We start from the raw sequence: 72,089 nt of genomic DNA, 5'->3' as shown, positions 1-72,089 counted from the left end.
ACCCTGTGGAGAACCTGGAAGACAGGATCTGTAAGAAGCATGACAGAGTCCTGGAGCTGTTCTGTAGGACTGACCAGACGTGTGTGTGTCAGTTCTGCACTGAGGCAGACCACAAGACTCATGACACTGTCCCTATAGATGAAGAGTGTGGAGAGAGGAAGGCTCAGCTGGGGAAAACTGAGGCAGAGTTGCAGCAGATTATCCAAGAGCGACTGCAGAAGCTAAAGGACATCAAACACTCAGTAGAGCTCAGCAAGAGAGATGCAAAGAGAGAGATAGCAGACAGCATGCGGGTATTCACTGCTCTGGTTCAATCCATTGAGAAAAGCCAGGTTGAGGTCATTGAGGTGATTGAGAAGAAGCAGAAAGCAGCTGAGAGGCAGGCTGAAGGGCTCATTAAAGAGCTGGAGCATGAAATCACTGAGCTGAAGAGGAGAAGCACTGAGCTGGAGCAACTCTCTCACACCGAGGACCACCTCCAACTTCTCCAGAGCTTCACATCTCTAGTGTGCACCCCTCCATCCACCAAGGACTGGTCTGAGATCAGTGTTCACAGTGATCTGTGTGTGGGGACTGTGAGGACAGCTGTGTCTCAGCTGGAGGAAATGCTGAATAAAGAGATGGAGAAGCTGTTGCCTGAAGTCAAACTGAAGAGGATTCAGCAGTATGCGGTGGATGTGACTCTGGACCCTGACACAGCACATCCCTATCTCATCCTGTCTGAGGATGGGAAACAAGTGAGATGTGAAGAAACAGTACGGAATCTACCGGACAATCCAAAAAGGTCTGATCGTTTTGCCATTGTCCTTGGAAAGGATTGCTTCTCCTCAGGGAGATTTTACTATGAGGTGACGGTTAAGGGGAAGACTAAGTGGACTTTAGGAGTGGCCAGAGAGTCCATAGACAGGAAGAGGAATATCTCACTGAGCCCTGAGGATGGACTCTGGACCATGTTGCTAAGGGATGGAAATGTGTACAAAGCCGGTACCTATCCCCCTTTCTTCCTGTCCCTGAAAGAGAAGCCCCAGAAGGTGGAGGTGTTTGTGGACTATGAGGAGGGTCAGGTCTCTTTTTATGATGTGGAGGCCAGGTCTCATATCTACTCTTTCACTGGCTGCACCTTTACTGAGAAACTATATCCATTATTCAGCCCCTGCAATCATGCTGGTGGTAAAAACCTAGCCCCTCTCATAATCTCTCCTGTCAACCACACAGACTCATTAAACTATGGAGTTTTCCACAAGTCATTTACAATTTATATCTACAAATCATTACATGTATAAATATATTTAGTCAGGTTGACATGTCATATGATTAGAATGTCCATGGAAGTCCTTTGAAATTGTATTATCAAAAAAATGGAAACTGGAAACTGTGTACATCTTAATATAAATAATTGCATTTGCTGAAAATTAATATTATCAACTGGAATGACCTTAAATAATAAGTAAAAATTGAAAATAAATGATGTTTTTTAATTATTCATATCCTTTATCTCTGATGCTGAACTGCCCTTGAGCAAGGCAACAACAACAGCTCCCCGAGCTCTGATGAAGTGGACGTCGATTAAGGCAGCCCCCAACATCGCTTTGATTCAAAGGGGTTGTGTTAAATGAGGAAGACACATTTCGGTTGAATGCATTCAGTTGTGCAACTGACTAGGTATCCCCTTTCCCCATCATTGACATTGACTATCCCACAAAGTGATACTCGTTTTCTCAACCTCTCATTGTCTCTTTAAGTGAATCTGATAAAGCAAAGCACATTCTTAGCCTTTGAACTGGTTTTGGAGGTAGGTGAATGAGATAAAGAACGCACTCTGTCTTTAAGCTGGTTCTTGATACTTTATAAACAAATAAGATAAAAGTCATACTCAGCCTTTGAGCTGGTTCCACAGTTTTGGATGTAGATGAGAACAATAAACAACATACCTTCCCTTGAATCTGTGGATATAAGACAATGAATATAATAAAGGACACACTTTTCCTTTGAGCTGGCTGTGGATGTAGGTTATTGTGATAAAGGACCTCACGCTGGTTGTTGGTTTAGGACAGTGAATATGATCAAATGAGTCATTTTCCTTTGAGGTGGTTGTGGATGTAGGTGAAGATGAGGGAGTAATCTCCACCAGGGTGGTGAGGAAGGAGCCTTTGGCCCCGGTGCCCAGGTGGTAGGGGCCCAGATGCAGCATAGACGACATGATGGGGGACAGTTGCAGCTGAAAAGAAGAGGAAAAGAAGAGTTAGAAATAGTATAGGTGATACGAGACAGACCTGCGTTCAACTAGTATTTGTTTTCTGGGTGGGTTAAATGCGGAAGACACATTCCAGTTGAATGCATTCAGTTGTACAACTGACTAGGCATCCCCATTTCCCTTTCCCTTTCTTTCAGATACGTTGAGTGTTTGATTGTATGGAGTGCCAGAGTGGTGGGGTTTACACTTTTGGGACTATTTTATTGGTTTCTTTGCACCATGCAAGCCCAATCAAGTACAGCTAACGTATTTGAAAAACAAATACTTTGATCCCTGGTCTGTTACAGGACTATTTCCGAGGGAACATTTCACCACTTAGCATTTCATTACATTTACCACAACACTCTCTCCTGACCTGGCAAAGTAGTAGGTGACCACAGCTCCGGCCACAGTCTTCTGCTGGCAGGCCAGGATGAACTGACTGATCCAGATCTATTTATTTTTATTTAACCAGGAAAAGCCCATTGAGACAAGAGTCTCTTTGGCAAGGGAGACCTGGCCAAAAAGGCAACAGCTAACATTACAACATGTAAAACACAATACAATTAGTACAACAATGCAATCCGACCTACAGGAAACATTTACACTCCTTCTGAACAGTGTTTTTTTTACCCAAGTTTTAAACTCATTGAGAGTTACAGAAGAAGCCCACAGTGTGGTACCATAACATGTACTGACACGGTACTACACCAGCCCTGTCTCCTCACTCTGCACTGGGCTATCTAGAGGGGTTTACACACAGTCAGGGTTAGGGGTAGCTCTGCACAGGGCACCCTATTGGGGCTCACAGCTAAGGTTAGGGGTCAATCTCATTCTTTACTGGGGTCCTATTGGATAGGACGTAGTAGACAGGGCTAAGATCACACCTGAGCTGTATTAATTTTGTGACTTGAAAAGCTCCTGGGTAGAAAAAGTATTGAAACATTTTCAGTTAATTAATTGACTGGAGTCAAACGCAAATCCAAACACTTATAGCAACAATTACAGCAAGGTGGTGCTATTTTACAGCAAAAAAAGACTTCAGCTCAGATGAGTTTGGTAAGGGCCCTCTCTTATTCAATCTTATCTAGGTTTATCCGACTGACACAATAACGCTTTCTATTTAAAGGATGCTCTTTGTTGTTGTTGATGATGATGGATTTGGTTGAAACAAACAGTTTCTTTGACTCTGTGCCGGAACTGCCACCCACAGCGTTAGACTGACCCAAGAATCCAAATAAGAGTGGCTGGTTGAGTCGTGTCCGTGGCAAAGCAGGAGAAGAGCATGTCCATCACGATTTCAAAGACAAACAGAAGCAACTGGCCACCAGGAAGGTGAACAGGTAAATTATTATAAGGGGCAGCAACCACACTGTGTAATCCCCCTTACAGAGACTACACACAGACAGGGTTAGAGGTCGCTCTACTGGGCTCCCTATTGGAGCACACAGCTAAGGTTAGGGGTCAATCTCAATCTTTACTGGTTCTGGATCATGATTTTGTACCAGCTCCTGGTAGAATTTAATAGACTGGAGTCAAATGGAAATCCTGATAGTTACAATACAGCAAGGTGGCGCCATTTTGCAGCAAAAAAAGACTTCAGCTCAGATGAGTTTGGTATGAACCCTCTCTTATTCAAGGTTTTCTGCTTTATCACACTACAACACAACAACATCCATGCATAGCCAAAAGGCAGGCAGGGAGAAATAGTGGGCAGACCAAAATTCAACAAAAACCCTTTGTATTTGAGGTTGCTCTGTTGTTTTTGGTGATGGAGAACATGAAGAGAGTGGGCCGATTTCAGAGATAAGTCATTTCTTTGACTGAGCCCGAGCTGCCACCCACAGCACCAGACTGACCCAAGAATCCAAATAAGAGTGGGCGTTGAGTCATGCCACTCTATCCATACGCTTTCAGGTCCAAAATGTCACGAGTGTGTTAAGCAAAACTAGGAGGATGAAATGCACCAAACAGTCCACATGTACAGTATCCAAACGTTTGGAGCAAAAAAAATCTAACATTGATAAGAATCTGAAAAAAATGTGTGTTCTCGCCACAATGGTCTATTTAGTTGTAAATATCTTATTGAACGGGGAAACAAAGACGTCGACAAAAGACTCGTTTTCGTTTCATAATGGGACAATGAAGTCACATTGGATTATATTCTGAGCTGTGGGTCTGAGGAAGAGCAGCACAGCAAACTAGGATATCCAGAAGAGCATGCGGCTACGATATAAATGAATGGTACGCTGGCTATCTGAATAGAGAGAGGAATAAAGTTGAATGTGGTAAACAGTATATTTATTCAGTGCTAGTTATCAAATGAAGATAGGAGTATGTAGGAGTGGTGGATCAGGTCATTTCTGTTTGTGTTATACACCAAACAGTTTGAGAACATGTTTTGAGGCTATATATACAGAGTTGGTTTACAATTGCGTTGTTTACAAAGACGTAAAACAAGCTGATATGACAAAACATTTGTTTTTCCTGTTCTAATTACATTGGTATAATAAAAAACACTTGCTAGCGCACGCCCAGAAAAATGATTTTGTGTGGAGGTGCTGACTAATGGAGAGTCGCACACTCCATATGTAAACTCCCAGTAATTTATTGGGTAAATCTTCAACGTTTCGGCATCACTGTGCCTTCTGCAGGGTAATGTCATTAATGCTTGAACCAGGTTATGTAGACAAACCATGCAATTAGTGCAACCAGTGTGTTATGTCCGGGGTGTAGTGGGTGAGAATTCAGGCGCAGGAAGCAGAGAGTTCAGGGTAATGCTAACTTTTTAATGCACAAAAACGGTGAACATAAGCCAACCCCACGAAACACAGGGCGCACACCAAAACAAATGCCCCAAACACGGGGGACTTAAACAGTCCAGCAAAACCCACGAAAATGGGAAAACTGTAACTCACAGACGTGCACACAAGTACACCAAACAATCTCGCACAACCAGCAGGCGGGTAAATAAAGCACGACTAATCAGCCTAAAACACAAACAGGTGAAACCAATAAACAGAAAGGGGAAAAGGGATCAGTGGCAGCTAGTAGGCCGGTGACGACGACCCCCTAGTGCCACCCGAACAGGAAGGGGAGCCACCTTCGGTAGGAGCCGTGACACAATGACAATATCAGGGCACAAGGCAAGACCCAGATGCAAAAAGTCAAAACCAGTTCAGAGTCCAGGAGGTACAGAGTGGCAGACAGGCTCGAGGTCAGGGCAGGCAGAATGATCAGGCAGGCGGGTACAGAGTCCAGAAACAGTCAAGGGTCAAAACAAGGAGGACTAGCAAAAAGAGAACCACACTTGTTGACTTGGACATACAAGATGAACTGGCACAAAGAGGGAAGGAAACACAGGGATAAATACACTGGGGGAAAAAAGCAACACCTGGAGGGAGTGGAGACAATCACAAGGACAGGTGAAACAGATCAGGGTGTGACAGACAATAGTGAGGGGTGTGTCATAATGTTAATTAGAATGACTTGAGTGAAACTGTTAAAAAACTATAGTTTATGGTATATTAAATATGTTAGGCTATTGTTATCATATGCAAACATAATTGAATATTGTACATAATATTAGCATCAACATACATCATTGTTTAATTCAATTTCACATATTTAATTGTTTCCTATTTCATTTATATTTGTTACATGTAATCTTTTGGTTCAACCTTAATGCATAATAAGCATCATCAACACCCCTGAACATATTAGGTGTATGCTAATAAGCTGTAGACAGAATCTATCAATTTATAAGACTTGTTCATAAAAGAGATAATTGAAGGGGCTGAGATCAAAGTCAATATTCAGAGCACCTGGGGTCAATGTTTTTAGACAAGATATCCAGTAAGCCTCCCTTTGTAGTAGTAGGATCTCCATGTTACCTCCTCTCCTTGGGAGAGCAACATGCTCAGTGCCTGTGTATTAGAGGGAGGAGATTAGATGGTTAGCTTCAACAAAGTGAGCTACTACTAGATAGTCAATGTTCTCACACCTGATTGAGCTATGCGTGTTCAGCTTGGCGTTGTTTTAATTGTCTTTTTTGTTTGTCCTACGTAGGCTTTTCCACATGAACAGGTGATGAGATAGATTACTCCCTTGGTCTTGCATGAGATGATACCCCTTACAGGGATTTTTTTACCTGTATGTGGCTGTCTAAAGAATAATGTTTTTATAGTGCTATTGGACTGCGCGCATGAGCCATGTTTGTAGTTCACATTTGGAATGGGTGTCAGGAGTGTCTGAGTGGGCACAGGAGGCATGTCAGATCTCACCATGCTATCTCCAATATTGCAACCACAATTAGACCACCAGTGTGGGTCCCTTGAAGAGGTGTGCGACTTTTGTTTTGTCTGATTGCAGAATATGCCAGTGCTAATTACATTGGTAACCAGTTTATAATAGCAATAAGGCACCTCAGGGGATTGTGGTGTATGGCCAATATACCAGGGCTAAGGGCTTTATCCAGGCGCTCCGCGTTGGTTCGTGCTTAAGAACAGCCCTTAGCCGTGGTAAATTGGCCATATACCACACAACCCTCGTGCCAAAACCGGGCAAGGTCATACATATACTATTTCTTATGTTTATGGTGAAACAAAAATGGGGATGCACAAATTCTATCTGAGTGGGGTGGGCCCAAGCCTTTTGGGGGCCCTCCCACCTTGCTGGCAAAGCATTTTAGTCGACACCCTCTCGACGGCGGAGAGAGAAAAAAACAAGTTTAGAGTTCATTTCCTGGATTTCTCTCTGTGCAACTAATTTCTTGCAATTCTACACATTTTGCCATAGTATGGAGAGAAATGTGTGCAGTTTTAAATCTAATTTCATGCAATTCTACATATTCTGCCATGTTAATATGATATTTAAGTGAGAGTGACTAACCAAATCAATGGGGGCTCCCTAGGTGTCAGGGCCCTTGGGCACATGCCCTTCTTGCCTGGTCAATAATTTGACCATGATTACTGCAAGTTTAGATGGCTATCTAGACTAATTTACCAATCTACATTTTTTTTTTGCTGACATTGGCAGATTGAGTAACTGTCAGTTGATTTCCTTCCCATTACACCGGGCCTGGTGAACTAAACAACCAGTAACCATCACATAACGTGACACACCTTTACAGTTGAGAACTGCTTTCTGTTTCAGCTATTCTAATAAAACGTTTGCTCAAACTCTAAAGTTCCTCACGTCAATTGTATTAGCCTATTATGAATGTGACGGACTATTTTCTACACTGAAACATCCATGTTGCAAACTGGAGACAATGAGTTCAGTACTTTTGAACAGGCCTCAATGGGATAAGAACACAAATATAATTTGACAGTTTGTCAATCAAAGTTAATTGTTCTTACATGCCTACAAATGCCTGAATACTATGTATGTACATGTTGTATTGTAACATAAACCAGACAGGTGCAGTGAAATGTGTTGTTTTACAGGGTTAGACATAGTAGTACAGCACCCCTGGAGCAAATGAGGGTTAAATGCCTTGCTCAAGGGCACATCAACAGATTCTTCACCTTGTCGGCTCGGGTATTCAAACCAGCAACCTTATTAGTTACCGGCCCAATGCTCTAACCACTAGGCTACCTGCCACCTGCTGTTATGAAAATGTTGACGTGCTGAATTAAATATTTCTGAGCCCCCTTACAAACTCAAGTTAATGTACAATGCATTTGGCACAGGCACAGCGGTTGTGAAAAAAATATCATGCCCCCCTACATTCTGACATTTTATTTTAGAAGTTTTATCATTGGAATGTGATATAAAACGAGGCACTGGTGTGCCTTAGGACCACGCGGACACCTCCAAGCGGTTGGGTAGGCTGTTTGGAGTGTTGACCCGACTGGATAAAAACAATAATAATTATGCCCCCCCCCCCCCCACTTCTAAAACCAAAGTTGCTCCACTGACTAAAACTATATCACAAACATTGTGTCAAATGTGTTTTACATTATTACAGGGCCTCAGATATACAGTATCTTATTCAGCAGATTCTGAATACAACAGGTGTCCCAGACCTGCACTGTATCACATTCTGTCTGAATAAATGATATGTTCTCTGTTTCAGACTCTTTACTCACTAGTCAGAGATGGTTTGGACGGCTGACCTCCTCTCCAATCAGCAGACTCACCTCTGAGAAAGCTGGACCTCAGCAATATGAAGCTGTTTACCAATAATCCTCATTGTGATTGTCATCGTCATAATGATGATGAGGAGGAGGATGAGGAGGAGGAAAATGATCATGTGGATTGTGATGAAGATAGTGGTGATGGTGATGGTTCTCTTAACGGCATTGAAAGGTCCACTCTGTAAACTACAGACACTGAGGTCAGTATTAGTTTTTCAAAAAAAAAAACCTGTTCTGACACATTGGGTGTTTCTCAATATGCATACTACCGTGCTCCACACTCTCATACACCGAGTGCATTCTCCAACCATGTTCTCTTGAGTACGTTGTTGTGAGAACGAGTGTGGAGAATGGCTAAAACAATATATTTGAGAAGCACTATCACTCCCCCTGCTGTATTACCTCACTCCCATTCACTGGACCTTCTTCCAGCCAGGTCAATGGCAACAACAGACAAAACAATATATAACCCAAGCAAACGTATTACTTCATAATTATCAGCTAGAGATCCTAATAATGTAGCTAACCAGATAGTTTAACAGGCAGAAATGACCTACAACTAATATTAAGCAAGATAGATGTCAATAATTTGTGGGTATCTAGCTAACAATTCTTCATGGCTATATGGCTAGCTAACAGTACAACTAGCTAGCCAGTTAGCCCTATTGACTTATTATGGGCTTGCTAGGTAGACAGGTAAACATGCCAAAATTAACACAGAATGTATTTATTAACATATCAAGATAAAATATTGTTTTCAGGCAAAATATGAGAAGTCGGAGTGTATTTTCTCTCGCTTCAGCTCAAATAATGGCTGCCAAAGATTTCATTATATTTTTCATAATTTCTTACATGGCTGCTTCATATGTCTTTACATACTTTCTGTTGAAGCTTGCATTGATGCATGCCTCAAAATACAGTGCCTTCGGAAAGTATTCAGACCCCTTGACTTTTTTTTTTATCTTACAGCCTTATTCTAAAATGGATTAAATACAAAAATGTCCTTATTAATCTACACACAATATCCCATAATAACAAAGTGAAAACATGTTTTTAGAATTTTTTGCAAATGTATTAAAAATGTATTAAAAACAGAAATAACTTATTTATAGAAGTATTCAGACCCGTTGCTATGAGACTCAAAATTGAGCTCAGGTGCATCCTGTTTGCATTAATCAACCTTGAGATGTTGCTACAAATTGATTGCAGTCCACCTGTAATACATTGAATTGATTGGACATGATTTGGAAAGGCACACACCTGTGAGATAAAGGTCCCACAGTTGAAAGTGCATGTCAGAGCAAAAACCAAGCCTGAGGTTGAAGGAATTGTCTGTAAAGCTCTGAGACAGGACTGTGTCGAAGGCACAGATCTCGGGAAGGGTACCAAAAAATGACTGCAGCATTGAAGGTCCCCAAGAACACAGTAGCCTCCATCACTTGGAACCACCAAGACTCTTCCTAGAGCTGGCCGCTCCGCCAAACTGAGCAATCACGGGACAAGGGCCTTGGTCAGGGAGGTGACCAAGAACCCGATGTTCACCCTGACAGACTTCTAGTGTTCCTCTGTCGAGATGGGAGAACCTTCCAGAAGGACAACCATCTCTGCAGCACTCCACCAATCAGGCCTTTATGATAGAGTGGCCAGATGGAAGTAAAAGGCACATGACAGCCCACTTGGATTTTGCCAAAAGGCACATAAAAACCATGAGAAACAAGATGCTCTCGTGTGATGAAACCAAGATCGAAGTCTTTGGCCTGAATGCCAGAAGTCACGCCTGGAGGAAATCTTGCAGCATCCCTACGGTGAAGCATGGTGGTGGCAGCATCATGCTGTGGGGATGTTTTTCAGCGGCAGGGACTGGGAGACTAGTCAGGATTGAAGCAAAGATGAACAGAGCAAAGTACAGAGAGATCCTTGATGAAAACCTGCTCCAGAGCGCTCAGGACCTCAGACTGGGGCGAAGGTTCGCCTTCCAACAGGGCAACGACCCTAAGCACACAGCCAAGACAACGCACCAGTCCGGACTTGAATCCGATGGAACATCTTGGGAGAGACCTGAAAATAGCTGTGCAGCAAGATCCCCATCCAACCTGACAGAGCTTGAGAGGATCTGCAGAGAAGAATGGGAGAAACTCCCCAAATACGGGTGTGCCAAGCTTGTAGCGTCATACCCAAGAAGACTTGAGGCTGTAATCGCTGCCAAAGGTGATTCAAGTACTGAGTGAAGGGTCTGAATACTTATGTAAATGAGTGTTTTTGATAAATTAGTGAACATTTCAAAAAACCTGTTTTTTCTTCGTCATTATGGGGTATAGTGTGTAGGTTGATGAGGGGAAAAACGATATAATACATTTTAGAATAAGGCTGTAACGTATCAAAATGTGGAAAAAGTCAAGGCAATTTCCTCTACGTGCGCTTTGGTTTCCATGGTCTTGTCGATTATTGTTACTATGTCCATTGGTGCGTGTGAGTACCTGTGCTGTGTGTTTTGGGCTTTCGTACCCTTGTGGATTGCGCAGATGATTACGGGTCTCGTCCCGTGTAATCATTGTGCGCTTGTGTTATTTATTCGAGGTACTCCTCGCTCTTTTGTTTGGCTTTCAACCCTGTGTTTTTGTTACGTGTTTGTTTGGTCTTCGTCCCCGTGCCTTTACACAGCACGCCGTAAACTGGGGCTTAATAAAAAAAACTATTACGCATTCCTGAGCCTGTCTCCCAAATCTCTTCATACCAACGGGACACTGAAGATGTTTCAGCCTCCGAGCAGAAGCTAACGACTCTTCTCCTACAGCTTTTTGTCTTGTTACTTTGTGATCTATTGTCATTCTGTGTTCATCTGATAGTCTGTCTGCGCAAACAGCAGAGATCAGAACGTTGGCGTTGAAACAGTCAACCATCACCCACAGAAATAGCTCATAGGAGTCTAAAAAGCAGATCTAGGAGCTGCATATGTAATTGTGTTTGTTGAAGTGAATTTGTACAGCTTGTAACAAACAACGATCACTATTAGACAAGAACATTGAAATGTCTGGGATGAAAATGAATGATTTGAACCTGTTCTGTTCTTCTCAGATGAACCCTGGATGCATTCAGAGGGACAATTTCATTTCAAAAGGGTACAATCTGTGACAATTGAATACTTCTTCAAATGTAATATGACAACCAAGTGTGCTATTATCAAACGAGCCGATTAGTTTCTGAAGAAAGAAAGCAATTTAATTTATGCAATTTTTTAACAAAGGCTTCAATAAAAAATCATATTATCAAAGATTGTCTCAATGTTGGTTGGCGGATGCCATTTTTATTTCTATGGGCGTATGGACTGTACTATCCCCTTGTTTGTTTACCAATAGACCAAAAGAAATTAACGAGAAATCACATTCATACAATGTGGTCAGAAATGCTGTTTCTTGAACAAAGTCTGCACAGGTATTGTAGGTTCACTCTGTCTCAAAAGCCCTGTGTCGGAACACTTAGCCCCATATATGGCTCCACTTGATTGGTCGGCCTCTGAGTTTTCTTAAAAGAGTGTGTACATGCACTGCACTACATGCAATTGGTTTATTCAGGGTCATGTGATAAAATAACTTTTACAGCTGCACCATCGAGAGCATTCTGACCGGTTGTATCACTGTCTGTTATGATAACTGCACCACTTTCGACTGGAAGACCCTACAGAGGGGGGTACGGATGGCACTGCACATCATTGGGTGTGAGCTCCCAGCCATTCGGATGAACACGCCAGGCGGCGTCTGAGAAAAGCCCCAAAAATTGCCAAAGACTCCAGCCACCGAGACATGGACTGTTCTCCATGCCAGCAGGTGGTACCAGTGCATCAAGGCTCAGATCAACAGATCCTAAACAGCTTCTATCCCTTCTATCTATAAGACTGTTGAATGGCGAACAACTACTGCTCTCCCTCACACCTACTCTGCTGCTAAAATTATTATTGATTAGATTATATCCTATTCTACTGTATCTTAGTCTATGCCGCTCCGACAATGCTCGTCCAAATATTTATACATTCTTAATTCCATTCCTTTACCTTAGATTTCTGTGTATTGTGTGTATTGTTGTGAAATTGTTAGATATTACTTGTTAGATATTACTGCACTGTTGGAGCTAGAAACACAAGCATTTAGCTACACCTGCAATAACATCTGCTAAACATGTGTATGTGGTAAATAACATTTGATTTGATTTAACACACACACACATGCTTACATACACCCACTCACCACCATGCACACACCCACCCACCACTTACGCTGCTGCCATACTATTTACTAGTATTATTATTTATTATTGTTATTATTATTATTTATCCTGCTACCAGTTACGTTCTGCTAATCTGTACCTACATGTACATATCTACCTCAATACTCCAGTATCCCTGCACATTGTACATTTGGTGCTGGTACTGACCCTGTATATACTGTAGCTTCCTTTCTTCTTTCTTATTACTCGTGTTTTTTTATTTATTTTTTCTTATTAGTTATACTTTTTGGATATTGAATACTGCGTTGTTGGGTAGGACTTGCAAGTTAAACATTTCACTCTACTTGTGCATGTGACAAATAAAACTGGAACTAGACTGTATATAAATAGGTAGCCACTGGTTTGGTGCTGGAAGTAATGAGGTTCTAAAGTGATGAAGTGTCCCTTTAAACAGACCATGGAAAAATGTAGATATGACAATGTGCTCCTCCTGCTGATGTGGCGTGATGGAACAGCAACGTTCTCCTTCACTGTGCTTCACTATTTAAATGCAGGAGCATGATGTCCTAGTTACTCACATGCCGTTATCCTCATATCTTCCTATTCTGCCATAATCTACAAGTACTGTATCTACAAGAGATAAGCAACAGCTCCACATGTTATTTTCCTAGACTTGGAACTCCAGTTCCAAATGTGAACCAGAGTCACATCAGAGTCAAAAGACTATCTGCCGTTTCACTTAAAGTGGCCTTCTGTAGTTTAAACAATGACAAAGCGGCCACCCCACCACTGATTTGGTGAACATATGAGTGGAAATGTAACCTCTCTCAAATTCATGGACTGACCATGGATGCAAGGACTGACCATCCATGAGATGAAATGTATAGTTTTAACCATGTTTTGAGGCTATACAGTGTTTGTTTACAATTGTTTATAAACATTGGAGTAAAAAAGCTTCTATTTTAGGTTCTGATGGGGTATGACAGTTGGACTAAGCTCATGAAGCATTCGTAGGTTATATTCTTCAAGAGTACCTGGTTATATACTGTAACATTAAAATAAATTTTAAAAATTGACTTGCAATTGCAGATTGACTCTCTAACAGAAAGTTTTACCACAGAAAAGGGAAGAGTTTCAAAGGTCCTTTGTAGCTCAGTTGGTAGAGCATGGTGCTTGTAACACCAGGGTAGTATGTTCGTTCCACCCATATGTAAAATGTATGGTTGCTTTTGGATTAAAGCGTCTGCTAAGTGGTATATATTATATTTTTACTTAGATGCTGTGAGAATTTCAATCATTTCAGTGGAATGGGGGAAAAAACTTATTTCAGGATATCTTTGGCTCCTAAAATGGCATTTAAGTCAATTATACTGGTTAAAGGAATGGCAACTTAAGTGTGATTATGTTCCTAACTATTAACTTTAGCAACATTATAGCACAAGGGTGGGTAATAAGGAAATCGGTCTAGTTTTGGTGATGTGAAACAAGAATATTTTAAAACTGGAATGGTTTATGGCTATAAATATGACACTATGTTTGGGGCATGAAAATGAAAGCTGTGTGAATGTCCTGGATGTCTGGAAAATACAAACAAATCCTCTTGTGTTTCCTTCTAAAGTCTGACCAGAGAGTCTGCTTTTATCACATGACCCTGAATAAACCAATTAATTTAGATTTCCCCCTTATCTTTGTGTGTGTGTGTGTTTGTGTGTGTGTGTGTGTGTGTGTGTATGTGTGTGTGTGTGTGTGTGTTAAAAACCGCAGCTTTTGCACTCTCCTCTATCAGCCTTGTTTGACAATCTGGGCCCCCTGTTACCACTGCCCACTTCTCCTTTCTTACCACTGCCCACTTCCCCTTTCTTACCACTGCCCACTTCTCCTTTCTTACCACTGCCCACTTCCCCTTTCTTACCACTGCCCACTTATCCTTTCTTACCACTGCCCACTTCTCCTTTCTTACCACTGCCCACTTCTCCTTTCTTACCACTGCCCACTTCTCCTTTCTTACCACTGCCCACTTCTCCTTTCTTACCACTGCCCACTTCTCCTTTCTTACCACTGCCCACTTCTCCTTTCTTACCACTGCCCACTTCTCCTTTCTTACCACTGCCCACTTCCCCTTTCTTCCTCCAGATCTACAGGAGACTTGTCATGTGTTCGTCATGTTGTTCCCTTTCCTCCTCTACTACCCCATGAAACACACTGACCTTTACAAAACCCAGTGCATGTACACACTCTTTTAAGGAAACTCAGAGGCGGACCACTCAAGTGGAGCCATATATGGGGCTAAGTGTTCCGACACAGGGCTTTTGAGACAGAGTGAACCTACAATACCTGTGCAGACTTTGTTCAAGAAACAGCATTTCTGACCACATTGTGTGAATGTGATTTCTCGTTCATTTATTTTGGTCTATTGGTAAACGAACAAAGGTCCATATACCCATAGAAATAAAAAATGGCATCCGCCAACCAACATTGAGATAATTTTCGATTACATTATTTTTTATTGAAGCCTTTGTTTAAAAAAATTGCATGAATTTAATTGCTTTCTTTCTTCAGAAACTAATTGGCTTGTTTGATAATAGCACACTTGGCTTTCACATTACATTTGAAGAAGTATTACATTTCACAGATTGTACCCTTTTGAAATTAAATTGTCCCTCTGAATGCATCCAGCGTTCTGACCAATGTCATCTGAGAAGAACAGAACAGGTTCAAATCATTCATTTTCATCCCAGACATTTCAATGTTCTTGTCTAATAGTGATCGTTGTTTGTTACAAGCTGTACAAATTCACTTCAACAAACACAATTACATATGCAGCTCCTAGATCTGCTTTTTAGACTCCTATGAGCTATTTCTGTGGGTGATGGTTGACTGTTTCAACGCCAACGTTCTGATCTCTGCTGTTTGCGCAGACAGACTATCAGATGAACACAGAATGACAATAGATCACAAAGTAACAAGACAAAAAGCTGTAGGAGAAGAGTCGTTAGCTTCTGCTTGGAGGCTGAAACATCTTCATTGTCCCGTTGGTATGAAGAGATTTGGGAGACAGGCTCAGGAATGCGTAATAGTTTTTTTTTTATTATACCCCAGTTTACGGCGTGCTGTGTAAAGGCACGGGGACGAAGACCAAACAAACACGTAACAAAAACATTGGGTTGAAAGCCAAACAAAAGAGCGAGGAGTACCTCGAATAAATAACACAAGCGCACCTACGGGACAAGACCATCATCTGCGCAATCCACAAGGGCACGAAAGCCCAAAACACGCAGTTGGATTGCTATAAGAGTGGCCCGTAAAGGCCCTATTTTAAGTTTCTGTTTTATCTGACCGAAGAACGAAGTTGAGTCCAGAGAGAGATTGGATGGGGATCGTTGCTGCACAGCTATTTTCAGGTCTCTCCCAAGATGTTAGATCGGGTTCAAGTCCGGACTCCTGCGTTGTCTTGGCTGTGTGCCTAGGGTCGTTGCCCTGTTGGACGGCGAACCTTCATCCCAGTCTGAGGTCCTGAGCGCTCTGGAGCAGGTTTTCCTCAAGGATCTCTCTGTACTTTGCTCCATTTATCTTTGCCTAATTCCTGACGAGTCTCCCAGTCCCTGCCGCTGAAAACATCCCCACAGCATGATGGTGCCAACATAGGAACGGTGCAAGGTTTCCACCTTCAATGCTTCAGACATTTTTTGGTACCCTTCCCGAGATCTGCGCCTTCGACACAGTCCTGTCTCAAAGCTTTACAGACAATTCCTTCAACCTCAAGCTTGGTTTTTGCTCTGACATGCACTTTCAACTGTGGGACCTTATATAGACAGGTGTGTACAAACGGAGTACGCATTCAAGAAGTGCCCTCCGTGCTCCGTTTTGCATACTTCGATTTGGACTCATACTCCGATCCCTTCCGTGCTCCAATTTGCATGCTCAGAGCACGGTAGTATGCATTTTGAGAAACATCCATTGTTATTATTTTCTGTCACAATTATTTTACTGGGCAGTGGGCAGTCATAAGCTTACAGATACAGATGTAGCCCTATGAATGCATACATCACATTAAAATGTTAATACCCTGATTACTGTCTAAAAGGAAAGAACATATAAGACTCTGTGTACAACAGGTACAGTATGTATAATATCAATACCACCACTATTGTATTCACTGGGCATTCACAGCCATGTAGATACAGACATAAACGATTAAAAACTACCCAACTTGTTGACACTTTGTGTTGCCTTCACCAATCATTTGTCCTCATATTGACACATGCACTGCTGGGAGCAAACTTACCATAACATTTCAGATAGACAGGAGCTCCTAATTTCATTGCATTTACCACGTGTATTGCGCTGTGTAATAATTAAACTCCTTATTGAATACAGTATAAATTATGCCGCAGAAATTGTATGATTATTATATAAACATATATATATATATTATATATATATATATTATATGTCGTATAACCTTAATTAGTGCTCCCGCTCACCTGATGTAGGTGTGTATAATACTGCCGTTAATGGGAGAGGGAAGGGGTTAAGGTGTGGTCTTTACTCCCAAATTTCACTTAAATATAACTTCCAAATGAAGAGAGACAATGATACATAATGTAATCTGGGGGAAAAATGCAACTTTATGGACAACGGTGGATGGTTCTTAAAATAACCTTTGTGGTAGGGGGGTCTTAAAAGAGCTGTTTCACTCCACGGCATACTGCCATGGAACTTCACGCGCTGGCGATGAGAAGTAGGTGGTCAGCTTCTCCATCACCTGGAGTGCCTGTCTGGGGGCGTTGTTGGCACCTGCCCTGGTGACATCAGGAAGGTGCCCATTTGGCGTGCCCATCTCCATCCGGAGCGGCTCCTGGAATGACCTCCGCAGGTAGTTGTGGAGAACACATGTGGCCTTCACGCAGGCATCGACATTTGAGGGGCTGAGACCAAGCACTCTCCAATACATTCTCCATCGGGCTTCCAGAATCCCAAAGGTGCATTCAGCAACTAACCTTGCCCTGGACAGTCGTTTGTTAAAGATCCTTACAGGCTTTGGCAATGGCAGCAGGCGTCCAGCGTAGGGCCTCATGAGGTTGGGTCTTAAAGGGAAGGCCTCATCGCCGACGAAGACGTAGGGAACAGGTCCCAGGTCTTCAGCCCCAGGGAGTGATGCAGGTGGTGGAATATCCAGGGTCCTGAATATATATCCTGAAGTGCCTGGCCAAAGGCAGTCTCTGAGGGTCCCGCCATCACTTCCCTTGCCGTAAGCACCAACATCGACAACACGGAAACAGTAGATGGCATCTACTACAGCCAAGAATACAACTGAATATGTACCCTTGTAGTTGTAGAATTGCGAACCTGAGCACGGTGGAGCCTGGATTACTACATGTTTACCGTCAATGGAGCCAAGACAGTTGGGGAAATTCCACCTCTCCAGGAACTCGGCAGCGATGGCCCTCCAGTCTTCCTCCTTGGGGACAGGCATGTATTCACCATCCAGACAGTCCCAAATGGCTTGTGCCACAGAGGGGACAATGCCTGTCACCGTGGACCATCCAACTCAGAAGCTGAATCCTATGGTCCTGTAGGAGTCCCCTGTTGCCAAGAATCTAAAATATAATTGAAAATAATGATCAATATTGTGTAGAACTTGAATTCCACCCACATATTATATCTACTCATATAGCTACCTCATTACTGTTTATTATGCTTTACTAATTATATTGTAATACTCATCAACCATCATTATCAATGCCTTGAAACAGTACAATTCAGTCTATGACTATATCAATAAACTGTAGTCCAGGCCAACTCTACTCTTAGAAAGAATGGTAATATCTACTTAAAAGGGTTCTCTGGCTGTCCCCATAGGAGATCCCTTTTAGGTTCCAGGTAGTACCCCTGTTGGTTCCAAGTAGAACCCTATTGGGTTCCATGTATTAAGTATTATACCTGGAACCAAAAATGGTTATCCTATGGGGAAAGCAGAAGGACACTTTTGGAACCTTTTTCTCTAAGAGTGTATGTGAGTCCAATAAGAATGTAATGAATGACTGTAACTGTCTTGAACAACAATGGGTCCTGGAGAAGATTAGCCTACCTTCATCACGGCAGAAGGCACCTTTCTTTTCATTTGGTAACATTGCATAATAAAAAAATCGATTATAAACCAACTTTGGGAAAAGTTGTATTTCTTTTACATTCTGTAAAAGTACATCTGATGTCAAATAGGGACTATTAACTAGAGCCCTTTAGCTAGCTAGGTTGCACATAAAAACAATGTATCAAATATCAATCAATTATGGTATCAAAGGCTTTAAAAATGTACTAGAATGTAGCTTACCGGAGACAAATCGCCAGGCGTTCAACTGGGCTGATGGACTCCCGGTAGTTGGTATCCATCCGGGTGATCCTGGCTCCAACCATCTGGAGCAGGTGATCGAACTGGCTTCGGTCCAGACGAAAGTAACTTCGGAATTCCTGTCCAAACAGTCGAAGCTCTTGAATTAGACGGTGGAACTCCCCTGCCTGCTTTCGGGACTTTAACCATCTCATCTCTGGACCCACACAGACCTGCGCTTTCGACGGTACTGGTCCCGGCCCAACAGCGCGATCAAGACCATCTTCCTCAACGTTGGTCTCATTGTTGAAAGTGCCTACTCTGCTATCTTGACTATTTATTATTGCATTTTGCTCCAAAACTGCATTTTGGATGGAAATTATACTATGGCTATCACAATTCATTTGTGGATGTCATCGAATAAATAATATACTTGGCAAATAAATTAATAAAACATTTGAAGAAATTATGCAGTCAAACTGTTTTTATGTAATCCCACATTTTTACTGAATATGTGTGCAAAAAAAAAATCTACATTCACATTTTGCTACTTTCTGTCAAGTCTACACATACAATTTGATGCATACGTTCGATTTGCAACTGCCTCTGCAACGCAATGCTGCAAGGCAAATGCAGCGTTCCATTGGAAATGAATGTACTTCTGGTGTATCGAAACGCAAATCACAGTCGGTGTGTTCGAAGCGTTAATAAGCTTGACTAAAACGCTACAGCTGTCAACAACTGTTATCCCTGACATGACATCTAGATGGAGCTGTACTCCATCTAGACACAACCAGACAAAACATCAGTATCATAACAGGGTGCCCAAAACCAATGCCCATTCTCCAAAACACTGAAAATGATGAACTAATGATAGGCTGCTACATTAACAGGCATTGTGAAAGACATATAAGGAGAGGTATCTGCATTTTAACCCAAGTGCCATGACAGAACATATCAGTAGATATGTTCTCTACAGAAGATATATCAGGCACAAGAATATTGCTAGGTTAAGAATATTGCATCTATAACAGTAGATGACGTAGATGATCTTAATAATTATGATTAGACAATTATGAACAGCAGAAATAATACGTTTAGGCCTACATTTAAGATAATACACTTCAAATGATGTGACTAATTACAGTACCATCTTTTGTGCATTAATATTACTTGCATTAGATTTTCTGGGGACTTTGACATTTTCTTTAACTTTATCTAAACACAATTTATTCAACATATTTTAATCTGATTAAATAATAGCAACAACTAACATATGTGCTGATGAATTTAACATTCCATCTGGATGTTTAAAGGTTAAATACTGTACCTCACGTGACCTAATTAGAGCTGACAGGCAGTCAAGGCCACGGACACTCGCGTCATTGAAGGTGCGCGCTGCGCACTCTAGTTGGGTTGCGGGTAGTACCAGCGCGGTTTCAGTGTGTATTCTTACCCGACGGATTTCGGGGCATTACTATTTTTCCAATATTATAAATATTTCGAGGGACCTAATCATATTACGTTAAATAAACTGTGTAACCATGTTTTACATGTTGAAGAGTGAACTATCCTCTAACCGAGCGCAAGGATGTGTTGTTACCTGTCCTCATTTCGAGTGTCTGTCTGAAACGTGAGTAACGTTATCTTCAAGACTCGCAGTGTTTGAGAGTCATTTTACACGGAAATATGTAAATTAAACTTCGGAATATAAAATGTCGAGGGCAAGAATTAACCGTCGAAATGCGGTGACTTTATTTAAACTATTTGCTGTGTGTCTTTTGTGGGAGCGCTCATTTGCTCAACAGGTGTACAACCTCAGTCTCTCAATTGAAGAGGGACTACCTGCGAGGACTATTGTTGGGGATATAAGAGCGGGGTTACAGACTCCAAGCAGTGGATTTTTTATATCTGAAAGTAGAGATTCTTATGTTTTTAAAGACTTGGAAATAGATGCAGACACTGGAATAATTTCAACAGCTGTGGTGCTGGACAGGGAGATCAGAGACCAGTATGAATTTGTGGCAGCCACTCTCACAGGTGATGTGATTAAGGTAAAAATAGTGGTTAAAGATGTAAATGACCATTCTCCTGTATTCTCCACTGAAAAGGTGGAGTTGAATGTGTCAGAATTAAGTCCTCCAGGAACTCGCTTTGAATTTGAGGGGGCTAAAGACCAGGATGAGGGTGAGTTTGGAACTCGGGGTTACCGCATCACTGAAAGTGAGATGGGAAATATTTTTAAGGTGAAATATCGTGAGGGGGTTGGAAATCTATTCAACCTGGACCTCATCCTCACTGACAAATTGGACAGAGAAACAAGAGATTTTTATTCCCTGACCATTGAGGCATTTGATGGGGGTATCCCGCCTAAAACTGGGCTACTTAAGGTTTATATCCACGTCTCGGATGAAAATGACAACCCACCTGTGTTCAATCAGACTGAATACCAAGCTTCAGTGTGGGAGGATGCTCTGGTAATGTCACCTGTGTGTCAGGTCTACGCCACAGATCTGGACCTCGGAGACAATGGGCTCGTAACCTACGAGATCAACCGACGCCAGAGTGACCCGAATGAATTCTTTGTCATCAACAGAACTTCTGGTGTCATCCATGTTAACAAACCCTTAGACTTTGAGACACAGCCGTTTTATGAGTTGATTGTCAGGGCGAGGGATAATGGTGCCCAGCCGGAGTATAGCAGCACCTTTGTAGCCTTGAGGGTACTAGACATCAATGACAACAGCCCCATTATCAACGTATTGTTTCTGAGTGAGACTGGGGAGGCCGAGGTGTCGGAAGGGGCAGGTATGGGGGAATACGTTGCGAGGATATCAGTCTCTGACCCCGACCTGGGAGAGGTCGGGAGGCTCAGGGTCACCCTCGAAGGTGGCGACGGGAAGTTCACCCTGAAACAGACTGATGACTTCCTGTACGCCTTGTGCGTGGACGGCGAGCTGGACAGGGAGAAAGAGGGGCTGTACGAGTTAAAAGTGGTTGCCTCTGACTTCGGTAGCCCACCATTGAAGAGTGAAAGCACATTTGTGGTGAGGGTCACCGACACCAACGATTGGCGGCCGGTTTTTGACCAGGACATCTACACTGTGTCTGTATCTGAAGATGTACCCCAGGGTAGTTCCCTACTGAGTGTGCAGGCCAGAGACTCGGACGACGGGGTCAACGCAGCCATCCTCTACTCCATCCTACAGTCAGACCAAGACCACCTGGTCAACGTCGACCCAGAATCAGGCCTCATTACCACAGCAGCCAGGTTGGACCGTGAGAGGGAGACAGAGGTGCGGTTCCTGATGGTTGCGGTCGACGGGGGGTCACCAGCCATGTCCTCCACAGCCACCATCACCGTTATGGTTGAGGACGTCAATGACAACGAGCCTGTGTTCCAGCAGCAGCTGTATAATGTGTCTGTCCCGGAACACACCCAGATTGGGAACTGCTTTTTACAGGTATGTTGGCTAGTTTAGTTTGTGTGTTGCATAAATGAATGTGAAAAAAATATTCTGGGCAATTTCCATGTAAAAGGACCCATGAGCACCAACGTCAAGTTCATAGGAGCACATCAAATTTGTTGTCAAATTAAATCAAAAGCTTTAAGGTATTTGAAATGCATCAAAACACAATGTTAAGGCCCTTGCCAACCAACATCAACATTTTATATCTAATTTTGCAGAAATGATTTGCCTAGTGTATTGTCATTCTGTTACAAAACCCCACATACAGTTGAAGTCGGAAGTTTACATGCATTTAAACTCAGTTTTTCACAATTCCTGACATTTTAATCCTAGGTAAGATTCCCTGTCTTAGGTCAGTTAGGATCTCCACTTTATTTTAAGAATGTGAAATGTCAGAATAATAGAGTGATTTTTTTAAGCTTTTATTTCTTTCATCGAGGTTTACATACACTCAATTAGAATTTGGTAACGTTGCCTTTAAATTGTTTAACTTGGGTCAAACATTTTTGGGTAGACTTCCACAAGCTTCCCACAATAATTTGGGGGAATTTTGGCCCATTCCTCCTGACAGAGCTGGTGTAACTGAGTCAGGTTTGTAGGCCTCCTTGCAGGCACACGCTTTTTCAGTTCTGCCCACATATTTTCCATAGGATTGAGGTCAGGGCTTTGGGATGGCCAGTCCAATACCTTGACTTTGTCCTTAAGCCATTTTGCCACAACTTTGGAAGTATGCTTGGGGTCATTGTCCATTTAGAAGACCCATTTGCAACCAAGCTTTAACTTGCTGACTAATGTCTTGATGTTGCTTCAATATATCCACATAATTTTCCTGCTTCATGATGCCATCTATTTTGTGAAGTGCACAAGGCCCTCCTGCAGCAAAGCACCCCCACAACATGATGCTGCCACCCCTGTGCTTCACGGTTGGGATGGTGTTCTTCGGCTTGCAAACACATTATGGCCAAACAGTTCTATTTTTGTTTCATCAGACCAGAGGACATTTCTCCAAAAAGTGCAATCTTTGTCACCATGTGCATTGCAAACTGTAGTCTGGCTTTTTATGACGGTTTTGGAGCAGTGGATTCTTCCTTGCTAAGTGGTCTTTCAGGTTATGTCGATATAGGACTTGTTTTACTGTGGAAATATATACTTTTGTACCCGTCTTCACAAGGCCCTTTGCTGTTGTTCTGGGATTGATTTGCACTTTTTGCTGCGTGGTCCCACGGCTGCGTGGTCCCATGGTGTTTATACTTGCGTACTATTGTTTGTACAGATGAACGTGGTACCTTCAGGTGTTTGGAATTTGCTCCCAAAGATAAACCAGGTCTACAATTTTTTTCTGATGTCAAGCAAAGAGGCACTGAGTTTGAAGGTAGGTCTTGAAATACATACACAGGTACACCTCCAATAGGCTAATTGACATCATCTTTCCACTAGATGTTGGAATGTTGCTGAAGGGACTTGCTTCCATTCAACCACAAGAATTAGTGAGGTCTGGCACTGATGTTGGGTGATTAGGCCTGGCTCGCAGTCGGCATTCCAATTCATCCCAAAGGAAATTTGACAAACTGAATTGTAGGAAAGATGGCATCCTATGATGGTGCCACGTTGCAAATCACTGAGCTTTTCAGTAAGGCCATGTTTCTTTAGACCTGACTAAAATAAATCATGGATTTATTGTGATTTGATATATTAAATTGATTTAGACTTTTTAAATGTAGACGTGCCATCAGCCGCTTGTATGCAGGTTGTATGCGTGGAGGCCTGTCGTTACGAAGTCTTTATGTTAATTAATGGTCAATTACCATGAGACCCGAACCAACTTTTGCATGACAATAACCGGCTGAGGAAATGTCATGACCGCCACAGCCCTGTAAATAAATCAGATATCCTTATTTATGCATTTCTATATAGTACAGATCAGGCACCCCATGATCAAATCAAACTTAATTTGTCACATGCGCCGAATACAAGTGTAGACCTTACCGTTAAATGCTTACTTACAAGCCCTTAACTAACTGTGCAGTTAAAGAAGAGTTAAGAAAATATTTACCAAATAAAGTAAAAAAAGAATTCAAGTAACATGATGAGGCTATATACAGGGAGTCGGTGTGCGGCTGTACAGGTTAGAGCTAATTTGTACATATAGGTAGGGGTGAAGTGACTATGCATAGATAAACGAGTAGCAGCAGTGTACAAAACAATTGGAGGGGGGTCAAGGGAAGTTGAGCAGCCTTTTGGTCCTAGATTTGGGGTTCCGCTTTTTGAGCATCTGGGGACCCATGCCAAATCTTTTCAGTCTCCTGAGGGGGAAAAGCTTTTGTCGTGCCCTCATCAGTCTTGATGTGTTTGGACCATGATAGTTCGTTGGTGATGGGGACACCAATAAACTTAAAGCTCTCAACCAGCTCCACTACAGCCCAGTTGACGTTAATGGGGGCCTGTTCGTCCCGCCTTTTCCTGTAGTCCACGATCAGCTCCTTTGTTTTGCTCACATTGAGGGAGAGGTTGTTGTCCTGGCACCACACTGCCAGTTCTGACTTCCTCCCTATAGGCTGTCTTATCGTTGTCTGTGATCAGGCCGACACTGTTGCGTCGTCAGCAAACTTAATGATGGTGTTGGAGTCGTGTTATGCCACACAGTCGTGGGTGAACAGGGAGTAGAGGAGGGGACTAAGTACACACCCCTGAGGGGCCTCAGTGTTGAGGCTCAGCGTGGCAGACGTGTTGTTGTCAACCCTTACCACCTGGGGGTGGCCCATCAGGAAGTCTAGGATCCAGTTGCAGAGAGAGGTGTTTAGTCCCAGGGTTCTTAGCTTAGTGGTGGTGAGCTTTGTGGGTACTGGTGTAGTCAATGAACAGCATTCTCTCACGTGTTACTTTTGTTCAGGTGGGAAAGGGCGGTGTGGAATGCGATTGAGTTTGCGTCATCTATGGCTCTGTTGGGGCGGTATGCGAATTGAAGTGGGTCTAGGGTATCCGGGAGGATGCTGTTGTGAGCCATGATCAGCCTTTCAAAGCTCTTCATGGCTACCGACTTGTGTGCTACGGTGTGGTAATCATTTAGGCAGGTTACCTTCGCTTCCTTGGACACAGGGACGATGGTGGTCTGCTTGAAACATGTTGGTATTACAGACTCAGTCAGGGAGAGGTTGAAAATGTCAGTGAAGACACTTGCCAGTTTGTCCACACATGCTTTGAGTACACGTCCTAGTAATCCATCTGGCCCAGCGGCTTTGCGAATGTTTACCTGTTTAAAGGTCTTGCTACCAAGAGCGTTATCACACAGTCATCCAGAACAGCTGGTGCTTCAGTGTTGCTTGCCTCGAAGTGAGCATTAAAGGCATTTAGCTCGTCTAGTAGGCTCACGCCACTGAGCAGCTCGCGTCTGGGTTTCCCTTTGTAGTCCGTAATAGTTTTCAAGCCCCTCTTCATCTGACGAGCATCAGAGCCGGTGTAGTTGGATTCACTCTTAATCCTGTATTGATGCTTTGCTTGTTTGATTATTCGTCTGAGTGCATAGCGGGGTTTCTCATAGGCGTCCGGATTAGTGTCCCGCTCCTTGAAATCGGCAGCTGTAGCCTTTAGCTCTGTGTGGCTGTTGCCTGCAATTCATGGCATCTAGTTGGGTTATGTACGTATGCTCACTGTGGGGATGACGTTGTCGATGCACTTATTGATGAAGCCGATGACTGAGGTGGTATACTCCTCAATGCCATTGGATGAATCCCGGAACATATTCCAGTCTGTGCTAGCAAAACAGTCCTGTAGCATCCGCGCCATTTGACCACGTCCGTATTGAGCTAGTCACTGGTACTTCCTGTTTTAGTTTTTGTTTGAAATCAGGAGGATAGAATTATGGTCGGATTTGCCAAATGGAGGGTGGAGGAGAGCTTTGTATGCATCTCTGTTGTGTGGGGTAAAGGTGGTCTAGAGTCTTTTCTTCTTTCCCCCCCAGAGTTTTTTGGAAAACTCTGTTACGAAGCTTTACATCTGCGCTGTTCAAGTATGTGTTTTTGTAAAATTCTCGGTGTCACTGTTACCATGGGATTACCCTATGCACAGCAGTATAACATTTGTTTTTTTAAATTCCCACAAGTATGTTTCTATGAAATTATTGTTTAAATAATATGGCCCTTTATTTTAAAAGGTGAGGCCTATCAGCCCAAATGACAAGATTGTGGACAAATTAATCATCAACTCTTGCGGGTACGAGCGCTCTCTCTCGCTCTCGCTCTCTCTCTTGCTCTCTCTCTCACTCTTGGGACAGTGGCATGCTTTCTCTGTGTTCACAAAGCCACCAGTGTTGTCCAGGCTGGATCCAACACACTGACCCAGTCCAGCCCAGTGTTTATGTGATATGACAGATCTGATGCTTGGTACCACCTCCTTAGCTTGGCACAAGTCAAGGGCCATGACAATGAACCATTAATCACAAAGTCTGTCTGTGTAGTTGCCAATGGGCAGGTTTGAATGGTGGAAGAAACAAGGACAACAAAATTAAGTTTCAGCAATATTGGGATGCTATTAAAAGCACCGTCCTTAATTTTTTTCCAGCCACACAGCACTTGCTATGCTGAGGAATGGGGTTGAAGAAATAGACATTAACACTCAAATTGTGTTCATAGGTTGAACAGTAAGACAGCTTTTATAAAAGGGCCACTACTGGGCATGCTGATCCTGAGCCCATTTTCTGCCGTCCCTCATTAGAATTCTTCTGAGTAGGACAATCTGTTAACAAATTAACTTCCGAAACGTAATTGCGGAAGACTAATTGCTATCAGAGGGGAAGACCGTGCACAATAAGTAGAAAAACACAAATTGGGAAAGAAATGGCAGTGGAACAGGGGTATTATGAAAATGAGTAAGGAGTCCGTTTTTCCTGATTCAAGGTGCACTATGCTCATATACATACATACATACATACATACATACATACATACATACATACATACATACACACAGAGTGCCGGAAAGTATTCAGACCCATTTTTTGTTACAGCCTTATTCTAAAATGTATAAAATAAAATCCTCAGCAATCTACACACAATACCCCAATACCCCATAATAACATATCACGTCTGTTGGAAACCTGGCACCATTCCTACGGTGAAGCGTGGTAGTAGAATCATGCTGTTGGGATCTTTTTCAGTGGCAGAGACTAGGGAAACTAGTTAGGATCGAGGCAAAGATGAACGGAGCAAAGTACAGAGAGATCCTTGATGAAGGACCTCAGACTGGGGCGACGGTTCACCTTCCAACAGGACAACACCCTTAATCACCCAGCCAAGACAACACCCAGCCAAGACAGCACAAGTGGCTTTTGGATTGGTCTCTGAATGTCCTTGAGTGGCCCAGCCAGAGCCCGGAATTGAACCCAATCTAATGTCTCTGGAGAGACCTGAAAATAGCTATGCAACAACGCTCCCCATCCAACCTGACAGAGCTTGAGAGGATCTGCAGAGAAGAATGGGAGAAACTCCCCAAATACTGGTTTGCTAAGCTTGTAGTGTCATACCCAACAAGACTCGAGCCATCGTTGCCAAAGGTGCTTCAACAAAGTACTGAGTAAAGAGTCTGAATACTCATGTAAATGTAATATTTCAGGTTATGTTTTAATAAATTAGCAAACCTTTCTAAACCTGTTTTTGCTTTGTGATTATGGGGTTGTGTGTGTGAATTAAGGGGAGGGGAAACAATTTAATACATTTTTAGAATAAGCCTGTAACCTAACAAAATGTGGAACAGGTCAAGGGGTCTGAATATGCACTGTATATTTCCACTTCCACATTGTTTTTCATTTATGATAGCACTGTCTGATACACGACTATACTCACCAGTAAATGAACAACTTTATAGCTTATATACATTACATCAACAAAAAAGTCCCTAGAACCAGTATTAGGAAATGCTTGTAGTATTTCCCCCTCATTCCCCTCGATTCTATGTATACAGTGTCCCAGCTGTCAACTGTAATACAGCTGGACACGGTCAAAGAAAAGAGCCATGCAATGTCACACGACATGAGGCAGAACCTCTGCTTGGGCTTTTCAATGTGATTGCATTGTTGTGCGTATAGTGTTAGCTGGTATGTCAAACAATGGGGTAGTTCTCGTGCCAGTGTGCCCTCTGTGTACACACACAGCAAGGGGTCATTACATTTGCATGCATATGAGTAAGCAACAACTAAAAACTGTTGCAGACCTTGACCTGTATCTAACACCTCATCTCACAGTCAATAAAGCCCGGCATGATATCACTTTTATGGTGGGAAGGGAAGGGCACCATCAAATGGGGACGGTGAGATGAATCTGTCATATACGTTCCGAAACGTACCTGCAATCTCCCATGTTTTGCGTTGGGTGTATGTGTAAGACAAACGGTCATAAACTCCCATCAAAGAATCCCCAGGTTCAAAGGCGGTCTTTATCTAGCTTCTTGGCTCCACTTGTTATTTTACGGCCTGTATGTGGATTCACACTAGATCTTTGCTGGTAGATATTTGCTGCAGACATTGTGCAAGTCCTTTACAAGTGAGTGATGTCTCACATGGTCTTTGCTTTGATCCAGGTCATACTTTTCCCTGGGATAAGGATGGCTATTTATAGTCTTGTCTCACTGTCTCCAACCAGCTCACTGTGCCTAGTTATGTACTGTACTGTACCACCAGTTATGGGAGAAGAAACTTACGTACCTACAACATTTTTTAAATGCCCTCATTCAGAAATGTGATATTTGTCAACCCTGTGTGTGTGTGTGTGTGTGTGTCGGTTATAATAGATGGCACCATATCCACAGAGATGATACAATAACCTCTAATATGAATAGGTCAAGGTGCACCAAACACCCCTGCCTTACGCCTGGGTTATATCATTAACGATCTAATGTCCAGCTCATAAGATGTGCATACTTGTAAAGGCAGACCTGGCAGACCTGCCAAGTAGACACGTCATTGTTAAAGCCCCAGGTGATATTGTCAGACTTTGTCCGAGGTAGTAACACAGTCATCATTAAAAATGAAATGTATAACATAAGTTGCTAAAACTCTTTTGTACTATTCCTGAATGATGCTTTTCCCCTCACATAAAGGACAGTAGAAAGTGTTGCGGTGTCTTCCCCTTTCAGGTAGAAGTTAGTTTATGGGATGCTAACTTGATGTGATGCCGTCCTCTGACCTCCATAATGTGACCTGACAAAACATGTTGTGATTAGGGTTTTGGCACCATTCCACCCAACTCCCTGGCTTTAGCGCTAAACCCAAACTTCAAAGCGATTTGCAGGTAGAGCTCCTGGAAAAGGTGCCCTCATCCTCTACCTAAGCAACTTACTACATTTGCCAAAACCATAGAAAGCGTATTACGCACACCTCTTGTATGGCCACAGATTACTGTAATTCCTCCGTCAGAGCCAAGTCGAGGTTCTCCTGAAGAGCTATACCGGCGTAAATACGATTTTGGTTACAACCACATGTTCAATCCCTTCACGTTTTCGCTAACGTACACTCAGACTCGGCTTAGGTAATCCTTGGTGGTCATGATCCTTAGGGTCATTATCCAATTGTTTTGTCATGTGTTTCCTGTGCCCCTTGCCACAAACCCTCCCCCATAGCTAATGTCTTAATGAGATAAAGGAAGCAGCCCAGATGGGCAACCTGGTATCTCTCGTCAACCAACACATGGCGTCAAGATTGAGCCCCATCATAAAGGTCATAGGCCACATAGGAGCTTATGGGTCAGCAGCTAAAATACTGGGCCCTGAATTCTTCCTTGGTGGTCCTGTATGGGGAAAACGACATTTATGAGAAACTAAAGGGCCTTACCTGGCCAACAAACACATGTGAAGTTAATATTTTTTTTAAATTGTGGTGTGAGTCACGCCCCACTCCCTTTAGTTTGCGACCACAAGCTGAATTGCTAGAATTGGTTACATTCCTATGGATATTTTAAAATATTCCAACTACAAAGACCTATATCAACCTGTGTTTAGAACTTTGACTTACAACCCATGTGATGGAGCATGTTTCCTTACCCTCTGCAGGTTGTGGCCACTGATGTGGATGGCAGGGATTTCGGTACGGTACGCTACTCCATCTCTGACGGCTTTGATAAACAGGACACGCACCCTCTCTTCCAAATCAACCCAGACTCTGGAGAGCTTTGCATCTCACAGGATATCGACAGGGATTCAGGCCTGGCGACCTATGATTTATTAGTGAAAGCTGAGGATCAGGTGAGTTGAGAATGATCAAGTAGTTATATTAGTAGTTATACACTGTGTACAAAACATTAAGAACACCTTCCCAATAGTGTGTTGCACCTCCCCAACCCTTTTGCCCTCAACAGTCTCAATTAGTCCAGCATGGGCTCTAAAAGCTGTCGAAAGCATTCTACAGGGATGCTGACCCATGCTTCCCACTGTTGACATGTTGGCTGGATGTCCTTTGGGTGGTGGACCATTCTAATATAAACAGTACCAGTCAAAAGTTTGGACACCTACTCATTCAAGGTTTTAATTATTATTATTTTTTTTACTATTTTACATTTGTCTATGAAATGGCACACATGGAGTCATGCAATAACTAAAAGTGTTAAACAAATCAAAATGTATTTTATATTTGAGATTCTTCGAAGTAGGCACACTTTGCCTTGATGACAGCTTTGCATTCTCTGAAGCAGCTTAATGAGGTAGTCACCAGGAATGCATTTCAATTAGCAGGTGTGCCTTGTTAGTTTGTGGAATTTCTTTCCTTATTGCGTTTGAGCATATCAGTTGTGTTGTGACAAGGTATGGGTGGTATACAGAATATAGCCCTGTTTGGTAAAAGACCAAGTCCGTATTATGGCAAGAACAGCTTAAATAAGCAAAGAGGAGGAAAATAACACTGGAACATGCATGAGAGCACCAGCTGTACCGGAAGACTGTGATCACTCTCTCCGCGGCCGATTTAAGACCTTTAAACAGGTCAACATTCACAAGGCCACAGGGCCAGATGGATTACCAGGACGTGTACTGTGAGCATGCGCTGGCCAACTAGCAAGTGTCTTCACTGATGTTTTCAACCTGTCCGAGTCTGTAATACCAACATGTTTTAAGCAGACCACGGTAGTGCCTGTGCCCAAGAACACAAATGTAACCTGTCTAAATGACTACCAACCCGTAGCACTCATGTCTGTAGCCATGAAGTGCTTTGAAAGGCTGGTCATGGCTCACATCAACACCATTATCCCAGAAACCCTAGACCCACTCTAATTTGCGTACCGCCCCAACAGATCCACAGATGATGCAATCTCTATTGCACTCCACACTTCCCTTTCTCACCTGAACAAAAGGAACACCTATGTGAGAATGCTATTCATTGACTACAGCTCAGCGTTCCACACCATAGTTCCCTCAAAACTCATCAATACGCTAAGGACCCTGGGACTAAACACCTCCCTCTGCAACTGGATCCTGGACTTCCTGACAGGCCGCCCCCAAGTGGTAAGGGTATGTAACAGCACATCCGCCACGCTGATCCTCAACTCATGGGCTGTCAGCGGTGCGTGTTCAGCCGCCTCCTGTACTCACTGTTCACTCATGACTGCACGGCCAGGCACGACTCCAACACCATTAAATTTGACTATGATACAACAGTGGTTGGCCTGATCACCGACAACAATGAGACAGCCTATAGTGAGGAGGTCAGAGACCTGGCTGTGTGGTGCCAGGACAATAACCTCTCCCTCAACGTGATCAAGACAAAGGAGATGATTGTGGACTACAGGAAAAAGAGGACCGAGCATGCCCCCATTCTCAATGACTGGGCTGCAGTGGAGCAGGTTGAGAGCTTCAAGTTCCTTGGTGTCCACATCACCAACAAACTAACATGGTCCAAACACACCAAGACAGCCGTGAAGAGGGCACAACAAAACATATTCCCCCTCAGGAGACTGAAAAGATTTGTCATGGGTCCTCAGATCCTCAAAAGGTTCTACAGCTGCACCATCGAGAGCATCCTGACTGGTTGCATCACTGCCTGGTATGGCAACTGCTCAGCCTCCGTCCGCAAGGCACTACAGAGGGTAGTGAGAACGGCCCCGTAAATTACTGCGGCCAAGCTTCCTGCCATCTAGGACCTCTACAGCAGGTGGTGTCAGGAGGCCCTAAAATTGTCAGACTCCAGCCACCCTAGTCATAGACTTCTCTCTGCTATCGCACGGCAAGCAGTAACGTTGCGCCAGATCTAGGTCCAAGAGGCTTCTAAACAGCTTCTACCCCCAAGCCATAAGACTTCTGAACAACTAGTCAAATGGCTACCCAGACTATTTGCATTGCCCCCCCCCCCCCCCCCCACACACACACACACTGCCCCGCTCTGTTGTCATCTATGCATAGTCACTTTAATAACTCTACCTACATGCACATTGACTCTGTACCGGCACCCCCCCGTGTATATTCTTTTTTACTGCTGCTCTTTAATTGCTTGTTATCTCTTATCTGTAATTTTTTTCAACTGCACTGTTGGTTAGGGGCTCATAAGTAAGCATTTCACTAAGGTCTACACCTGTTGTATTCGGCGCCTGTGACTAATAAAACATTTTTTTTTTTGAATTGCGCAAAGAAACCGCTACTGAAGGACACCAATAAGAAGAAGAGTTGCTTGCGCCAAGAAACATGAGCAATGGACATTAGACTGGTGGGAGAAAAAAAATTGGTTCCAACCACCATGTCTGTGAGATGCCGAGTAGGTGAACGGATGATCTCTGCATGTGTGGTTCTCACCGTGAAGCATGGAGGTGGTGGTGTGGGGGTGCTTTCCTGGTGGCGCTGTCAGTGATTTTATTTAGAATTCAAGTCCCACTTAACCAGCATGCCTTCCACAGCATTCTGCAGTGATATTCCATCCCATCTGGACTGTTATGTTTTTCAACATGACAATGACCCAACACACCTCCAGACCAAGAAGGAGAGTGATGGAGTGCTGCATCAGATGACCTGGGGTCTAATTTATAAATATTGTGTAGGCACAAAAGAAAGGCACCACTTACTAAGCTAACTTTGAGATTTATAAAAAACAAACTTGACAGGAGAATGTGCGGTCCTCCACGGACTCTTTGACCCATACGAATGCACATAAACTGGAGAAATGAGAAACTTAAACTCCGATGGCAGAAGGATGAAACTCGAGAAACACTTTGAAATGGATTCCATTGTGTAAAATAAATCAAAATATTACCTTACAAACTCAGCAAAAAAAATATCCTCTCACTGTCAACTGAGTTTATTTTCAGCAAACTTAACATGTAAATATTAGTATGAACATAAGATTCAACAACTGAGACATAAACTGAACAAGTTCCACAGACATGTGAGTAACAGAAATTGAATGTGTCCCTGAACAAAGGGATGGTCAAAAGTAAGTCAGGTGTGGCCACCAGCTGCATTAAGTACTGCAGTGCATGTCCTCTTCATTGACTGCACCAGATGTGCCAGTTCTTGCTGTGAAATGTTACCCCACTCTTCCACCAAGGCACCTGGAAGTTCACAGGCATTTCTGGGGGGAATGGCCCTATCCCTCACCCTCCAATCCAACCTGTTCCAGACATGCTCAATGGGATTTAGCTCTGTCTTGCAGGAAATCATGCACAGAACGAGCAGTATGGCTGATGGCATTGTCATGCTGGAGGGTCATGTCAGGATGAGCCTGCAGGAAGGGTATCACATGAGGGAGGAGGTCTTCCCTGTAACGCACAGCGTTGAGATTGCCTGCAATGACAACAAGCTCAGTACGATGATGCTGTAACACACCACCCCAGACCATGCCGGACCCTCCTCCTCCAAATGGATCCCGCTCCAGAGTACAGGCCTCGGTGTAACTTTCATTCCTTCTACGATAAACGCGAATCTGACCATCACCCCTCGTGAGACAAAACTGCAACTCCTCAGTGAAGAGCACTTTTTGTCAGTCCTGTCTGGTCCAGCAACGGTGGCTTTGTGCCCATAGGCAACGCTGTGGTTGTGATGTCTGGTGAGGACCTGCCTTACAACAGGTCTACAAGCCCTCAGTCCAGTCACTCTAAGACTATTGCGGACAGTCTGAGCACTTATGGAGGGATTGTGCGTTTCTGGTGTAACTCGGGTAGTTGTTGTTGCCATCCTGTACCTGTCCCGCAGGTGTGATGTTCAGATGTACCGATCCTGTGCAGGTGTTGTTACACGTGGTCTGCCATCACTACATCACGTCCGTCCTGTCTCCCTGTAGCGCTGTCTTAGGCGTCTCACAGTACGGACATAGCAATTTTGCAATTTATTGTCCTGGCCACATCTGCAGTCCTCATGCCTCCTTGCAGCAGGCCTAAGGCACGTTCATGCTGATGAGCAGAGACCCTGGGCATCTTTCTTTTGGTGTTTTTCAGAGTCAGTAGAAAGGCCTCTTTAGTGTCCTAAGTTTTCATAACTGTCAGTAAGCTGTTAGTGTCTTAACGACCGTTCCACAGGTGCATGTTCATTAATTGTTTATGGTTCATTGAACAAGCATGGGAAATAGTGTTTAAACCCTTTACAATGAAGATCTGTAAAGTTATTTGGATTTTAAAAATTAATTAAGACAGGGTCCTGAAAAGGGGACGTTTCTTTTTTTTTGCAGAGTTTATTATATATGAAGAGTTCCCTGGAGTGCATACAAAAAAATGATATGATTTAGGACAATAAATGCAAACTGGGATCTGTTTTTGCAAAATAACCCCTCACATGTTGTACAGTTTAATCGGGATTCATATTTAATAAGGTGAACAGTAGGACAAATTGTTTAAACTGATGCCGTTTTGATGCCTCAGGCGGGCAGATACACGAGTGCACAGTTTTAATGTTTTCACATGTTCGTTACGCAGAACTGTCAATGTGATAATGGCCCTGTCATTGTCAGTTACAATCAGGGTAATTACCACACCTGAATGTGTTACGTAATTTTGTAGCTTTGACAATCAAATGGGTGGGTATTTAAAAGGCATGCAATTACAATGTGTAATGACGCATAATGGCTGCTTTGGCACTGTTGGAAGATTTGGTGAATGGAAGAATTCTGAGAACGAATTTCCAGAGACCAAGATTTACTGGCCAATGATGAGTGGATTATGAGCCATTTCAGATTACCAAGCGCTGTTCTCTTGAATCTCTGTGCTGTAGTGGGCCCGGCTTTACTGAGAAGCACCAGTAAGCAATTTGTTTCGTCCGTACGCCACCTTTTGACGTGAATCCTCCGCACAGTTTTATAAATGATGCCCCTGGCCTCCACAATCACCCGACCTCAACCCAATTGAGATGGTTTAGGATGTGTTGTTCACAGAGTGAAGGAAAAGCAGCCAGTAAGTGCTCAGCATATGTGGGAACTCCTTTAAGACGGTTGGAAAAGCATTCCAGGAGAAGCTGTTTGAGAGAATGCCAAGAGTGTGCGAAGGGTGGCTATACTTTGAAGAATCTCAACTATAAAATATATTTTCATTTTTTTTAACATGATTCCATATGTTTCATTAGTTTTGATATCTTTACTATTATTCTACAATGTAGAAAATATGAAAAATAAAGACACCCTTTTTTGATTGGGTGTCTGTAATATACACTGCTCAAAAAAATAAAGGGAACACTTAAACAACACAATGTAACTCCAAGTCAATCACACTTCTGTGAAATCAAACTGTCCACTTAGGAAGCAACACTGATTGACAAATGTCACATGCTGTTGTGCAAATGGAATAGACAACAGGTAGAAATTATAGGCAATTAGCAAGACACCCCCAATAAAGGAGTGGTTCTGCAGGTGGTGACCACAGACCACTTCTCAGTTCCTATGCTTCCTGGCTGATGTTTTGGTCACTTGAATGCTGGCGGTGCTTTCACTCTAGTGGTAGCATGAGACGGAGTCTACAACCCACACAAGTGGCTCAGGTAGTGCAGCTCATCCAGGATGGCACATCAATGCGAGCTGTGGCAAGAAGGTTTGCTGTGTCTGTCAGCGTAGTGTCCAGAGCATGGAGGCGCTACCAGGAGACAGGCCAGTACATCAGGAGACGTGGAGGAGGCCGTAGGAGGGCAACAACCCAGCAGCAGGACCGCTACCTCCGCCTTTGTGCAAGGAGGAGCAGGAGGAGCACTGCCAGAGCCCTGCAAAATGACCTCCAGCAGGCCACAAATGTGCATGTGTCTGCTCAAACGGTCAGAAACAGACTCCATGAGGGTGGTATGAGGGCCCGATGTCCACAGGTGGGGGTTGTGCTTACAGCCCAACACCGTGCAGGACGTTTGGCATTTGCCAGAGAACACCCAGATTGGCAAATTCGCCACTAGCGCCCTGTGTTCTTCACAGATGAAAGCAGGTTCACGCTGAGCACATGTGACAGTCTGGAGACGCCATGGAGAACGTTCTGCTGCCTGCAACATCCTCCAGCATGACCGGTTTGGCGGTGGGTCAGTCATGGTGTGGGGTGGCATTTCTTTGGGGGGCCGCACAGCCCTCCATGTGCTCGCCAGAGGTAACCTGACTGCCATTAGGTACCGAGATGAGATCCTCAGACCCCTTGTGAGATCATATGCTGGTGCGGTTGGCCCTGGGTTCCTCCTAATGCAAGACAATGCTAGACCTCATGTGGCTGGAGTGTGTCAGCAGTTCCTGCAAGAGGAAGGCATTGATGCTATGGACTGGCCCGCCCGTTCCCCAGACCTGAATCCAATTGAGCACATCTGGGACATCATGTCTCGCTCCATCCACCAATGCCACGTTGCACCACAGACTGTCCAGGAGTTGGTGGATGCTTTAGTCCAGGTCTGGGAGGAGATCCCTCAGGAGACCATCCGCCACCTCATCAGGAGCATGCCCAGGGATTGTAGGGAGGTTATACAGGCATGTGGAGGCCACACACACTACTGAGCCTCATTTTGACTTGTTTTAAGGACATTACATCAAAGTTGGATCAGCCTGTAGTGTGGTTTTCCACTTTAATTTTGAGTGTGACTCCAAATCCAGACCTCCATGGGTTGATAAATTTGATTTCCATTGATAATTTGTGTGTGATTTTGTTGTCAGCACATTCAACTATGTAAAGAAAAACGTGTTTAATAAGAATATTTCATTCATTCAGATCTAGGATGTGTTATTTAAGTGTTCCCTTTATTTTTTTGAACAGTGTATAAAATTGTGTACTTTTTACCCCTTTTTCTCCCCAATTTCATGATATCCAATTGGTAATTAGTCTTGTCTCATCGTTGCAACTCCCGTACGGACTCGGGAGGGAAGAAAGTTGAGAGCCATGCGTCCTCTGAAACCCGACCTTGCCAAGCCGCACTGCTTCTTGACACACTTCTCGCTTAACCAGGAAGCCAGCCGCACCAATGTGTCGGAGGAAACACCGTACAACTGGCGTGAATGCGCCCGGTCCCGCCGCAAGGAGTTGCTAGAGCGTGATAGTAGTGATGTAGTGATGCCTCAAGCAATACGAAGCAGTGGCTTAGACCCCTGCACCACTGGCTAGGCGGTGGCGCATTCTTGGTACACACAGGAAACTTAAGCGTGGAAAAACCCAGCAGCGTTGCAGTTCTTGACACAAACCAGTGCGTCTGGCAGCTACTACCATACCCCGTTCAAAGTAACATTTTGTCTTGCCCATTCACCTTTTGAATGCCACACGTACACAATACAAGTCTCAATTATCTCAAGGTTTAAAAATTATTATTTAAACGGTCTCCTCCACTTAATTTACACTGATTTTGAAGTGGATTTAGCAAGTGATATCAATAAGGGATCATAGCTTTCACCTGGTTAGTCTGTCATGGAAAGAGCAGGTGTTCATAATGTTTTTGTATACTCTGTATTACGTCATATTTACAGTTTCACATATCCCTTAGATTTAGTTCCTGTCACTGAATCTACAGATACTGTCTATTTTGAAAAAGGGCCAACTTGCAATAACTGTGGTATCTGGTTGTTTTTTTTCCCTTAACTAAGTTGAATGTGTTCACTGTAAGTCACTCTGGATAAGCGGTTATGCTAAATTACAGTACATGTGAATATTGTTTGTCTGATATTGAAACATGGTACAAGATTGCTGGTGTTTGTCACTGTCCTGAACGGTCTTACTGTTTGTTAATATTCTATCCTATAATATTCTTCTCTCCCTCTTTGCCCAACAGGGAGGTTTGAGTGCCCAGACGTATGTCCACATCGAGGTGGATGACTTGAACGACAACCCGCCGGTGTTCAACCCAGAGAAGTACGTGACCAGCGTCAGCAGCCACGCACAGCCCGGCACAGAGGTCCTCAACGTCATCGCCACTGACAGGGACTCTGGGGACTACGGTCACGTTACCTACCAGATCCTGGCCGGGGACCTGTCCTCCCTTTTCTCAGTGGATAAAACTACAGGTAGGATGACAGCAGAGATCTCTAGGGTAAGAATGAAACAGGGTTGTGGTCAAATATTTTTTTCAATTCAGTGAACTAAGTCCTCGTAGAAAACCATGGGCGATTTTCAATACAGGAAGTGAATTGAAATTCACTTCTTGAATTGACTGAATTGACCACAACTCTATGTCTTGGTTTTTGTGTCGTGGAGGAACACAGTGTTAATAAGGGGCTGCTTATTGTAGTACTATGTTGTGTTTACGAAGTCCCCTCCCATCCTCCACTGTATACCCAAACCACTTAGTATTCTTACTGGACTAATTGTGCCATAGCCCAACCCCACATCACAAGCACAGCACAGGTAGTTGTAGTTTTACCAAGTGCTAGTCAGGTTTTGCACTGAACTGTGTATATTACATCAGGTGTCTTTAAACCCATTTTGCACAGGGGACACATTTGGTCTTCACCATGATCTGGAGGTGAATATTATTGCCTTGCTGTCATTATCCACAAAATACCATACTCCTCTGTACATAATCTTTTGAACAAATATTTATGCTCCCTGACTTTCTAGCTTGTGGTGATTAGCTTTCTGGACACAATGTTAACTACGATTACTGAAAGATTAAATTATTACATGGTCCAATATCATTTCGATCTTGCTTGTCATTCAATTTTAGACTGTAGTAGGTTTTTTACTAAGACCACCACTCGCCACATTAAATTGTCTCGCAGGCTGCATCTTGCTCATGGGCTGCCAGTTTCAGATTCTTGTACTACACCTGTAATGTCAGTCTTATGTCAATGAATTCAAATCATTATTTTGTACACTACTTGTAGGTATGACTTGTGTCATCCTTCGAGCTTTCTAAACTCCACCACAATTTTTTTTCAATACAAAATTAAGAAATACATTTGTGGATGACTTTGACAATGTAGTATTTTTCTTGCTTCATTTACTGTATTCACCTCGATGCCTTCACGCAGCTGGTCAGTCACATTGACCATGCACTAATAACATATAACCTGCAGCTAGAAGTCTCACTTGCACCCTGGCATCATTTGATGCCAGTAGCCACATTGCGATAAACATGTGCTTACTCGGCATAAGCCCCCAGTAGTGGACATGATTGCTATAGTCACCTCACAGCAGGGATGCTGCAGATTTAGGAAGGCCTGCCCTTGAAGTCTGCAGTAGATACCATTGTCCTAAATGATGACACACTACCATGATTAAGACCTTTTGAAAGGCACCATACAGCCGTGGTATTGTAGAGGGAGTTATTGCAGTTTGACATGTTTGTGTCATGGCGTCAGAAAGCACATGATTTTTACAGAGCCGAGTGAACTCATACACATGACATCGTTGTAATAAAAGCATTATAATAATTCTTACCAATAGTTTCCAGAACAATGTCTATTTGCGTATTACTATGACGCAGGCTCATAAAAATAGTTTGAGGGTAAATTAATTAACTACTGCTAAGCTAATTGTTACCATTGCTATTGCTCCAGCCATCTGTGCAGGCCCTGTGGGAGCCCTTTTATTAACTGAGGCTTTCCAGTACAATACTGCCTGAAATCGGTGAGATTTGAGGGTGAATTCGGGTGACAAAATTAGCTGACCCCTGACCATATGTCCTGTGTCTGTTGTGCTCCACACATAGTCTACCATTCAAGAGAAGCCCAATTGTGAAGGTGCAATATGCAGAAATCATTCTGCCATTTCCTGATTGTTAAAATTCTAATAGTTTGCCTAATTTCAGTTTGTGTGACAAAGCAAGCACTCGGTGTAAAGAATCATTGTACAATCCAGACCGCTGTGAAATATCTTTTCAATAACCAAAAATATATTTTCAGCTGTTTGAAGCTGGTGTACAAAAACGAAATTTAAGACCAGGACGCATAGAAATAGGACACACAGAACAGATCTACCACTTCATAGACTTGCTTTTAATGAGAGTGACAGATCTATAACTCACATTTCCATGTGAATTTAGTCGGGTCGCCCAAAAAGTTACATATTGCAGTTTTTAAGAGGCCCAATCATGTGAATAATCCTTCCCTACCATGGCAACAAGTTTAATATAGATTCATACCCCTGATTTAATGAATAAAGAAAATAGAAATGTTGATTTAAATTATTTTTCTCCATTTACAAAATGACAAATTTAACTCTAGCAATTGATTTTCCCCTATTACTTCGAACAAAAAATCAAAAATGTTGACCGTCCTCATCCTTTTGCCTCTACAGGTGTGGTCTACCTGACCTCCACCCTGACTCACCTTGGCACTGCGAGCATCAAGCTGGCTATTACCGCCCAGGACAGTGAGGGTGTGACGTCGGCCCGACCCGCAGAGGTCACGGTGAACGTCCTGCGCAGTGCCCAGGCCCCAGCAGTTTTTCAGAGGTCACGCTATGCCTTCACCGTGCCTGAGAACGCTCTGCCTGGCACCCCGGTGGGAATCGTGGAGGCCCTCAACCCTGCCAGTGAGTAGTGGATGGACGGGTGTGAGAGATGTTGATTGGGCTCTTATTGTGTGGGCTAGATCAGTGTAAACCAGGTGGTAATGGCACTTTCTTGTCCACTGGAAGACTAGGTGCAGTTCAACCATGTTGCTTACAACAATCTAATCCATTCAGATGCGAAATGAGTCTAGTGGCCCAGTCACTAGTAGGTGGAAGTAATCCATGACTTGTTTGTTTTGTCCGTTAAAGTGACAGACTTCTGTCACTCCCCTTTTTTTAACTGTTCCTCTTCTTCCTGACCAGGCTTAGTGCAGTTGTCAGCTGAGGTGGATGTAGGGTGAAGATGCTCTTAGACCCTAATCTCGGTCAGTTTAGGATTTTCCCCACTAATGGTTAGGATTGGGGGAGGGGAAGCTGATCATAGATCTGTACCTAGGTGGAAACTTCACCCCGGAGCGCTTAGGTGAGCGCTGAGCAAAAGACTGTGGAGCAGGCCGCCTGCCAGGGCTGGTGGGTGGCAGGGGAGTCAGGGGGGTAAGTCTCTCCCTCCTGGATGATCACACAAAGGGGATTTGGTAGGCTTTGGTGCTCTTCAGCACCTTGCAGGGCCATAGGTGAATGGGCAAATGATTGTGACACAATGTGGAATTTTTTGCCTCCTGTTAACTTCTCACTACCTGAGAACAACACCTTGCTATTAAAATATAAACAAAGGGATATTTTGTTATTACCCTTTACTGTGTTCTACCTTGTTTTGATTTGTCTGCTAAGCAGGTGTGTTAGTCTGTTAGTGGATTGACTACAATATACAACTGGCAATGAGGTATTTGCCAACAAAGACAATGAGTATTAGGCTGATGTGAAAACCTGGTGTTTTGTCCTGTTCATGCTGCATGACCAAACTGAAATGGACAGAATGGCACATTATCCAAAGTGAATTCCAATATACTGTAGGCTACTGCAACTTGCAACTTCTTCCCACGGACATTGTATTGTTTAAGAAAAGTTGCAACATAAATTGTAAGATGCAATGTTCAGAATCGCCTCCCGTAATGTGCCATCACATCTTTAAAAAAAAAAAAATTCTCATGTGATGTGATTTTTCACCTCATATCATTTAGCTGTACATGGGTAGCTGACACGGGCCCATATTCAAGTGTCTCCCTGATCTTCAATAATCCAAGTGAACTAGCTTTTCAATTAGACCTGTACTTTTCCAGGAGGAATTCCTTTGGGGATTCCCTCACTGTGGAGAGTTTCCCCACTTTTCGATTTCCCTGGTTTATCCCGTCACTGGCCACTCAGAGCAGTGTCACTCCTAGCTCTGGTCCAAGGCGTTAGTGTGGCTTGCTAACACCTGAAGACTCAGCGTTAGCATGCACCGCACTAATGCCCTGGACCAGAGCTATGCCACTCCTTTCAGTGTATCTAAACGACTAAGCCTTTCTTCAGCAGTAGACAGTCATTTAAGGTTGTCTCGTTGGTTAACAGATTAACCCCTTGGAGATAAAACTGCGAAACATCAAGAATGTCTTTTTTGAGGGAGGGGAGGGAAAGCCCCCTCTTAAGCCCCCCTCAAAGCTTTACTCTTCCCCTTGGCTGTTAGGGTATAGTTACTGTTAAAACACAAGGGGGGGGGGGGGGGGGGGGAATATTCCCATTATCACATTTTGTGAAAGTTGAATTGGTTGCTCGAGTTATCGATTATGTTCATTGATTGACTAAATAGGAATAATTATACAGGTCAGCCAAAAGCACTTGATATTGTGGGGCCTAGTTTTATTTTAATATTTATATCCATCCATAAATGTTTTTCTTGTCATCCCAGACTCAGTGGACTCCTTGTCGTACCGCATCTCGTCAGGAGACCCCCACGGTCTGTTCTCTGTCCACTCCAGTTCGGGCCTGATCAGTACCAGCCATCCGCTGGACCACGAGTCCCAGCCCTATGCCCTCCTGGTGCTCCAGTGCCATGCGGGCACCGCCTCGCCTGTCTACAGCAGCACCCAGGTCAACGTCACCATCGCTGACATCAACGACAACGCGCCTGTTTTCCCCAAAATGGCAGACACCGTTGCCGTGTCCCAAAACACGCCTCCCGGAACGGTTCTGTTCATTGCCCATGCCCACGACGCAGACAGTGGCACAAACGGGAAGGTGCGGTATTTCCTGTCACGTGGTAGGGCTAGGGGGAGTGTGCCATTTTATGTGGATGCCGACCAGGGTACAGTGTACTTAAACCAAAGCTTTTCTCGGGACCCTCGACCAAAGTACACCTTCGAAATACTGGCGAAGGACATGGGCGAACCTTCACTCACCGCCACGCTGATGCTCACGGTCAATGTGGCACGCAGTGCCACTGAAGACACCCTGGCCTTCGAGACACTAGTCTACCAGGTGGAAATGGGCGAGGGCACCAAGATAGACACCCGGGTCATCCAGGTGAGGGCGCATCAAAGCCGAGGAAGCAGCAGCCACCAACAGGGGTCCAACCCCAATCCAGTCCTCTCCTACTCCCTGGAGCCTGACCCAGACTTTCCCCCTCCACCTCTCCGAGTCCACCCCGCGAGTGGGTGGCTCTTTCTCTCCCAAAGCCTTGACTACGAAACAGAGCCCATGTTTCGCTTCAAAGTCCTCGCCACTGTTCAAGACGAAACAACACTAGGTATGGCTAACACCACCGCTACAACCAATGTTATCGTGCTTGTCCTAGATGAGAATGACAATGCACCAGTGTTCACCAGCCTGGCCTACTTCTTCACGGTCCAAGAGGGACCTTCGCCCCAGGGCCTGGTAGGGACGGTGCAGGCGGTGGACCGAGACTCCAGGAAGAACGCGCAGCTGTCCTACATCCTGCTGTCGGACGGGAAACACTTCCGCATTAACACCAAAACAGGTAAGAGGCCCTTTCCAAAGACTTGTGCATACTTCCTTTCATCCCGTCATTGAAGTAATCCCTGATCTGACATGACTGGATGTGTTAAAACTGTGAAGTGGGGCCTTTGCTTTCACCAATCCATTTGTGATTTATGTATCTTAGGAATGGAGCAGGTAAGGATTCATTTTAGCAGCATTTCAAACTGGGCAGAGTGATCATAGATCATGTTTAAGCCTATGATAGAAGAGGCATTAAATGGTAGTTTCCAGTCAAGTTGAAAGAGTAGCCTGCCATGGTGGTCCGGGCTGTCTAGTATGAAATCAAATTTGGTGCCCTCTGGACCACTAATACATTGATTTCACCTCAAATACACAGCTATATTCTCAGGTCTGATTTGATTTTTTTATTCAACTAGGCAAGTCAGTTTAGAACAAATTCTTATTTACAATGACTACTCACCCCCCCCCCCCCCCCTTGCTAAATGGCATATATTATAAGATTGTTTTCCCACAAAAAGAGTTTGGGCTAGCTAGAGGCACATGGTTTTCAGTAAAGTAATGGTGAAACCAGGGCAGTGGCAAAGCTGTGCTTTTTTTTCTATGGCACTCGGGCTGCGCAAGGTAGGCAAATCATTATTGTAATTGATAGTTTATGACGTTGGAAAAAGTAGCTGGTTCAAAATGAGTCTGTTACCAGCTATTTGGCCGATGACCAGCACTTACGGAAAACACTGATTTTAAAGCTGAAATCGGTAATGGTTAATTTGCCACATCTGTTTGCAATATTACAACAGAAATTACTTCAGTCAACTATTGCGGATTCCAGCTTTAAGAATCTCATACAAGATTGCAGATACTTATATTTCCCTATGCCTACCCTTTCTTTGGTAATGGGGTTGCAGGTAGCCTAGCGGTTAGAGCCTAATAGTTAGAGCATTGTCGCTAGTAACTGAAAGGTTGCTAGTTCAAATCCCAAGACAACCAGGTGAATAATCTGTCATTGTGCCTTTGAGCAAGGGACTTAACCCTAATTGCTCTAGGAATTTCCAATTCACACATTCATATTATTACACACTTGTACATGTAAAATAGGACAAATATAAGCACCCACCAAAATAATTATTTCTAACACTAATGCTTTCTCACTCTCTTGCCCATCCTGCTCTCTCAGGGGAGATAATCAACTGGGTGTCTCTGGACCGGGAGCAGCACGCTGGGCACACCCTGAAGGTGATGGTGACGGACCAGGGCCAGCCCCGCCTCAATGCCACTGCCACCGTTCACATCCTGGTCACCGACATCAATGACAACCCACCCCAGTTCACCCACCTGCCCGCCTCCGGCAAGGAGCTCAACGTCCAGGTAGAGAGAGACGCACACATTTTCACCAGACAGCATGTCACATGAGCTGAAACAAGTAACACTTAAAATCGTACTTTCTAACTAATATTATTAGATTATAAATGGCTGTGATAACCGGATGATGATGATGATGATGATGATGATGATGATGATGATTATTATATTATTAATTTGTACAAGTTAACTGCAAATGAATTAACAACTGACGGAAATTATAATTTTGAAATGTGATAAAGAAAAGTTACTATATAGTTTCTGTGAAGTCACGTGTACTAACTCAAAATATTCAACTTGACTGCATGTCCATCGGTATAGTATTTTAGAATGACCCACTATTATGAATGTTATTAATTATGCATGCAGTAGCATGTACATGTTTTCAGTAACACTTGTTTTGTTAATTCGTTCTCTTGTTGGTGTTTTATTTAGGTTTGGGCAGGCCTGCCCACAGGCTCATTGGTGACCACCATGTTTGCCAAAGACCTCGATGCAGGAGAAAATGCAACAGTCAGGTTTTCTCTCACCACAGGTAATGTTTTCAAATCTTAACACAGATTTGTTTTACAGAAACTTTACAGAAACGTCCTCTCGCTGTCAACTGCGTTTATTTTCAGCAAACTTTTAATTTAATTTTTTGTGTGAATTTTACCCAATTCTCTCCCCAATTTCGTGGTATCCAATTGTTTAGTAGCTACTATCTTGTCTCATCGCTACAACTCGGGAAACTTAACGTGTAAATATTTGTATGATCATAACAAGATTCAACAACTGAGACACAAACTGAAAAAGTTCCACAGATGTGTGACTAACATAAATGGAATAATGTGTCCCTGAACAAAGGGGGGGTCAAAATCAAACGTAACAGTCAGTATCTGGTGTGGCCACCAGCTGCATTAAGTACTGCAGTGCATCTCCTCCTCATGGACTGCACCAGATTTGCCAGTTCTTGCTGTGAGATGTTACCCCACTCTTCCACCAAGGCACCTGCAAGTTCCCAGATTTTTCTGGGGGGAATGGCCATAGCCCTCACCCTCTGATCCAACAGGTCCCAGACGTGCTCAATGGATTTGAGATCCGGGCTCTTCGCTGGCCATGGAAGAACACTGAAATTCCTGTCTTGCAGGAAATCACGCACAGAACAAGCAGTATGGCTGGTGGCATTGTCATGCTGGAGGGTCATGTCAGGATGAGCCTGCAGGAAGGGTACCACAAAAGGGAGGAGGATGTCTTCCCTGTAACACACAGCGTTGAGATTGCCTGCAATGACAACAAGCTCAGTCCGATGTTGCTGTGACACACCGCCTCAGACCGTGACGGACCCTCCACCTCCAAATTGATCCCGCTCCAGAGTACAGGCCTCGTTGTAATGCTCAATCCTACGACGATAAACACACAACTCACCCCTGGTGAGACAAAACCGCGACTCGTCAGTGAAGAGCACTTTTTGCCAGTCCTGTCTGGTCCAGCAATGGTGGGTTTGTGCCCATAGGCGACGTTGTTGCCGGTGATGTCTGGTGAGGACCTGCCTTACAACAGGCCTACAAGCCCCCAGTCCAGCCTTTCTCAGCCTATTGCAGGCAGTCTGAGCACTGATGGAGGGATTCTGCATTCCTGGTGTAACTCGGGCAGTTGTTGCCATCCTGTACCTGTCCCGCAGGTGTCATGTTCGGATGTACCGATCCTGTGCAGGTGTTGTTGCACGTGGTCTGCCACTGCTGTCTTATGCGTCTCACAGTACGGACATTGCAATTTATTGCCCTGGCTTCATCTGCAGTCCTCATGCCTCCTTGCAGCATGCCTAAGGCACGTTCACGCAGATTAGCAGGGACCCTGGGCATCTTTCTTTTGGTGTTTTTCAGAGTCCGTAGAAAGGCCTTTTCAGTGTTCTAAGTTTTCATAACTGTGACCTTAATTGCCTACCGTCTGTAAGATGTTAGTGTCTTAGCGACTGTTCCAGAGGTGCATGTTCATTAATTGTTTGTGGTTCATTGAACAAGCATGGGAAACATGTTTAAACCCTTTACAATGAATATCTGTGAAGTTATTTGGATTTTTACGGATTATCTTTGAAAGACAGGTTCCGAGTTTATTTTAATTGGTCTTACTCGGATACCATACCAGACTTAAAGGGACAGTTCATCAGAAAGTTAAGATTTAGGTTAGTTCAGGCCCATTAGGGTTAATGTTTTTAGAGCTCAAAGTTGGTGTTATGTTGCCATCATTCCAGGCCATTGTGTATATCCAGCTATACCCATCAATCCAAAATAAGGAAGATGAGCACCATATAATTTTTATCTGTCTGTATGATGTGTATTTTTCCTCTCTTTCTTTTTTCGGTCTCTTTCTCAGATGAGGAACGGGGCCACTTTGAGATAGATAGTCAGAGTGGAGACATACGGAGCACGGAGCTATTCACCCAGAACGCCAAGACCCAGTACACCCTGACAGTGGTTGCCACCGACAATGGCGCTGTCCCCCTAGAGGAGACAGCCGTCATTCACCTCCAGGTGCCCTGATCTTCCTTTTGCATAATAGGATTGATATTGGCCCAGTTCTCACGGAGTACTACTATGACATGCCTCTACATGTTTGTAATTTACCTTTACCAGTTGCTCTTGTCCAGGGTATCATGCAATTAAGATACATTATCTTATAATATGTAATAGACAACTGATGATTACTGGATGGTTTGGAATTCTAGTGTAATTACTATAATTTAGTAGCATTTGTGACATGATTTGCGCTACTTGAGTCTGCATTGGCAATTAGACATTTTAATGGTTTGAATTGAAGTTGAATTCAACCCATTTCCAGGTTCAAGCTGCAGAGAAACAACACGGCGGCACCCACCCCCAAAGTGTGCGACTCTTCTCCGTGAGGGAGGACACCAAACCCGGCACTGTCATCGGCTCCGTCCACCTCTCCCCATCCCCAACAACCAATGGCAGGCTGCGTTACTCCATCGCCGAGGGCGACGGGGTCCTTCACTTCGGCCTGGACAGCTCGTCCGGAGACCTGTACCTCAACCAGCCGCTGGACTATGAGTCTACATCACGCTACTTTCTGGTTGTACATGGCGAGGACGCCACCAGACCAGGGACGAACGTAACTGCATTTGTGAGCGTAGCGGTGGAGGACGTGAACGACCACGTGCCCTGGTTCCCCTGCGAGGTGATCACGTTGGGGTTGCTGGAGGACATAGAAGTCGGAACGCGTGTGATCGCCTTCAATGCCAAAGATGGCGACGGGAGCCTGGCCAACAGCGGCCTGCGTTACTCATTGACCTTTGATCCTGAGCTGGGCAGGTCAGGAGGGTCATCGTTGTCCTCCACAACATCATCATTTCCTTTCCGCATCCACCCACTCACCGGCACTCTCACCACGACAACTCCCCTGGACCGCGAGAGGACCGTGAGCTTCACGTTCATGGTCACCGCCACCGACCAGGCAGCAAGGGCGGTCGACCGCAAGTTTGCGACTGTGACCGCTCAGGTGTTCCTGCTGGACGTGAATGACAACCGTCCGGCGTTTGTCTCCCAGGACACGGTCCTCGTGATGGAGGATGCAGAGGTGGGGAGCCTGGTGCATCGTGTGGTGGCCGTGGATGATGACGTTGGTGAAAGCGGCCAGGTCACCTATTGTCTTGTCTCTGGGAACAAGGAAGGGCTCTTTATTTTGGAGGAGAAAACAGGTATGCTCTTGGTAGTATTTCGATGAATGACGAAAGTATGATTCTAGAAAATGTATGAGGAATCATTTACCTCACTACAGTCATTCCGTAGTTTAATTTCCAGGCGAAGCACAAAGGCCCCCCAAAGCAAAGCATCCAGGTAGTCTAATGAATCATAAAATTCTTCTGCTGCTCTGTTGTTCTCTACATACTTTAGTCTGAGACTGCCATCAATGAATTTGTTTGCGGTGACAAGGGGCGTTGTACAAAAAGTCCTCAGAGATTGGATTGTCTCCAACCAATCAGAGTATCAAAGCCAATGATGAATTTTCAAACCACTGCTTTACCCCTGTGTCTGGCTCTGGTCTGACCAACCGAATTGGTGATTGGACCAATCATATGGCGCTGAATGTGTTTGCATTCGGTGAAGCGATACTCCGATCCAAACCCATTGCGAAGAATAAAACCAATGTCCTTGGGCGTAGCGTTTGCATAGAGCAAGGAGTCTGGGTAGCCAGGCAAACATCCAGATCCTCTGACATCAAAAATAAATGGTCAAATAAATCCCTGATCTACGAATCACTTTGCATCCTAAACAACTGCTCTTTATGTGATCATGGCTCGATTCTGCGGCCTTGCCTTGCTCTAACTGATCCCTTCAGACACACTGAATCTTTTTAGGGGTAGCAGCGCTAGGTAGTGGCCCTATCAATACAATGGCAGGGGAACACTGCCACAGCACATCAGTCTCAACTCGCCTCTTCTCCCCCCGTAGGTCTGCTGTACCTAGCATCCCCTCTGGACTACGAGCTCCAGACCTCCCACTCCCTGACCATCCAGGCCTCGGACCAGGGGCTCCCCTCCCTCTCCTCTATCCAGACCCTGATGCTGGAGGTAGGGGATGTGAACGACCAGCCTCCTCTGTTCCAGCAGGACGTCTACACAGCCAGCGTTGCCGAGAACAGAGAGCCTGGGGAGAGCGTGGTCACGGTGTCCGCCACAGACAAGGACTCCGGTACGTAGCACTCTGGATACTGTTATTTTTTTCAAATTGTGTTTAATTGTTCAGTTCAGATGGAGAATACAGAGCAGAAAAACAAGTTGCAGTTTTCTCTTCATTTGCAGTGCTTCAATTATTTATAGGAGATATTGTTCTGCGCTAGCTAGCGCATCATCTCAAAGGAAGAAGTAAGCTTTGCCCGTGCCAAAATGGTCTATAGGGAAGGAGCCTCATGTTTCTGTAGCATAAGGCAGTTTGGTGTAGAAGTACACCCCCTGGAGATCACAATGCCTTACCTACCCCCTTACCCCCAATCCATCTCCTTAATGCGTTGTGCCAAGCCGAGGCATTAGGTCCCATTTTTAGTGTTTTTATGAATCTACCCAGGATCAAACCCCCAACCTAATTCTCTAGATAACCTAGAACCCACATCACTCATTGTAGACAAACCCATCCACAGTTTAGATTTACAGTGGTCACATTACAGTATGTCAGTTTAGCCTCTAGGTGGCAGCATCTGCATATTAATTCTACTTTGAGAGACCTTATGCGACTCTTCTTCGTGAGGGAGGACACCAAACACGGCACTGTTATCGGCTCCGTCCACCTCTCCCCATCCCCAACAACCAATGGCTGAGTTGTGCTGAGACAGATCCATCCTGCGATTTAGTGGTCAACAAATACTGCTGATTATCCTTTCTAACCCAAAATCCTGACCATAAAATTGCATTTGATAATATAACCAAGTTGGCTATGGTTTGGATTGCGGTTTGGGACATTTTTTTAAACTCGAATTTGATTCTTATGTTGCTCTCTCAAACTGTTCACTGTCCTATGGTAGGTTAAATTATTTTTTATATGACGTACTGTATCTACAGCAGAAAAGACACTAGAATATCAAGTGTTTCCATAAGCTATCTCAAACAAGTATCAAGTAGGTGCAACTATGTGGTAACCTTGTTCCCTGAAAAGCCACACAAGTCTACCATAAACCCCCCCATTTTCCCTTTCACCCCCTGTCCATACATGGTTCATGTCAATCACCAGTAGATCACACTGACAGGGGCGCCATTAACTGACAATCCTCCTCAATCTGTGAGTTTTCAGTAGAGCCCTAGAGGCCTGACAGGTCAAGAATTTCTACTTCTCTGTTGGTCCCATTCCATGTGGGTTGCTTCCCAAATGGCACTCTGTCCTCTACATAATGCACTATGGGCCCATATTTCCTATGGGCCCTGGTCAAAAGTAGTGCACTACATAGGGAACATGGTGCTATTTGGGATGCATCCTTTGGGTTTGATTGAAATTGAGGGAGAGCCGCAGTGCGCTCCCCTGATCTTGTCTTCTGTTTTCTCTCTGCACAGGCTAGTTCAAGCATACATCCCACCGAATTACACTCACGACCCAACTTAATCACGTTCGCACATCCACACGTTGGCCCTTGTTTATTGTAACACTTTTCCCTGCAGTAGCCCGCCGTCCCCCAAATCACGTTTCTTAATTGCTCTCCCAAATATTGAAAGTTGAGGAGGAAGGTGAAGCAAGGGAGGGTGTGTACTCTTTTTAAGCACCAAGGAGGTGTGTGTCTGTGTCTCAGTGTGCGTCCATGTGGGTGTATGTGTGCGTGAGACATTCTTGGGGTGAGAACAGTCTCTAAGAATAGCAAGCAGACCGAAAGCCCCCGCTCCTCCAGGAGATGTGAAAGGTCCCACCGACGATGAGTCCATAATCCCAACCATCTGTGCTAATAGGCCTTGAGTGTTCATCTGTCTCCTCCAATCACCTCTCTCTGGAGTGGCCTGAATCTGTGGCGTGCCTCAATGGCCGCTCTCTCTCCATCTGTCCCACAATTAAGTTGAGGAAAGTTGTATTTTATATATATTTATTTTTGGCATTGATCTTTGTCTTTTGCTTCAGTGTTGGAGAAATTGTGAGGAGAAAGAGCGACTGGTTCAGTACTTCATTCCAAACCTTGCTTTAGGTACAGTTGAAGTCGGAAGTTTACATACACTTAGGTTGGAGTCATTAAATCTCATTTTTCAACAACTCAACTCTTGTTAACAGACTATAGTTTTGGCAAGTCGGTTAGTGATTTTTCCAACAATTGTTTACAGACAGATTATTTCACTTATTATTCACTGTATCACAATTCCAGTGGGTCAGAAGTTTACATACACTAAGTTGACTGTGCCTTTAAACGGCTTGGAAAATTCCATGGCTTTAGAAGCTTCTGATAGACTAATTGACATCATCTGAGTCAATTGGAGGTGTACCTGTGGATGTATTTCAAGGCCTACCTTCAAACTCAGCACCTCTTTGGTGGGGAAAATCAAAATAAATCAGCCAATACCTCAGAAAACAATTGTAGACCTCCACAAGTCTGGTTCATCCTTGGGAGCAATTTCCAAACTCCTGAAGGTACCACCTTCATCTGTACAAATAATAGTACGCAAGTATAAACACCATGGGATCACGCAGCCGCCATACCTCTAAGGAAGAAGACGTGTTCTGTCTCCTAGAGATGAACGTACTTTGGTGCAAAAAGTTAAAATCAATCCCAGAATAACAGCAAAGGACCTTGTGAAGATGCTGGAGGAAACGAGTACAAAAGTATCTATATCCACAGTAAAACTAGTCCTATATCGACATAACCTGAAATGCTGCTCAGCAAGGAAGAAGCCACTGCTCCAAAACCGCCATAAAAAAGCTGGCTTGCAACTGCACATGGGGACAAAGATTGTACTTTTTGGAGAAATGTCCTCTGGTCTGATGAAAAATAAAACTGTTTGGCCAGAATGCCCATCCATCGTTACGTTTGGAGGAAAACTGGGGATGCTTGCAAGCTGAAGAACACCATCCCAACTGTGAAGCACGGGGGTGGCAGCATCATGTTGTGGGGGTGCTTTGCTGCAGGAGGGACTGGTGCACTTCACATCATGAGGACGGAAAATTATGTGGATATATTGAAGCAACATCTCCAGACATTAGTCAGGAAGTTAACGCTTGGTCGCAATGGGTCTTCCAAATGTTCAATGTCCCCAAGCATACTTCTAAAGTTGTGGCAAAATGTTTTAAGGCCAACAAAATTAAGGTATTTTAGTGGCCATCACAAAGCCCTGACCTCAATCCCATAGAACATTTTTGGGGAGAACTGAAAAAGCGTGTGCGAGCAAGGAGGCCTTACAAACCTGACTCAGTTACACCAGCTCTGTCAGGCCAACATTCCCCCAACTTATTGTGGGAAGCTTGTGGAAGTCTACCTGAAATGTTTGACCCAAGTTAAACAATTTAAAGGCAATGCTACCAAATACTACTTGAGTGTATGTACGCTTCTGACCCACTGTGAATGTGATGAAAGAAATAAAGGCTGAAATGAATCATTCTCTCTCCTATTATTTTGCCATTTCACATTCTTAAAATAAAGTGGTGATCCTAACTGACCAAGACAGGGACATTTTACTAGGATAAAATGTCTGAAATTGTGAAACTGAGTTTAAATGTTTTTGGCCCATCTTATATTTTTTGGTAATAAAAGTAATAACATAGTAGTTTTATTGGTGGAAAATACAAAATAATACTTTATTTTCTCCCTGAGTTTACAATCTTTTACTGACATTTTGCGTGACTGTTTTTCTTGTTTCTCTTCACTTTGTTGTACAATTTATAGTATAGCAGAAATATGTGATGTTTTTCAATATGTTCCCACAAGTTTTTTTTTTTTATATATCTCAAGGTATATAAAGGCGACTATAAAGGCGACTCCGGAATGCTGGCCTTCTATGCAGAGTTCCTCTGTCCAGTGTCTTTTGCCCATGTAAATAATTTATTTTTATTGGCCAGTCTGAGATATGGCTTTTTCTTTGCCACTCTGCCTAGAAGTCCAGAATCTCGCAGTCGCCTCTTCACTGTTGATGTTGAGACTGTTGTTTTGCGGGTACATTTTAATGAAGCTGCCAGTTGAGGACTTGTGAGGAGTCTGTTTCTCAAACTAGACACTCTAATGTACTTGTCCTCAGTTGTGCACCGGGGCCTCCCTTTCCTCTTTCTATTCTGGTTAGAGACAGTTTGCGCTGTTCTGTGAAGGGAGTAGTACACAGCATTGTACCAGATCTTCAGTTTCTTGGCAATTTCTCATGGAATAGCCTTCATTTCTCAGAACAAGTATAGACTGACGAGTTTCAGAAGGTCTTTGTTTCTAGCCATTTTGAGCCTGTAATCAAACCCACAAATGCTGATGCTCCAGATACTCAACTAGTCTAAAGGCCAGTTTCATTAATTTAATCAGGACAACAGTTTTCCGCCCTGCTAACAGAATTGCAAAAGGGTTTTCTAATGATCAATTAGCCTTCTAAAATTATCAACTTGAATGAGCTAACACAAAGTGACATTGGAACACAGGAGTGATGGTTGCTGTTAATGGGCTTCTGTACACCTATGTAGATATTCGGTATAAAATCTGCTGTTTCCAGCTACAGTAGTCATTTACAACATTAACAATGTCTACACTGTATTTCTGATCAATTTGAAATTTTAATGGACAAAAAAATTGATTTTCTTTAAAAAACAAGGACATTTAAGTGACCCCAAACTTTTGTGTGTGATAACTGTACAAAACAGTCCACTGTAATCACCGGGGCCGCTAGACAGGGAAGAGAATATACCCCACAGTCACCCCTGACAATTAGTGGTTGAGTTATATTTGTCCCGTGAAAGTGTGTGGTGATGTGAACCACATGCGAAGACCTGCTCTAGCTGGTGCCTGATGGGGCTGCTCTACCACCTGACCTCTGTCGGGAGGGCGGAGGGCTATAACTAGGTCAGGGACATCAGTCTGTATCTGTTTGGTACTCTACTAGCAGCACTTTCCCTACTGCCACCTCTCCCTGTTCTTCCTCGAAACCACCAATCTGGGTTGTGTTCATTAGGGCACGCCGTAGCAAAACGTTTTGCAATGGAAAACAAGTGTTTCCTATTGGACATGTACCTATCTGTTTTGTTGCCTGGGATAGGGGGAGGCGAGTGAGATGATTGGGGGGGGGGGGTGTTCAAGGTTGTTGTGCATGGGTGATCCACTTGCATTGAATCATGCCGCAGCACTTGGTGGGGCTCATGTGAAGGTTAACTAAATATTTTCATTCGTTTTTTTCTTTTATTTAAGTGACGGATCATATCTCGAGGTGATTTACCCCTGTTAGCACTGGTTTCAATCTGGGAATCAGATAAGGCCCCTTGTCCCAAACGCCTCTTTCTCTCCAGACGGGCCCCTAAACATGGCACTGTATTCCCTGCCATTTGGGACGCGTACATGGGCTGACCTAACGAGATGCTAAATGGCGACATCAGAGCCGAATGTTTATTAATGCGCCCCTAAACTTCAAGTGTGAGTGTGTCCCAAATGGCGTGGTGCACTTCATTTATTTTGTTAATAGTGGACTACTTTTGGTCTGGTCAAAAGTAGTGTGCTATAAAGGGAATAGGATGCCGTTTAGGACACAACCCAAGATGTCTAAAAGGAGCCAAGTGGAATTTGCTGGGTTATCATCCATCATATTGCCAGAAGAAAAAAGTAGTTCATTGGTTTTGATGGAAAGCATGAGTGAATTTTGTTGGGAAATGTTGGAGGCTGGAGCGCTAGACTAGCCGTAGCAAGGGTTGTTAATATTGAAATGGATGGTTTTTATGCGCATACCTGCCATTTATTGAACAATGTCCTATTTATTACATGTTCCTTGTTTTGAATGCCTTTGATTCAAACCATGAGCTGGACGGATGGTGCCATGGCTACGTGCCCTCAACCTTGATACTGTTTTCGTGTGTGTGCCAGACCAGAGTTCAAATAATGTTTTCTTTCAAATCGTTCATTTCTGCTTGATTGAGCTTGTGTGGCACAATGGAACCAAAAGTCCAAACCCTGCCTATCTGGCACTCAAGGCAGGCTCAAGCAAACACTGGAAGTCTTTGTAATATTTGATTATTTTCTGTACCATGCATCTGATATTGATGTGAACAGTACTCCACCTGTAACCAACACTGTCCATCCATCTCTCTACCACAGAAGAGAATGCTGCGGTGTGGTACAGCCTGTTGCCCGGGCCGGGCTACGACTTCTTCTCCATCGACCCCCATTCTGGAGAGCTGAGTACCACCTCCCAACTGGACAGGGAGCTGCACCAGCACTTCACCCTCAGAGGTTCTACACATTACACACAGCAACTCATTACTGTTAAATGTGCAGTTTGCCACTTTCATTTCAGTTAGCAGTGACATCCTCTGTACTTTTTTGTAAATGGCGGCATTGAGTCAATCTTGAATGATTATTTTTGTGTGTGTGCGCGGACTGGCTTGTGGTTGGTTCATTAAGGCTCTGGAAAAGTTGAAGATGCACTGCACCTGTCAACAACCGTTGAATTACCATGAAAGTTACAGTATATTTCTGTAGTTCTAACAGTCATAGTGCATTTTGTAAGTCAATCAATGCTCATCTCAATTACACACACTCGCGCGTATATCAGTAACATAAATAATTAGCCACACTCAATTTAGTTGGTTGATATTTAACAAATTGTTTCTCTGCAGTGAGAAAGTTCCACCTGAAGACTGTTTAAGGGTGGATTGCAGTTCAGCGATGTCCAGAGTTTGGGTGGCGGGGGGACATATCTGGGGATATCAGCTAGAGAGTGGAATTTAGCGCCATTTTCAAATCAAATTGTATTTGTCATATGTGCCGAATACAACACCTTACAGTGAAATGCATACTTACTTATTTTCCTTAAACTGCATTGTATCTTATAGTATTTACTCAAATAAACTGAAGTAAAATAACAAATAATTAAAGAGCCAAAATAAAATCGCAGTAATGAGGCTCTATACAGGGGGAACTGGTGCAGAGTCAATGTGCGGGTTAGTCAAGGTAATTGAGGTAACGTGTACAGTACCAGTCAAAAGTTGGAACACCTACTCATTCCAGGGTTTTTTCTTTATGTTTTACTATTTTCTACATTGCAGAATAATAGTGAAGACATCAAAACTATATGAAATAACACATGTGGAATCATGTAATAACCAAAAAAGTGTCAAACAAATCAAAATATATAATATTCTTCAAAGTTGCCACCCTGTGTCTTGATGACAGCTTTGTACTCTTGGCATGTGTTTTGATTCGTTAAAAATAAATTGGTTTACTACATGATTCCATATGTGTTATTTCATTGCTTTGATATCTGCACTATTATTCTATAATGTAGAAAATAGTAAAAATAATAAACGCTTGATTGAGTAGGTGTGTCCAAACTTTAGACTGGTACTGTACGTCCCCGATTGTCTCTTCATGCAAATGACGAGGACTTTTGGCCCTTGTCTGGTGCCTGAAGTGAATCCTTTGCATCCAACTCACTAATATTTAAAAGCCCCACCATGCGATACGTGGAGACAGTTATCCCATACGGCAGTCCTATCTCATTTAGGGCACCTCTCAGCTTGTCACATCTGTTTCCACCATAGGGCTTAATAAAATATCTAGAATTTTTTTCCCCCCTCTTGCTCCTTCCCTCTCCCCCTCTTTATTGCTTTCTCTTTCGCTCTCTTTCTCCCATTCTCTCTTTCTCGTGCTCACTCCTTCCTCGCTCTCTTGAGCTGTCCCTCTTTCGTGATTTGCTCACTCTCGCCTCTGCTCTCTCGCCCTCTTTCAATCTCTTTTTTGTTGTTGTATGGTTCACAGCCAGAGTCATAAAGAACTCGGTCTACCCACTTTTTGAAAGCAACATTATTCACCAGATGTGATTTATGTTGAGGCTAGACGTTACAAGGGAATGTCCAAAATGGTACCTGATTCCCTACATGGTGCACTGCTTATAGGGAATAGGGTGCTATTTAAGACTCTCAGCTTTGTGGGTAGACTCATGTTCCACGGACTGTTTCATGCCTTGGACTAGGGTATTTTTCGTGTGCTCCCCCCCCCCCCCCCTTACAAGAATACAATTACATCCAAAATATGCAATAATATTTTGTGATAAACTGCTTTCAGATGTGCACATGACTATATTTGTACAGTCTGGAGGGAGTTTGAACAATTAAAATCTAAGGAAATATAATCACAGGAAAGCCGTGATTTGAAGTCGTGCCAGAATCGACCCGGTGATGATTGTGAAATACCAAGAGACGTCGGGCCAATTTTCCACTGGTACGGTCAGATTAAAACAAGGGGGAAAATGAACCCTGAAAAAAAATCTGTTTCATATCAGCATTTTTGGGGGGAGGGGTGGGTGGGCAGTATAAGATGTTGGTACAATGTAGAGAGAAGCTGTGAAAGAGGTACGTCTTCAGTTATGACTTTCAAAGGACAGTTTATTTAGCTAAGTTGTTGGTCTGTTAAATCTGAAGGATACAAAACGTAGAACTCATGAAATAAAGAAAATCTGTGAAGGAGCCGCTGTTTGTTCATGCCGATGTTTGTGGGGGGAAAAAAGAGCATTCGACTGAAGTGGTGAAAACCACAAAGTTGATCCCTTGCTCCCACCTTTCCAAATGTTAGTTCAGCTATCACATCAAGGAGGGGTGGCACACTGTTGCGTTTTTATTCTATTCTCACTAGTACTAACAGAACTATCTATTCATAAAACCGCAGCTATTCTCGAGCAATGCTTTACTTGTAATGATCGTGATATATGGCCATCTTACCTACTTTTGTCAAATGCACTGATTCCATGTCACTCTGGATAAGTCTCCAAAATGACACAAATTTAATGAAGAAAGTTTGAATAATATTCAAACAACAAAGTATTTCAGAAATTCCTATTTAAAATCATTGTTCCCGTATGATTCTGGGAATCTTCCAACTGGGATTTCTGGAAAATCTAGGAATTTTGCAACCCTATTCAAACAGGACCTAAACTATCACCCTCTCCCTAAACCCTCACCTTCCTCTCCCTGTTGTCCCTCTGCATCATCTCCCTCGTCCCCCTCACCAGTCCAGGCTCGGGACAGCGGCGTCCAGCCCCTCTCCAGCACATCCACGGTGCTATGCTCGGTGCTGGACGACAACGACAACGTCCCCGAGTTCATGCAGGCCTCCTTTCAGCTTAGCCTGCCAGAGAACCTGCCCCCCGGGGTCATCCACACATCCCAGGCCTCGGACCCAGACCACGGAGCCAACGGCACCATCACCTACGCCATACAGGGTGAGATTCCTAAATGGAGCAGCACCTCAGTGTTTCAGTGGAAAATTACTTGGTGGTTTCAACAAGATTTAATCTAACAGGAGTGTATTGACTTATCCCTCCAGGTGAGGACTACGACGGGCGTTTCACCATCAACGCCACCACGGGCGCCGTCAGCACCATGCGGGCCCTCGACCGGGAGGAGCGGCCCAGCTACACCCTCTGCATCCAGGCCAGCGACGGCGGCCAACCCTCCCCCCTCAGCTCCTCCACCCAGCTCCTGGTGCTCCTGCTGGACCAGAACGACAACAGTCCGTCGTTTCACCGCAAGAGTTATCGTGCATCCTTGGCTGAGGGGCTCCCTGCAGGGGCCGAAGTGCTGCGTCTGGAGGCCCGAGACCCGGACCAGGGTCCCAATGGCGAGGTGACATTCTCTCTGGCCGAGGACACCCTGGGGGCCTTCTCGGTAGAGCCCACCACGGGGGTGATTCGGACCACCCGGCCCTTGGACAGGGAGAGCCGTGCTCAGTACACCTTCAGGGCCGTGGCCACCGACGGCTGCGCCAGAGGTCCACGGAGCTCCGCCACCGCGGTTACCGTGCAGGTGGAGGACGCCAACGACAACGCGCCCGTCTGCACGGAGAACCCTATTGCCGGCTGGGTCACAGTGGAGACGATCCCAAACAAGATTGTCGCCACGGTGACGGCAGTGGACGGTGACCGTGGTGAGAACGGGACTGTGTGGTTTAGCTTGGTGGAAAACAACCCTTTTTTCACCATCAATGGTAAATCGGGAGACATACGATTGAATGGTTCCATTAGTCAGAGTTTCTTGGGTGCTAACCTGCAGGTGTTGGCTGCAGACCAGGGGAGGCCAGCTCTCACCTCTACCTGCCTGGTCATTATTCACGTGAAGGGAGAGGACGAGCCACTGCACTTCACTGAGACGCTCTACGAAGCAGTTGTGGTGGAAAACAGCAAAGCTGGTATGTAAGAACTGCTCCAATATCAGTATATGAACAACTATTCAAGACAAGTGCATTGATATGTACCAGATCTGGTTTCAACTAATATTTGTTTTCTATCATATGTTTGATTGAACTTGGCTGCTGCAATGGAGCCAATTGGATAGTCCTAAAAGTTGGATCCCAGCCCGTCTGGCTCTCTAGTCAGGCTCAATCAAACACTTAAGTCTGCTGTGTATGTTCAATACTTTATCCAAACTATTTACTGGCGTCACGCTATCTATCAAACCCTTTGAGTTCAGGTTAGGGCTAAAAGCCATTGAGAGTTATCTTTTTTTCCATCTCTTCTCCTTTCACCTTCAGGCGCGTGGGTGGGAAACGTGGTGGCTCACGACCAGACCGACGACAGACGGCGAATCGAGTACAGCATTTTCAACGGCAACGAGAACGGCGCCTTCGCCATCAACCGACACACAGGTATGAACCTTTCCAATACTAAACTATATTTCTCATGTGGTCCAGTGGTTGGTGCCACCATCCCCGGCACACATATAACAGAGTCAGAATGTGTTTAAATCCACCTTTTTGATTCACAATCTCTCCCACCTTTTTTGTCTCTTCACTGTCCTAATCTTCAATAAGTACATTTAAAACCCTGAAATAACTTGTTCTCCTCACCAGAACACTTCTCTGAGGCTGGAATCATAGACATAGCTTAGGCTCCAGTGTGCTTGTTGGCATAAGCCAGCTAAGATTCTTCCATTAGTTGCCTGCAGCAGGAACTTAAAACCATGCTTGTCTTTTCTTCCTTGTTCCGTTATTCAGGTAATTTTGAGACTCCAGGGACACACCAAAGCCAGAACCTCCGCCTATCCCTGCATCCATCTGTCTAGTTTTCTGTATCTCCATCCAGGCTATTAACCCTGTATCTCCATCCAGGCTAATAACCCCGGCATTCCAGACTCCTCAGATCCCTTTCCCAAACAAGACTTTACTCCTTTTTCTTCCAATTAGTGCGACTAGCCTCTCAATCCCTTTGGACCATCGCTCGCTCTCTCTCGCACGCTCGTTCATTCATTTCATTTCATTTCCGATGAACAAAGGAAGGAACTGAAGAGGGCGGGGAGACCGTTGGGCAATGCGAGCTTGGACGAGGGAGCGTGAATAGGGTGTAAAAACACTAGTAAATCAGCTCAGTGACTTATTTCAGAAATCTATTCCCACGCACAAAGAGACATGATCGTATACAAGGTTTGAAATAGAAATAATAGTTTTAGACAAACATATCTGTTTGCAGTCTACAAATAATTGTGTATTATCTTCTGGCCCCCCGACCATCTGCTCAAGAAACAAATCGGCCCGCAGCTGAATCTAGTTGATGATTCCTGCACTATAGTTTCCAGACCCTACTGGATTGTCTGTAGATGCCTAGCCTGCTTGCTTGTGTAAACAACGTCACGCTGCTTAGTGAGTACCACTTCCTCCTGATTCGGACCATACCTGGCACAAACTCGGGGCCTCTGCCTCACACATGACTGTCCTCCCTCAAGCATCTCAGCCGATCGTGCCACCTCAAAAGCTAGCTAATGAGGCTACACAAGCGGGACACTCAAGGCTGTGGAGTATGTGTCTCACATCCCCATGTGCTACACTAGCACGCACATGAGGGCGACGCTAGAGTGGCTATCCAAATTATCGTGTTGAAATCCCCTTTTAGGATTATTGAAGGCATTGTCTACTACAGCAGTCAAGAGGTTGTTTTCCCATATCCCCCTGTTCAGAGAACTGGACTTGTATCCCAAATGGAACCGTATTCCCTATGTAGTGCACTACTTTTGACTAGGGCCCATAGGGCTCTGTTCAAACACAGTACACTATATAGGGAATAGTGTGTCTTGCGGGACGCATACACAGGCTTTGCTGTGGATTATGGACTGCTTGCCTTAGCCAGCATGGATTCATTATGGCCCAAACTCTCCCTGAGCCCCTATATATGCAGTGTGGCTGAAGTGGAACGGGTGGGGGGGAACATCAAAGTCCCGATTACATTCTTGTTTGGATACTCAGAGGAATCAAGTTGTTAATGGAATGTGTACATATGTTTTGAATGCACAACTGCAAAACATGGATGCAACATGGTGCTAGAATAGGCGCACGCGCAACGTAACTCCCTGTGAATTCTATAAACTTTTTATCGTACATCCATCATACAATCTTTCTCATTTGCGCTCACGCTCTCCCTCTCCATCTCTTCTCCCACTTTCCTGTGTCTCTTTCTGTTCGCTCGCTCGCTAAATCCCTATCTTTCTGTTCCCTCTATTTCTCGCTTTCTTTGTCTTTCCACCCCTCTCCCAGGTGACATCACAGTGTGGGACCAGGCCAGTCTAGACTACGAGGCCAACCGGAGGGTCCACCTGGTGGTGCTGGCTGACGGCGGCCCCATGCGCACAGCCCACTGCCGGGTCACCGTCATGCTGCAGGACGTCAACGACAATGCGCCAGCCTTTGAGCAGGGCCACTACCGCACGGCCGTGTGGGAAGGCCAGGTACACAACACCTACGTCATGCAGGTATGGATTGGAGGCCAGCCAATCGAGTTGTTACTTTGTCATTTTGAGCTAAGGCAGAAACATAATTTGTCGTTACCAATCAGTTTCTTTTGAGCTATGTTCCTCTCTAGGTTTCTTCCATCTCGGGTGTTTTTCCTGGGCACTGGGCCCTTGCTTTTGCTTTAATTGATTGTTTGAAACATTGCTGTAAAAAAAATAATAATAATTACAATCCATTTCAAATACCAAATGCATAGCATTATTGTGTATTGTTTTCATTAAGTGTTGTGTGGCCTGTAACAGTCTGAACTGACTCTTGCAAATGTTATTTTTATATTTGCAAATGTGCCATGCTTACGCTGGGTATTGGCTATGAAGAAATAGGCTTCCTAACTCTATAATGCCTTTCTTCCTGTTGTAGGTGTTTGCCTCTGATGCGGACAGCGGTGTGAATGGTCAGATTGATTACTCCATCTTGTCTGGTAACCAAAACGAGGCGTTCATCATCGACTCTGTGCGCGGGATCCTTGCCACCAACACTGTTCTAGACCGGGAAATCACTTCCTCTTACAAGTACGCTAGCTTACATTACACTTTACGCTACTATTAGAGTTGTCACTTGCTATGGCAATGTATTGTGAGTTGTGTGTATCTAATCCTACATGCTAGACAAAAGATCTCAGTGCCCTTGAACGGGGTATGGTAGTAGGTGTCAGGCACACCGGTCTGTGTCAAGAACTGCAACGGTGCTGGTTTTTCATGCTCAACAGTTTCCTGTGTGTATCAAGAATGTTCCACCACCCAAAGGACATCCAGCCAACTTGACATAACTGTGGGAAGCATTGGCGTCAACATGGGCCAGCCTCCCTGTGGATTGCTTTCAACACCTTGTAGAGTCCATGGCCTGACGAATTGAGGTTGTTCTGAGGTCAAAAGGGGGTTCACCTCAATATTAGGAAGGTGTTTATAATGTTTGGTATACTCAGTGTTTTTCTATACTGAACAAAAATATAAATGCAACAATTTCAACAATTTTACTGAGTTACAGTTCATAAGGAAATCAGTCAATTTAAATAAATAAATTAGGCCCTAATCTATGGGTTCCACATGCCTGAGCAGGGGCACAGCCATTTGTGGGACTGGGAGGCCATAGGCCCAGCCACTTGGGAGCCAGGCCCAGTCAATAATAATTTGTTTTTCACCACAAAAGGGCTTTATTACAGACAGAAATACTCCTCAGTTTCATCAGCTGTCCGGGTGGCTGGTCTTAGACGATCCCGCGGTTGAAGAAGCTAGATGTGGAGGTCCTGGGCTGGCTTGGTTACACATGGTCTGCGGTTGTGAGGCCGGTTGAATGTACTGCCATAGTCTCTAAAACAACGTTGGAGGCGGCTTATGGTAGAGAAATTAGCATTAAATTCTCTGGCAACAGCTATGGTGGATATTCCTGCAGTCACCATGCCAATTGCACGCTCCCTCAAAACATTAGACATCTGTGGCATTGTGTTGTGTGACCAAACTGCATGTTTTAGTGGCCTTTAATCAGCTTCTTGATATGCCACACCTGTCAGGTGGATGGATTATCTTGGCAAAGGAGAAATGCTCATTAGCAGAGAAGTAAACACATTTGTGCACAAAATTGGAGAAAATTAAGCTTTTTGTGCATATGGAACATTTCTGTGGTCTTTTATTTCAGCTCTTGAAACATGGGACGAACACTTTGCATGTTGCGTTTATATATATTTTTCAGTATATACAGTACATGTCTATCGATCTCTGTCTTCTACCTACACTGGCTAGTTGGAGTCCTAGTAATGTAATGGTGTGCGTTTCCTTGTGGTGTTGTTTTCCCAGGTTGGTACTGCAGGCGTCAGACAGGGGTAGCCCTCCCCTTAGCAGCATCGCCACCGTCCGGGTCCAGGTGGTGGACATCAACGACAACAGCCCCTCTATTCCCCCCATGGAGCCTGTGGTCATGGCAGAGAGTAAGACACCACCCCTCTCAAATGGCACCCTTTTCCTGTTACAGTACACTACTTTTGACCAGGGCCAATGGGGTAACCATTTTCGGTCTACATTTTCTAATCGCATAAAAAAAGAAAAAAAAAAGTATTTATTTATTTAAGGCATCTTCACAGTAGGCCAAGATTTTGGTAGCTGGCGCTGAAAGGATGAAGTCCCTCTTTGTAACAGTCCCACAGGCTGTTGTGCCTGAGGCAAAGCTCTATCCTTATGCCACTGTCCTGAAGGAGTGAAGATCACTTCCTGAAACAAATTGCTTGGGAGACAAGCCCACCCAATGACCAAAATTAGTTGAAATCGGTACATCCAACCAAAAGACGTATTTTCAATGTCTTTCCAATGTATTTTGCTCATAGGGCAGTTCCCAGCCCCTCACTGACACACTGATTCAGCTAACCAAAGTTTTTATGATTAGTTGAATCAGGTGTTATAGCAGAAGATTTTATTGATTGACAGAGATTTCCAAGAGAATTGTCAACTTAAGATAAGGTTTCGGTTTAATTTGTAATACTAAATACCTGTAGAGATGAAGTAGGACCTGTACACACAATTGCACTTCGGCTCAGGCCAGGTCAGTACCCCCTAATAAGTTGTGTGCGTTTGACTATATAGACTATTTGGTACTAAATACTTCTTACACTGTTATCTTGTTGGTCACCAGACCTCCCAGTGGGCTACATGGTGACCGAGGTAAGCGCCAATGATGTGGACCTCAGCTCCACCATGACCTACAGTTTTTTGGACAATGCCAGCACTGCCGGGAGCTTTGCCATTGACCGCTACACGGGCGTGGTGACCCTGACACAGATGCTTGACCATGAGGAACAGACGACGCACAGGCTGGTGGTGTGGGCCTCGGACTCCCTCCACCAGACCACGGCAGAGGTCCTGGTTCATGTGCTGGATGTAAACGACAACGTGCCCGTCTTCTCACAGGACTCCTACCAGGTAGCTAGAACTGCAATCGATTTTGTATTTCACTAATGATGTGTTACAAGACACAGTTATAGTTATGGAACACAAATCCCTCCACACACACACACACACACACACACACACACACACACACACACACACACACACACACACACACACACACACACATCTACTTTGTGGTGAGCCTTTCCACATTAGCAAAACATGATTATATAGGAGGCAGAAATGAAGTCGTTTAAAATGTTAACATGACTGACTCACTGAGAGGACGAGGGGATTTGAATGTCAAGTTGGACAATGTCTGATCTATCCATTTGACAGCATTGTACTCCCTCAGTGATGTCTTGTGACTCCAAGTTCTCCTTGAGTCCTTAATGAGATGTTTATAAATGCATGTCATTTTTCCTGGCAATTGACATGAGATGTGTTTGTTTGTTTGCACCATCAGGTGAAGTTGCCAGAACTGTCTCCTGCCAACATGTTGATCCTGACTGTGGCTGCCACGGACCGAGACTCTGGGCTTAACGGCAAACTCGGCTACAGACTCCTCTCGTCACCTCTACACGGCTTCTATATACACCCAGACAATGGTAAGCACTATTAGATTAACCAATTAGAGTCAAATTAAATGAATAGCTTTCATCAGAATTAGCCAGATATAGTCAACACGCCTGTTCTAATTACAAAATATATTTACTTTAGTGTTTTTATTGAAGAGAGAAATTATGACCGAGATTGGAGGGAGAATGTGTCATTGTGAAGAATGTGTAGGCCGGATATCACCCAATGCCGACGTGTACATACAGTATGCGTACCAGAGACTACGGCCCTAACTACTGTACCATCCAGTCCATTCTAAATCAATTTGAATCAAATTGAAAGGTAACGATGGAAGAACTTATTTAGGCACGAAGTCTCTAAAGTGCAAACTCTTGGCAGAGGCCTCGTGAAAATGTTTTTAATGGACCCAGGACCATTATCCCAATCATACCCAGAGTCCAAGGACGAGTCAGTCAGTCAAATTCCAAGGCTGAATCTATATAGCTGCTGCTAGGTCTTGAAGAAATAGGCCTAATCCTCCCGCGACGCTACAAAATGTGCTTCTCTTAATTCCTACGATTGACTGTCAAAATGTAGTAGGAGAAGAAAAGTTACCGCCACATGCTTTCCAAGGTTCACGTCTTAAGACTGTCTGGTAGCCCAGTTTTCATATTCATCTTTTATATTCCCTTGTTTAAAATCACATTTTTCTGGCGCGACACGCTTATTTTACACATGTTGGCCAAGAAATGGGGGTTTGCGCCAACAGTAAGTATATGCCCAGTTCTGCATGGTTCTACACATCAAGGGTTATTCAGAGTATTCACACTGTCAGTAGCATCAGTTTCTCCATCCATCCTTTCTCTTTTTACGGGCTTGGATGTGTGAAGGAGTGCAATGGTGGGGGAGAGAGAAAAAAGAAGGGGTGAGTGGGAGAGATTGCTGATGAGAGATCACTAATATAGAGGTCTGCTATCCAGTCTCGGGAAGCAAAGTCTTCGCCCTCCCCAACCCGACAAGTGAAGAAGACTAATTGAACCCGACGAGGCTAAAAGAGAATACTACATTCTCAAACTCTGTTTTTCTTTTCTTGAAACATATTTTTTGGGGGCCACCTTATTAATGTCACTGGCCCTCGAAAGTAACATCTGAGAAATGTGTTCTCCGTGTTTTGTGGTGCAAGTAACTAATGGGAAGTGAAATTTGGACTGGTGTCAATATTAGAATTGAGCCTCTCAGAATCGTGTCTTAATCCTAACTCGAACCAGAAACTAGATACTGGCTCATTCTTTTGTGTTTCCTCATGTTTCCAGCACTCATGTTTTCATTATCTTAATTATGTGTTTCAAGATAAGTTTCAATATTACAGGAGGCCAGGTGATATCCCAAACTGATTGACTATACAGTAGTGCTTGATTCTATGTAATGAAAAATACCAATCTTGCTCGTTTTCAGTCTCAATTTACTGTGCTCACATCAGTAAACTCATTAGATAGTTAAACATTCTCAAAAGAAACTTCAGCACAAAGCCTACAGAATGCACTTCTATAGAGAGCATTAAAGACACAATCCTGAATTTGGATTTCAGTCAAAAGTGGCCCCGAGTGGCCCCGCCACTCGGTTTGCTATAAAGCTGAGGAATGCGGCTGGAGAAATATAATTACGCTCAGATTCCTAGACTAAGCTATGGCTGCAACTCATGAGGTAGTGAGTGATATTATTCTACTGTACAGGTTGCCAGGTCTCCCTTGTGTAAAAAAAAAAGTTTCAATCACCAGGGACTTTCCTGGTTAAAGGGGCAAACCACCAACTTTGCTCTATTTGATAGGGTGTTCTTTACCATAATAACAGCTAGAGAGCTGTGCGTTATCAACAGGCAGCATGGTAAAGCCTCCCTCATGGTAGCTGTAGACTGAGTGGACAGCTGAAACCCTACATTAGACAATGTTAAAATAGATCAGTTTGAGTGTTTGTCTAATAATTATAACATTTTTATTTTGAATGCGCTTTTAAATTCTGCATAGGAATAAAGCGATATCTAAAGGACCTGCAGCACTTTCAATTTATTAAAAACACTAGTAAGATGTTTTTCACTGTTTTCAAATCGGAGACAATGGCTAACTCCAAACCCATTTGTCTTGTAGGGTCGGTGTTCACCAACAAGCCCTTGAAGTATGTCACCAACGGTAACGTGATCCAGCTCCTGGTGGAGGCCAGAGACTGGGGCGACCCAGTCCGCTCTACAGTCACCTCCGTGGACATTGTGGTCCTGGATGCCAATGACCACACCCCGCTCTTCCAGCATGACGCTTACACGGTCAGCCCCCTTGAGGATACCCCCGTTGGCACCACATTGCTGACCCTCTGGGCAGAGGACCTGGACTGGGAGTATGAAAACACCCACCTGGACTTTGTCATTGCCAGTGGCAACGAGGACAGGAGGTTCTGTATAGAGGTAGGTGCGGTTGAAACAGAGAGCCAGCAGAGGACTGCTGGGAGTCTGGTTCTGTGCCAACTCCTGGACCGCGAAACCACTGAGGGCTACATCTTGACAGTGATAGTTTCTGACCGTGGCTCGCCTCCGCTCAACAGCTCGGCGGTCGTGGTGGTGACCGTAGCGGATGTCAACGACAACGTGCCGGCTTTTGTCAGCGCAGAGTACCATGCTCAGGCCAGCGAGAGCAGCCCAGCAGGGACCAGGTTGGTTCAGGTGACCGCCCAGGACCCTGACCACGGAACCAACGGTCTGGTCCGGTACGACATTATCTCAGGCAACAGCAAGGGTCACCTCAGGTTAGACCCCCACACCGGCGCCCTGGAGGTCAACCACAGTCTCGACTACGAGGAAGACTCCAAGTACGCACTGACTGTCCAGGCTTCCGACGGGGGCGAACCCGGAAACCGTAAAGTAGCTTTCACCGTGGTCTTTGTTATGGTGTTGGACGAGAATGACAACTCGCCCTACTTTATCTTCCCCGTAGTCAACTGCTCGGTGCCGGAGAACCTTCCAGCCTTCACCCCCACCTGTTCAGTCCATGCCATCGACCAAGACGCTGGGCCCTATGGCCAGCTCACCTACTCCATCATGTCCTCCTGCTTCATGGACTACGGCAGTGGCAGCCCTGACAGGAAGGAGGCCTTTGCCATTGACAGCCTCACTGGGGACATCCACACCCGGCAAACCTTTGACTTCGAGCGGGAGAGCGACTACTGCTTCATAGTGGAGGCCAGGGACAAAGGCGAACAGGCGGCCACCGTGCGGGTCCAGGTGGCCATCGAAGGGGCAGACGAATTCAGTCCTGTCTTCACCCAGAGGCAGTATCATTTCATTCTCCCAGAGAACGCCAAGGCGGGGCAGACGGTCGGTCATGTTATGGCCATGGACCATGACGGAGGCCTGGATGGCATGGTGGAGTACTCCCTTGTCAACCCCTCACAGTTGTTCTCCATCAACAAAACAACAGGCGCAGTGTTCGTCTCGGGCCCAGTGTACCGCAAGAGAGGAAGTTTTTCCAACGAAGACGTGGTGGAGCTCTTGGTGACAGCCGGAAGTCCCAGAATGGACTCCAGGTCCACCACCAGCCTGGTAACAGTCAATATCTCCAATTCGGCTGAAGCTCTGGTCGGGGTGGCCCTCGGTGTCCAGACAGTCACTCTGGGCGTGTCGCTGGCCATCTTCCTTCTCCTACTCGTCAGTTTCGTGGCCCTTGTTCTGAGGTACAAGACCAAAGAGGCCGCCATCAAGAAGGCCGCTGCCCTCGCAGCCAACCTAAACACCGGCACGTTCGGCAGGACCGGCGGTGCCCAACAGCACAACGGCATCGGCTTGCGGGAGCTGAGGGCGCCCATCACAATCCGAGTGAAGAGGGAGATATCCCTCCCTATCCGGAACTCTGACTCAAGCGGCCGCGGCTCTGCAGAAGGTGAAACGGCTGAGGACCATGAGATCAAGATGATCAATGAGTACCCGTGCCGCAAGAGGGCCGACTCGGCTAAGAGCAGAAGGGTCCCTGACTCTGGCTTGCCCAAGGACTCGGACCAGCTTTCCTGCCATTCAGAGGATGGAAACCCAGGGACGGTCATAACCACGGTCTCCAGCACATGTCTGGCCACAGGGATGCAGAGCTCCGAGAGTCTCCACACCTTCAAAGAGGAGGGAGGGGGGGAGGGGATGCTGCCGCGGGTCAGGGTGAGAGACATGGAGGAGAGCATGAGGGGCTACGTCCCTCTCTCGGATAGCCAGGCCTCGGTGGACGGCTCCTTCAGCTCTCTGTTGTGTCCGGAGGAGCAGCTTCGAGGCAGCTATGACTGGGACTACCTGCTGGACTGGGAGCCGCGCTACCACACCCTGGCCTCCGTCTTCACCGACATCAGCCTGCTGCCCGACGAGGACCTCCAGGGGGGCCACGAGGGCCTGGCGTCCGAAGCCTGCTGTCTCATGCATCCACCACCCCTCATCACGGGCGTGGCGCAGCCAGGCCTCAGGGCCGTGCCCCCCCGGATGCCCCTGCGCAGCATGCACACCCTGACCCGGAGGCCCTCCTACCCCAAGTATGCTTACGCGCCCCTGGCCAGGAACACAGGGCTCACCCCGTCTGCCATGACGCCCAGTTTCTCTCCCTCGCTGTCTGTGCTCACACTGCGGACCCCCAACGCCTCCCCGGTGGTCTCAGAGACTGGGCTGGGGGTCTTCAGGCTAGACGCCGGCAGCCTCCTGGAGGGAGAAATACAGGTGTAGACTTGCGGACCTTTTGATATTGACTTTGAAAAATATTGTATGATAGATGCCAAATACTAGCATTAAATAGCTTATTTTAAATCTGATTTTAACATCACTATTCAATTAGTTTCTTCAATTAGTTTCTCAACATAAATGATCTACAAATATTGGCTCATGTTGAACATTTGGACAATATTCTGTTGATCTGGCACATCTATTAGTAAGGACATTATACAATGCAGATGCATGGGTGAAATCAGACATTTATTAAATGTCTTTGTACAATGAATGATTTGCATTGTGGTGCATTTAATATTTTCATAACTTGCTTTTGTAATAAAGTTATGTATGCAAAAGCCTGAACTCTGGTTTGCATTGCAATAGCACAACGCAGCACTCTGTACACGAGTGGATGTTTGAATCCACAATTAATGAAGAAATGTATGGTCGTAAAAATGTTTGCATGCTAAAGACAATGAAATGCATTTGTATTTCAGTTGGCTATAGCTTTTTGACTTGGCAAGTATGCTTGTTGTTCTGTAATTGAATTATGTCAGAGTACCATGAGCCCATATTCTGTGAACTACTACATTTCAAATACCTACAGTATTTGAAATGTCATTAACAGCTGTACAAAGAGCCGTGGCAGTTGGTGTGGGACCAGTCTTTTGATATTGATGTGTGCGCTGATTGTGTACTATAGATACTAACGGCAGTTTTGTGTGTGTAACATTTCAAAATGAAAAGTGTTTTCTCTCAATTGTAAAATGTATATAAGCAAAGGTCATTTAAGTAGGTAAAACAATGTCCTGCTATCTTTTAGCTCTATGGGGCAGTTCTAACTAACTTGAACAACAATTAGTGTACGATTCAATTCCACAATGGTTTGTGACTTTCTCTTCATTCATTTTCATCGTTGAACTGGTTTGTTAATGTGGTTCATAAATTAAACAATTCCAATGGAAAATGTGTTTCTCTTACGGAGCAATAATTTTCCCAGACTCCCTCTGCAATTAGGACATTCTAAATAAGACTAAACTATCACATTTCAGAAAC

At 44.4% G+C, this 72,089-nt stretch overlaps 2 protein-coding genes and 1 pseudogene across 2 annotated transcripts in view; 2 read left to right on the top strand and 1 right to left on the bottom strand.

Moving 5' to 3' along the window:
• The window catches only part of LOC139419272 (E3 ubiquitin-protein ligase TRIM39-like), a 1,698-nt gene extending 415 nt beyond the window's left edge, over window positions 1–1,283 (top strand). Inside the window, exon 2 of the mRNA XM_071169226.1 lies at window positions 1–1,283. This exon is cut by the window's left edge and continues 132 nt beyond it. Coding sequence (XP_071025327.1) covers window positions 1–1,283 — 1,283 coding nt within the window.
• A 16,004-nt stretch (window positions 1,284–17,287) lies between these two features.
• On the bottom strand, window positions 17,288–19,229 carry LOC139419663 (uncharacterized; annotated as a pseudogene).
• A 1,411-nt stretch (window positions 19,230–20,640) lies between these two features.
• On the top strand, window positions 20,641–71,051 carry LOC139419271 (dachsous cadherin-related 2). Its single transcript, XM_071169225.1, has 21 exons — window positions 20,641–20,649; window positions 21,037–22,389; window positions 30,433–30,624; window positions 38,557–38,788; window positions 41,022–41,258; window positions 43,066–44,133; window positions 45,286–45,476; window positions 45,906–46,005; window positions 47,826–47,983; window positions 48,291–49,167; window positions 49,922–50,161; window positions 56,202–56,336; window positions 59,113–59,322; window positions 59,427–60,287; window positions 60,630–60,743; window positions 62,622–62,836; window positions 63,237–63,388; window positions 64,670–64,800; window positions 65,499–65,785; window positions 66,222–66,363; window positions 68,458–71,051. The coding sequence occupies exons 1-21, from the start codon at window positions 20,641–20,643 to the stop codon at window positions 71,049–71,051; spliced, it is 9,498 nt and encodes a 3,165-aa protein (XP_071025326.1).
• Window positions 71,052–72,089: the final 1,038 nt, after the last annotated feature.

The sequence above is a fragment of the Oncorhynchus clarkii genome, chromosome 10 (assembly GCF_045791955.1).
Source record: "Oncorhynchus clarkii lewisi isolate Uvic-CL-2024 chromosome 10, UVic_Ocla_1.0, whole genome shotgun sequence".
Classification (NCBI taxonomy): Eukaryota; Metazoa; Chordata; class Actinopteri; order Salmoniformes; family Salmonidae; genus Oncorhynchus; species Oncorhynchus clarkii.
The sequence above is the reverse complement of the archived record's forward strand: the minus strand, read 5'-3'. Positions and strand labels throughout refer to the sequence as shown.

Bases quoted from the DNA above. Each gene is read 5' to 3' on its own strand.
- LOC139419271 (XM_071169225.1), top strand. The intron at 46,006-47,825 runs GTAATGTTTTCA...TCTCTTTCTCAG, and splicing joins CAGGTTTTCTCTCACCACAG to ATGAGGAACGGGGCCACTTT. The intron at 56,337-59,112 runs GTTCTACACATT...CCCCCTCACCAG, and splicing joins CCAGCACTTCACCCTCAGAG to TCCAGGCTCGGGACAGCGGC.